The sequence below is a fragment of the Musca autumnalis genome, unplaced genomic scaffold (assembly GCF_047663935.1).
Source record: "Musca autumnalis isolate F117 unplaced genomic scaffold, ASM4766393v1 scaffold_2, whole genome shotgun sequence".
NCBI lineage: Eukaryota > Metazoa > Arthropoda > Insecta > Diptera > Muscidae > Musca > Musca autumnalis.
Window position 1 is genome coordinate 5,153,151 of NW_027411755.1, and position 72,089 is coordinate 5,225,239.

General features: G+C 33.8%; 1 protein-coding gene across 3 annotated transcripts; it reads right to left on the reverse strand.

The window, feature by feature from the left end:
* Nucleotides 1-19,740: 19,740 nt before the first annotated feature.
* LOC141393570 (choline/ethanolamine kinase) lies at nt 19,741-58,999 on the reverse strand. Of its 3 annotated transcripts, XM_073966682.1 has the most exons (8): nt 58,275-58,872; nt 24,492-24,515; nt 24,306-24,412; nt 23,970-24,228; nt 21,234-21,730; nt 21,106-21,171; nt 20,641-21,043; nt 19,741-20,560 (listed from the first exon to the last, which is right to left on the reverse strand). In XM_073966682.1, exons 1-8 carry the CDS (start codon nt 58,293-58,295, stop codon nt 20,483-20,485), a joined length of 1,455 nt encoding a protein of 484 aa, XP_073822783.1. In that variant the 5' UTR covers nt 58,296-58,872; the 3' UTR covers nt 19,741-20,482. The 3 variants fall into 3 exon arrangements, with proteins under 3 accessions (XP_073822783.1, XP_073822784.1, XP_073822782.1); XM_073966683.1 differs by lacking the exon at nt 24,492-24,515 and having other exon boundaries at nt 58,275-58,999; XM_073966681.1 differs by lacking the exon at nt 58,275-58,872 and having other exon boundaries at nt 24,492-25,371.
* Nucleotides 59,000-72,089: the final 13,090 nt, after the last annotated feature.

Here is a 72,089-nt window from a genome sequence, read left to right on the forward strand (position 1 = left end):
AAGCTTCTGTTGCCATAGGGGGTTCCACTACTGAAGCCAGGCAAGGATACCATCAGAGGAGAATCGTCCAGGGCGATTTCCTTCCTGTCACCAGTAGCAAAGACTCTAGAGAAACTACTACTGCCCATGATGAGGAGCAGTTTCCTAGTTGCCCAAAATCAGCATAGATTCCGGAAAATGCACTGGACCGCAACAGCATTACATGCCATATCCACACATATCAGTCGGGGATTGAACCATACTATATGTGTGAATGCCAATTGTTTGTGGCATGGAATATGAAAATATCCCCCTCCCCACTAAATCTACTGTCACACTGTTCAACACCTGGCTGGTAAAAATGAGAATCAACCTGAACACATTGGTCGATATTGTCATGATGCGGACCACTTACTACCCACGAATATTGGGTGTAACGTTCGATTGCCCGTTTAAGTCGCCCTCGCACGCCACAGCTATTTGCGACAAGATCGGAAGTAGCGCCAAGTCCCTCCAGTCGTTGGACGGTAGCTCTTGGGGTGCTGACAAGGAAACCTTTCTGATCTCTTATAAAGTAATAGGCCTGTCAGAGATAAGTAATACGTCGCCAGTATGGTATGCAAATGTTTGTACTACGCAGTGGAAGAAGATGCAAGACTGCAGCAGGGTACCTCCTCATGACACCAGTGAACCATCTTCATGAACCCAGCAAAAATTCGGATCCACTAGTCATTACGTAACCCATTACAAAGTAATGTAAACGAGCTTCTTTTCCCATTACAAGTAATCTGAAAAGTAATGGGATACTTCATAAAAAAATTATATGGCAAACCTACTTACTTTGCTCCTCACTAAGTAATGAGGACGGTGGCACAGTGAGTGTGTGTCCGACTATAAATCCTAGGGTTGTGTGTTCAACGCTCACTGTCGGCACGCGAGTTTTTTTAATTAAAAAATAACAGTTCGTGGTGCACATGTGCACTGCACATTTACGTTCTTAAGCAACCCTTAATGTTCGTGTGCGTGGCATAGCATGTAGTGTCTTTGGCTAGAAATCAGAGGGTTCGTGTGTTCAACTCGCACAGCGAGCGAAATAAAATAAAGTAAAATAAAAGTAAGAAGTGTGATGAAATTAAAAAAAGTCTCTACATCAACTGTTCTAAAAATAGATTTTTTTCAACTTCTAGTGGTCACAGAATAACTAGTTATTCTAGTGGTCATAAAATAACTACAAACTGAGTGCGACATGCCCTTGTAAAAATAATGGGGAAGAAAGGGGGTTTGTGAGTAGTTACGGCTGCCAAAAATCCCTTACAAAACCAATGATTTTGGGAGGACTTTTTTTGCTGGGAAGAGAGACAAAACGATATTGTCGATGCAGTACCTGTTTGGATGTTTCCGCAGTGAGCACCTTGCCACGATCTTGTGGACAGGCTTCCCCCCACCTTATTAAGGGTGCCATCAGATCTATAATCCCATATTTCCATGTCGCCCATAAAGTTTTTGTTTTAATCTTCATAAGATTCCTGACGCTAACAAGTTCTCCAATATTGTAATAAAATACATACTCGTACATACATACATATGTATATGACAACTGCTTATAGCTATCTTTATGACCCCATCATATTTTTCCAACAGACAATGACAGCGTTCGCGCTCTTATTGCGGATTGTTTGTGCGTGTGCCAATTTCGCCAGTTATAATTCTTTTGATTTTTTGAATTAATGTATGTGTCACATAATTTTTGACATAGTCATCTCCAAGTCAAACTGGACTCATGTAAATGTCTCCATTTTGGCTATAGAGTTTAGATTTGCCGGAGCATTGCGATGTCAGTGAATATCATTGCGTATAATTTTTGTTCCACACACATAGACATTGGGGCGTCTTTTCACAGCACATACTTTGAGTTTTTTTGCAAAGGATTTCTTCAGGGATGGAGGGAGAAAGGGATTGGGTTAGGGGAAGTGGTAGGGGATTTCTGTGATTATGCGATTATTTATTATTGTGTATTAAACTAAATTCTTCAAAGAGCAAAAAATTGATACAAAGCCAAAAGCTAAAAATTCTATTAGGGACATTGCTGAAAGCCATTAAAAGTTTATTGAACTTTTGTCAGTTGCCACTGCTGCTGCTTCTTGCTACTGACTGGTGGTCAGTTGGTGGTATGACATTAATAGAAATCTACATGTTTATTGTACACTCAAGGAAAAAAGTGAGGCACTGGACAAAAAAGCTATTTTGGAGGGGTTTTAAACAATAGAAGTAAGGTCCAAATTCAAGTGGGACTTCCATAGAAATTATGATCGCCACGATCCAGAAAACATCCAACGGTGCGAAGGTTACAACCGTTTGCGAAAGGATCCTATAAGAATCGGAGGATCAAGACTTGTCTTTCTGTCCTAGTACCAACCTATCTCGCTTGAGCTTGACTCTAGTTACCCATACATGGAATAGGGAGGCAGTAAAGTGTGGGACTGTCGAGGTTGAGTTGCTTAATGTGTACATACCGCGGATAATGCCCTGAGTTATATGCCTGGAATTAGTTCGCTTTTGGAGAGCAATAATCCTCTGGTGGTAGGGGACTACAATGATCATCATGGGCTTCGTCATTCCGTCCTAGGCAATGACCAAAGTGGTACAGCTGTGGGCGAGCAAATTAATAGCTCTACATTTTGTACGGTGAACCCATAACTTCCCTTAGCTCAGATCATCTTCCTTTCTTCGTCTCTACAGACCGACTTCATAACCTCTGACCGCCGTATTTTTTTGAACCATCGAGAGATCTGTTTTGCAAGGGTTCACCAACCACCGCTCCAGAAACCTGCCCATCGCCTCAGATCCTCGGGAAGCTGAGAACTATAGCCGCTCGCTCAATTTGTTGGTATAATATCCGAAATTAGAAAAAAAATCGCATCAGGGGCGAAGGGACTAGCAAATGGACATGATAAGCTTCGTCGTACGAACCCCGAAGACCCAAGAGTTAGAGAACTTACACTTGATGTCAACAGGCTAGTAGGCGAGCGTAAGCGGAAAAAGTGGTTAGACCACGTACTTACTTGCTTAGCTGGCCCATTACAGAACATTTGTTCCATAGACCGAACTAAGAAACGATCTTCAATTCTCTCTGTTTAGTGCTTCGCTTTTTGGAATAGCGCGCCTTGTCATCTCGTCATCCACTTGTTTGCGCCATCTATTCTTTGGCCTGCCAATTCTGCGTGCACCGCCATGTGGCTCGAATTTATACGCTTCGGAACCATACATCGCACGGGTAGTATCGGTGTTTTGTAAAGCGTTATTTTTGTTTGACGAGATGTGGCTTTGTTTTTAAACTGCTTAATTAAGCCAAAGTAGCATCTGTTAGCCAATACAATTTTTCTTTTTATTTCACAACTGATGTCGTTTGTTGTGTTTACGGAGGTGCCGAGGTAGACGAAGTCTTTTACTACCTCAAAATTATTGGAACCAACGTCAACAGTTGCCCGATCTCTATGGACGCATTGCGCGTCGACACCATCAACTTAGTCTTCCCGCCGTTTGCCGCCGGACCCACTTTAGCAGATTCTCCTTCGACCTTCATAAAGGTATCTGTTACTTCTTTTAGTGATCGGCCCATGATGTCTATATCATCAGCATAAGCAAGTAACATGTGGCTATTGGTGTAGATTGTGCCACTTCTATTGACGTTTGCCTCTCGAATAACCTTTTCCAGCAGGATGTTGAAGAGATCACACGAGAAGCTGTCTTCTTGCCTGAAACCTCTTTTGGTAAAAAAAATTCCTCGGAGAGGTTCTTTCCTATTTTAACTGAGTATCTCGTGTCAGTTAAAGTCATTTTACAAAGCCGAATGAGCTTTGCGGGGATACCTCCTTGCCAGGTGGAGCTAACTAGCTGATGCGTACACCTTATCAGCGTGTCGCCTCCGGTTTTAAACAGCTCGGCTGGTAAGCCATCAGCTCCTGCTGCCTTATTATTCTTCAGCCGGTTTATTGCTGCCTTTACCTCATCTTGGCTGATTGATATACATTCAATACCATCTTCTGGGATTGGATCTGTGGTATCTTCGTCGACTTCGCTACTATTGGATACCAACAGTTTGGAAATATGCTCTTTCCATATCCTTAGCACACTATCTGTATCAGTTACCAGATTACCTTGCTGGTCTCTACAGGAGGAAGCGCCAGTTCCAAAGCCATCAGTTTGATGTTTCACTCTTTGGTAGAATTTTCGGACTTCATTCTGTCTCCTGTACATCTCGATTTGTTCATACTCCCGCTTTTCCATCTCTCTCTTTTTTTTCTGCGGAAAAGACGTTTCTCCTCTCTTCTTTTCACCCTCGTGCGCTACGCGTTGCTACTGATTTTAAAGTAGCCCCATATGTCGAATTTTTCTCTTCGGTAGCAGCGCGGCACTCCTGGTCATACCATGGATTCCTTGGTTGAGGTCTCTGGTATCCAAGTACTGATTTTGCGGCTGTTTGCATGGAGTGGACAATGTTTTGTCATTGTCCTGATATGTTATCGGGACGAGTGCTTTGATTAAGCAGTTGGGCCAGTTCAGTTGAATATGCTGTGGCTATCTATTGTGATTGCAGCTTACCGATGTCCAACTTCCGTGTTGTGTCTGTTCGCACTTTGTCTGCTACGTTTAATCTGGTACGTTCCTTTGCTGCAACAAGGTAGTGGTCCGAGTCTATGTTTGCACCTCGGAACGATCGTACATCCAACACGCTTGACGGGTGTTAAAGGTCAATATTAAAGGCGTCCCAGCGCCCAAGAATTTTTCCAATTTTTTTTAGGAAAACTAAAATTTTCTTCGAATTTTTCCAGAATTTCTTTCCGAATTCGGACCGATTTTCTTCACAAACTCTAAATTTTCCACCAAATTTTCCAGAATTTTTTTCCGAATTCGGACCGAAAAGAAAATCTACATTTTTCTCCGAATATTCCAAGAAATTACTTCAGAATTCGTCGAGAAAATTCTTTCCGAATTCGGTGACCACATCGAATCAGAATCGGAAATTTTGTTCAGAGATTCTGCCCGAATTCGCAAAAAAACATCCTCTGCCAAAGGCGAAACATGCAAGTAACATAGTGGAGGTTGTGTGGGTTCGAATCGTCGGCTTTCCTTTTTCACTTGCATCAATGGTCAGTAAGCTCGATTCCATCGAGAAATTAATAAAAAATTAATATTAAAAAAATGATCTTCGCCCTTAAAAGGCAAAATTTTCAAATAAAAAAATTGCCTGTTACAGTAGAAAGATAAATGAAACAACAAATATGTTCACATTTCTATTCGTTGACCAATATTAATATCGCGTGCTGAGATTTATTAAACATCTTTTTTATTACCAATATCTATTTTTTATGAAACTAATTTCCTTCCACATCCATAGAAAATCAGACAAATTATTATAACAACATTTATTTAATATTTCTAATCCTGATGTTTATGAGCATAATTTGTATCCAGTTCTTGGCTACTTAAAGAAAAACCCCCTCCAACCCATCAGATGCCTAACAATTCCCCCTTAATTTTTTGTGGAATATTTTACGCTGACACCATTTCATGTTCCTGCATAATTTCATCTCTTCACTTTCTTTTGAACTGTAATAAACTTCTTAACGAACTGCAAAGTTCTTGTTTTTGTTGTAGTTTCTTTGAGTTACGTTAAATATTTGTAACTTTTCTCAATCTTCTCCTTTTTCTTCATCATTGGCGAATGTTAGGGTAACTCTGCCGCTATAATATTAGCAGTCTTTTCGCTCTCTCCTGTTTCTTGATTCAGGATGTTATGCTTATTGTCGTATAGTTGTTGTTATAGTTGTAACAAAACTTTACTTTTAGTTGAGCTTTACTCAAGGCGAATTTAACAAGGTGATCCAATAATTGACGTTAGGTTGTAGTCTCCATTTGCTGTCAATTTTTTTTTGCGCGAAATATCCACAAAAGTTAGAAGAAAACGTTAAAATATTATTCGCGAAGCTTAAACAAAGATGTTGTACACAAATATTTTTTATAGAAGCGAAATATCTGTTATTTATTTTTGATTAAAAATATGTTTTGACAGCAAATGAAGACATCAGTTGGTATTATTGTATCACCTTCTTTCTTACACCATGGCTTTACTTGAATATGACAACAAATGTTATGATTGGAAATGTTGTAAGGGGAGGGGAGCACGATGCTCCTTTTAATTTAATTGTGCGTTAAGCATTCAAACAGAAATGTAATGAAAGTTTCAATCAGCTAATTATTAGAATATTCAATTAAGACGATACAAACTCCTTTGCAAAGGAAAGGAAGTCAACTTCAAGGACCGCAAATGTTGTTAATACCCATACAAGGTCATCAGCTTCCCCTTGAAACTCAAGGTTGCCGAAAATTCTGACATCTTTTAAGAAAATTAAGTAAAAACTTTTCTTCCCAACTGTAGCCAGTAAGATCCACTTGATAAATGATGCCTTACCCCACCCCATCTTTCACTCTCTGGCTGTCATCTAAATTGAAATGCGTTAAATTTACAATGTGTATACAAAACTATTATGCGATGGATGTATTTATGTAAAACTGGCAATCATTTGTTATTTCATCTATGCCAAGAAACAATTTTTCGCAATTTTTAATAAAACTTCAACAATCATCAAGCAACCAACCAACCAATGAAAGACAGCCAGGCCGGCAGTCGGAGTGCTATTGGGGACGACAGACAAAACCATTCAGCCATTCTAGCCAGAATGGTGGCTTCGAATTGCAATAAAACAAACTTTGTATATAAAGCGAACGCATAAAACACTCCAAAGATAGAAGAATAAAAATTATGACATTTATGGCAATTGTTTAGACCATAAGCCGCGAAAGAAGTGATATAAAGTTTCTGCATCATCGCTGAAGAAGTGACATTAAATACACACAATAGCAGCAATAGTTGGGGCGTGTTGGACACTTTGACAAAGTGCGGAGTTGAATTGTTGTAAAATAAATGATGCGAAAAACCTCTTCTGGAAATAAATATCAAAAAACAATCTTTGAAGATTTGTGTACTTTAGCTAAGCTCGATTGCAACAAAACTATGGCAACAAATTTGGGATGTTGTTAAAGATAAGTAGGCCTGCATATTGTGTTTTGAGCCAACAAAATAAATCAATGGAGAGTAAATAAATCTTTAGCCGTTCAAGGATATAACAAATTTATGTTGATAATAATGAACGGACTTCTTTAAGAAAAATTGACATATAAAGGTCCATGACAAAATATTGACGATATAAAAAAGTTCAGCAGATCTAGGAGAGAGCCTCAGAGTAAATGTCCGAAAACCAATGATAACTGGGTTGACGGTGCGATACTTAAGATCTCCTTGAACATTCCCTGCCATACAAGAATTTTAAATACCATGATCTACGAATGGGCAGCTGAAACACCCAGACTCACTCTTTGCAAAGAACGTACAGTTTACGCACTGATGGATGTAGTTGAAAAGGTCAAAGTTGATATTATCGTATTACAGGAAGTGCGATGAAACGAGAAAGGCGACATAAAAATAATAGTAACACACTGTACTATAGCTGTCACTAGATTTGTGCCAAATTAACTACGCAGTTCCAATGGCCCACATCATTTGTATGAACAAAATGCGAATACGTAATATCACACGTTAGAATTCAAAAAGAAATTAGGGCCGCTAGTTCTGTGAATTCGAGTACTTTGCGGTGAAAGAAAGACAATAATAACAAGTAAAAAAGTATCAGTCGGCTTTGCCAACAGAGATATACATACCATCAGCCTGTGCAAATTCAAACACTTTTTTCACAAAAAAATATGTATTTAGGGGGTTTCAAAATTTTGGTCGTATGAACCGACAAAAATGTTGATTAAGATTAAAGTTCAAAAATTTTGCGGAAAAGGTACTTAAAGGAATGGACCGACATAGACCATGGTGGTGCCATAGGGGGTTTTTACACCATTCGGGCTGTTCTCTAAAGAAGTATGGACTTGCCCCTGAAACAACTTTTACCATCGTAATTGAGGCAGCGAATGTAAGTTGATTCAACAAAAATCAAAGTGATTCAATAGCAGGTCTCAAAGTGAACATATCCAAAATTTTGTGTGGAGTGGACATATATAGTCCATATTCGAACCTGATCTATATCTGGTAGATATTATGAGAATGTGTAAAGTATGGGCCAAATCGGTTACTCCCTCGAAGAGTTGTCGTGCGCACAATTTTTCTGAATATTTTTGAACATTTGTGGGGTAGGTAACTGAAGGAGTGTACCGATATTGCTTATCTACGAACTTAAACTAAGTTTGGAAACAATATTACGAAGGCCAAATTTTGGCCGGAATCGGCATATCCGTTCGAGAATTATCTTGCGCTTCCACCCATAAACATGGTGTCATAGGGTTTGTTTTTCAACTTTCAGGCTATATTTTCAGGAAGTATGGACTTGCCCCTGAGGAAACTTGTACCTTCGTATAGGGGACAGTGAATACAAGATGTTACAACAAAAACCAAGGCGATTCGAGAGCAGGTCCTAAACTGAACTTTTCCGAAATTTTGTGTGGGAGGTACTCCAAGCAGTTTACCGATTGAGTCCATATTGGAACCTCATCTAAGTCTGGTAGAAATTTGATAATGTGCAAAGTATGGACCAGATCGGTTACTCCCCTCAAGAGTTATCGTACGCACAAATATTCCGAACATTTACGAACTTTTGTGGGGGAGGTACCGGAAGGAGTGGAACGATATAATCCATCTTTGAACTTGAACTAAGTTTGGACAAAATATTAAGAAAGAAAAATTTTGGACCGAATCGGCAGATCCGTTCGAGAGTTATCTTGCGCTCCAACCACTACACACGGTGTCATAGGGTTTTTTGTAACTTTCAGGCTATTTTCTCAGGAAGTATGGACTTGCCCCTAATGAAACTTACAGCGTCGTATAGAGGACAGCGAATACAACTTGCGTAAAAAAAATCAAAGCGATTCGAGACCAGGTCCTAAACTGAACTTTTCCGAAATTTTGTGTGGGAGGTACCCGAAGGAGTGGACCGATTGAGTCCATATTGGAACCTCATCTAAGTTTGGTAGAAATTACACGATGTGTAAAGTATGGACCAAATCGGTTATTCCCTACAAGAGTTATCGTGCGCACAAGTTTCGCGACAATTTTTGAACATTTGTGGGGGAGGTACCTGAAGGAGTGGACCTATATGGCCCATCTTCGAACTTAAATCGAATCTGGACAATATATTGCGATACCCAAAATTTGAACCGAATCGATTGATCCGTTCGAGAGTTATCGTGCGCACCAGCCAGACAGACAGACGGACAGACAGACAGACAGACGGACGGACATTGCTAGATCTACTCAAAATTGTCTGAAACGGATATCGTACAAACATACTTGGGGTCTAAAACCATTATTTCGATGAGGCACATTTTTGGTCGTATCAAAGTGTAAATACCCTCTTTAGCCTAAAGGCTGAGGGTATAAAAACCTAAATAATTCAACATCAGACTTATATCAGCCCTTTTTTACTAGCCTTAGAAAGAAGGGGGCGATATTATTATCAAAGTTGTAAATCGGAAAACTGCAATCAGAACAAACAACCGCAGAATACGGTTATATGCATTGGATTGGCTCAAAGGAATCTTCGAACAGGGCCTTTGTTTTTGTATTCGTGTATTTCGGCAATAAATCCGGGAACGTCTGCTCCAGCCTCTTTTGGTCCGTGTTGTAATAGAGAAGAACCCCGAGCCATGTATCTGTTTCGTTTGCAACGTTAAAAAACGGTTAGATGTAATGTTGGGAATGGGTGCACTTCCGAGGCTGCTCTGGTCTTCCCCGCCTCCAGAACATCTCCGTCATCGGATTCATCAACGTCGTCGGAATACGAAAGTACCCTCAGCATGTTGCTGTTCATAGACACGGAAATTCGTCATTCCTACAATTCAATTGCAACGGTTCCCCACAAAGTCGGCAAATTTGTAGATTTTATGGGTTGGAGAAATATCATAGTCGCCGCGATCCAGGAAAAATTCCACTGTCACCTGTAGCTTCCAACACTGCGATGGTTACAACGTTTTGCGAAGGCATCGCACTTGAAGCGGAAGAATAGGACTTGCCTTACTTATACACCAGTCTGTCTGTCCAGTACAGGCCTATGTCGGTTGAGCTTGATTCTAGTGGTAGCAGTAAACTGTGGGATTGCCGAGGTAGTGATACTTGTGTACACAGCGCAAATGAATAGTTGTGCCTGCTATTAGTTCGCTTTTGGTGGGTAATAACCCTCAGGTGATAGGGAACTTCAATGCCATCATTAGCTTTCGCATTCCGTCGTAGGCAATGACCTGAGAAGTACTGATCGAGCAAATTGATGGCTCCACATTTTACACTGTGAACAAAGACGCTCATACGAGAATAAGAGGTGATTGTCACTGCTCATCATTAATGAGCTGCACCCAGTCTAATAATTGGCGTGTCCTGGCAACTCGTCATTTCCCTTGAATCGGGCCTATCATTGTCTCCGTTAACAGATCATCTGACTTCATAACCTCTGATCGCCGTACTCTGCTGGACCATTGAAATGCCCATTGGCAAGGCTTCAGAGAATTTAGCAACCAATGCTTCAGAGAGCTAACTCGGGTAGCGAGCAAACGCTCGCTATATAGCAGCTAGTCAAATATCTGAAATTAGGTAAAATTTCCCAGTATCGCACGAAGCCTAAAAGGCCGCGGCACATACGGTCCGTTGAGCGTCGCGTTACAACAACCACATGAAAACTTCAAGAACAAACTTGGCATCACTTACACATTTTTCATGTGGTTGTTGTTTTCAACGCGCAACGTGTCACAAAACGGACCGTATGTGCCGGGGCCAAAAGTCCCATGAGTTAGGGAATTTAATCTTGAAGTCAACAGGCTAGTAGGCGAATATAGACGAAAAAGTGGCTAGACCCCCTGAAGCAGTACAGCATTGGTACAAGATTAAGTAATTTGTGGGGAACGGTTAAATCACTTTTGAGTCCGGGAAAGAAGGATGATAGAACTGCTGTTACTTTCAGCTTTGTGACAGTGAAAGATCCGAAAACATGCGAGTGTTATTTTATCCAGCAATTTTAGAGCACCCCGAGAGTGATAGGGCGAAGAGGAGCATGCTATGCCGCACAATGGTTCAGGAATCGATTTTCCTGGCCAAAAATAAAAATTTTGTTTGGTCAAAGATATTTAATTTCTATATGGGATTCGATAGTAAACATATTGAAACTAAGGAAACCCAAAAATTAGGTCAAAATAATGGAAAATGTGAGCGTGGTGTGCCACTAAAGACGAACATTTTCCCCATTTTTGGGAAATACGTAATTTTTGCAAATTTCTGGAGAAAGACGTAGCTATTTCTCGGAAAGTATAAAAGATATTGTGTTCATTGTTTTTTGTATGGTAGGTAGGATTGTGGCCTTTAAAAGTCGTTTTAACAAATTACCGTAGCGTTTACACAACATGAGCTATTTTATTTTTCCTCAGGTACTAAATTTTATGAAATTCCAAATTTAGTGGACTATAACTTTTGTGGAACAACATGGAACAAAGTTCCGTTTCCACAGAAAGATCCCTGAGAGTCTCCTCTTTTAGCCCATATATACTTTTGTATCCGTCCCGTTCCGTCCGTTTAACACTTTTTTCAATTTATTGAAATTACATGGGTAAAATGTGTGTGTTTTTATACTGTTTCCATCTGAATTACAGCTTTTTGACACAAATTCACATTTTTTTAATATATTAGTTTTTATACGAGTTATATAAGTTTTATGAAAATCGAAAGAGTAATTTTTTTAATTTTTAAAAAAAATTTAATTTTTTTGTAAATTTTTTTTTACAATTTTTTGAAAAAAATTTTTTTCGACATTTTTTTTCGATTTTTTTTTTTAGTTTTTTTGGTAATTTTATTATTTATTTGTTGGTGTTTGACCATCTTTAATACATAGGAAGATATAAAAACCACAAAAACACTCATATCTTGATGAAAAATAGTAAACAAATTCACAAGTTTAACTTTGACCTTGATTTTCTCTGCAACTACTAGACCGAATGTGACCGCTTTTCTTTCGTCTGAAAGCTGGTTGTGTTATCTGTCTAACAAAAAAAGGTGAAAATATCTCTATCCGTTCAAAAGTTACAGAATTTTGACCAGGAAAAAACGATTCTGAACCACTGTGCGCCGTATAAAAACAATCTCAGTCAAGGATGTACCACTACAATTTACTAAGAACGATGTTCCAGATGTCATAGTAAACGTGAAATCACCCAAATCGCTGTGTCCACACGGAATCTCAATGGTAATGCTTAAGAAACTGAATGAACAAGTGTCCTCACCCTATTATTAGTCACTAGGCCGGGGCGATTTGAAAACCTTAATGGGCCCTTCGCGTTTCTTATTCCTGGGATTGAACTGAGCAAAAAAGTCTACTAGACCATTTTGGCATATAACAGCCAAACCATTAAGATTTTCGATCGAACACAAGCCAAGACAGTAGTTAAGAACTCTCTAATACATCGCAAAAGCATTGGAACACTCCTTCAGGCGGTTTTGGCCTTGACAAGGTGCAAACTTTTCGAAAAATGTCGATAAATGGCACTGTGCTACAAAAGTTGACCAGAAAAATATTTAAGCGTTCTGCTGCAAAATTATATCGTGTTGGGATCCATGGACAACCACAATGCCTTTAGTTCGTTTGTATCACTTCGTTTTACTTTTTTTTATAACGGTAAAAGGAGTGAAAATCTGTTTTTCTTACATTTTTAAATTTAAACAGACATATCTTCTTTTTCTTACAACGGATTTCTAGTGATCCTTCTTCCTTTTAAAGGGGTGAATAATATCTTTCGAACAAGTTATTATTTTTTTTTAAATCGGTTAACAAATGGCTATGTTATAGTGGTTTAAGTCTGAAAACCCCCACAAAAAAACTACAACTGAATTTCTCATAATTTTCAAAAATATAAAGTTTTTTTGTTTTGTTCAATATTTATTTTGAAAATTGTGAGAAATTCAGTTTTTTTGTGGGGGTTTTCAGACTTAATCCACTATAACTTAGCCATTTGGTAACCGATTTAAAAAAACTAATAACTTGTTCGAAAGATATTATTCACCCCTTTAAAAGGAAGAAGGATCACTAGAAATCCGTTGTGAGAAAAAGAAGATGTGTCTGTTTAAATTTGAAAATGTAAGAATCCCAAATGTTCGCTACTTTTAGTGTTATAAAAAAATGATACGGAGTTACCCAATCGAAATAAAGGCATTTTCGTTGTCCATGGATACTAACACGATAGAATTTTGCATCCGAACGCTTAAATATTTTTCTGGTCAAATGTTGCAGCACAATGTCATTTATCGATACTTTCCGAAAAGTTTGCACATTCTTAAGGCCAAAACTGCCTGAAGGAGCGTTCCAATGCTTTTGAGATGTATTAGAGAGTTTTCAATTACTGTCTTGGCTACAATTTTTGTCTTTGTGTTGGATCGAAAATCTCAATGGTTTGGCTGTTATATGCTAAAATTTCTAAAAAACGTAAATAAAAAACTTAAAGTCAAAATCGGGAGGCTCGATTTTCACGGTAGATATATGGTCCAGTGGACTTTTTTGCTCAGTTCAATCCCAGGAATCAGAAACGCGAAGGGTTCAATAAGGTTTTTTTCCTTCCACACAAATCGCCCCACCCTATTAGTCACCCATATTGTCCCAGAAGCCTGAAGAAATGGTCATGTTGAAACGAAAAATTGCTGATGCGCCCCCTACATATTTTTGGTGTCATAGCATTCATTGTTTTAGTACAAATATGACTTCGGTTTGAGTCTCAACTTATTTTGGGACATCCTAGACAGTTACCTCAATTGAAAGCATGCCAAACACAAATAAAAATACTGTGAATTCAATTTATCGTCCAACTTGATGTTAAGTTCGACCGGCCGAATCTCTTCTACCTCTTGCAAAATATTACGATTTATTCGGTTTGAGTTACTTGACCATACGAACTATCGAACCAAACAATGAAATTGCCGCACGTTGGGTTTGCCGGAAAAACTAAACTATTTGAGTTTGGTTTTGCATAACGTTGGTCAGAAGTTTTAGTTTAATAGCCAAATATTAACAAATGTTTTCTTTGTGCGCCTCCAGTCTCCATACAATTTAACACTCCTTTAGGTTACCTCCTCTCATCCCAATCATCATCAACCCATTCTTCAGACGAGTCCCACTCGTCTGTAGAATCATTAGAATGGTCGTTGACGGTCTACCCACGCACTGCTTCACTGCATTTTTGCTGGTGTGGACGCAAAAAGTAAATGCCATAAGTCCCGAGCCACACCAGAGTAATTTCACTGAAATTTTGACATGAAAGTCAAAGAAAATGTAAAATAAAACGGTCTGTTTGTTTCATACGAATATTGCAACAAAGCAAAATTGCAGAACACATGAACCATGTACACTAGTTTCTTGAAATTATGAATTTTTCCCAAAAACTGCAAAGTTTCATGTCAAAATTTCATTGAAATTACTCTGGTGTGGCCCGGGACTTATGGCATTTACTTTTTGCGTCCACACCAGCAAAAATGCAGTGAAGCAGTGCGTGGGTAGATATGGAATATTTTTATTTCGTGTCATATGACATTGATAGCTAGGGTAAACTACCTCTAAGCACCTATAACAAGTAAAAAGGTATCAGTCGGCTTTGCCGACAGAGTTATACCCTCAGCCTGTGCAAATTGAAACACTTTTTTCACAAAAAACTTATGTATTTAGGGGGTTTCAAAATTTTGGTCGTATGAACCGACAAAAATGTTGATTAGGATTAAAGTTCAAAAATTTTGCGGAAAAGGTACTTAAAGGAATGGACCGACATAGACCATGGGTGTGTCATAGGGGGTTTTTACACCCTTCGGGCTGTTTTCTCAAGAAGTATAGACTTGCCCCTGAAACAACTTTTACCATCGTAATTGAGGCAGCGAATGTACATAAGTTGCTTTAACAAAAATCAAAGTGATTCAATAGCAGGTCTTAAAGTGAACTTTTCCGAAATTTTGTGTGGGAGGTACCCGAAGGAGTGGACCGATTGAGTCCATATTGGAACCTCATCTAAGTTTGGTAGAAATTACACGATGTGCAAAGTATGGACCAAATCGGTTATTCCCTACAAGAGTTATCGTGCGCACAAGTTTTGCGACAATTTTTGAACATTTGTGGGGGAGGTACCTGAAGGAGTGGACCTATATGGCCCATCTTCGAACTTAAATCGAATCTGGACAAAATATTACGATACCCAAAATTTGAACCGAATCGATTGATCCGTTCGAGAGTTATCGTGTGCACCAGCCAGCCAGACAGACAGACGGACGGACATTGCTAGATCTACTCAAAATTGTCTGAAACGGATATCATACAAACATACTTGGGGTCTAAAACCATTATTTCGATAAGGCACATTTTTGGTCGTATCAAAGTGTAAATACCCTCTTTAGCCTAAAGGCTGAGGGTATAAAAAGAGTATAAAGAAATTAAGACAGTATTTATAGAGCTGTCCATTTATTGACAATTTCAACAATTTCAATAAAGATATAATTGAGCAGTTCGCAGGTCGTCTATAAAGACCGTCTTCCTCTTTATTGACAAATTGAAAGAAGTACATGTATAAATAATGTCTTCTCTTTGTCTATAAGGAGTGCCTTCTGGCCTCCTTTATATATGAGAGAATTTATGTAACAATTACAACATAGGCAATATAAAACATATTTGCGGTATTAATTAGTTGTTGTTGTTGTAGCAGCATGAAACCTACGTAGGAGCATAGGTTTAATACTGGGGGTATTAATTAGTAGACAGGGGAATTTTATGCAACCCCTATGTAAGCGAATGTAAGTTGCTTCAACAAAAATCAAAGTGATTCAATAGCAGGTCTTAAAGTGAACTTATCCAAAATTTTGTGTTGGAGGTACGGGATGGAGTGGACAAATATAGTCCATATTCGAACATTATCTATATCTGGTAGATATTATGAGAATGTGTAAAGTATGAACTTTTGTGGGGTAGGTACCTGAAGGAGTGGACCGATATGGCTTATCTACGAACTTAAACTAAGTTTGGAAACAATATTACGAAGGCCAAATTTTGGCCGGAATCGGCATTTCCGTTCGAGAATTATCTTGCGCTTCCACCCATAAACATGGTGTCATAGGGTTTGTTTTTCAACTTGCAGGCTTATTTTTCAGGAAGTATGGACTTGCCCCTGAGGAAACTTGTACCTTCGTATAGGGGACAGTGAATACAATATGTTACAACAAAAACCAAGGCGATTCGAGACCAGGTCCTCAACTGAACTTTTCCGAAATTTTGTGTGGGAGGTACCCGACGGATTGGACCGATTGAGTCCATATTGGAACCTCATCTAAGTTTTGAACATTTGTGGGGGAGGTACCTGAAGGAGTGGACCTATATGGCCCATCTTCGAACTTAAATCGAATCTGGACAAAATATTACGATACCCAACATTTGAACCGAATCGATTGATCCGTTCGAGAGTTATCGTGCGCACCAGCCAGCCAGTCAGACAGACAGACGGACGGACATTGCTAGATCTACTCAAAATTGTCTGAAACGGATATCGTACAAACATACTTGGGGTCTAAAACCATTATTTCGGTGAGGCACATTTTTGGTCGTATCAAAGTGTAAATACCCTCTTTAGCCTAAAGGCTGAGGGTATAAAAACTTGGACCATGTTTTGTAACCAGCTAACCAGATATCACTGCTAAATTTCTGTGCAAGATCAAGCATGATTTGAAGTGTTTATGTGCTTCATAAACTCAAAAAACATTTTTTTGAATTATGCCAAACTCTTAGTAAGTCCCGGTCCACACTAGAGTGAATTTCATTATGAAATTTCATAAAATTAGGTGTTCTTAAATCGAATTCCCCACTACAGCAATTTTACGATTTTACTTTACTATGGAGGTCGACCTAGAGACGCATAATTTCATGCAATTTTTTTAATAAAATCACTCTAGTGTGGATCGGGACTAAATAAGCTGCAACTCATTCAGCCCTATTCTGAACGCATGGGAGTTGGGAATTTTTTCCCATTCCCACATTTTCGTATTCTGAATAAAATTTTGTGGGAGTTTTTTTCCCATTTCCCATCTCCCCTCATTCTGAATGAAGTTCGAATTGGGAATTTGTTCCCATGGGAAAAAGTATACATTCTCTATCTTGAATTGTGGGAGAATTTTGTGTCTTTTTGTGGGAAAAATCTCCCCAGCAAACAGTGTGGGAGTTTGAAAAAAATTTTCAAGAAATTTCATATTTTTATGAAATTTCATATTTTAAGACATCTACACGACAAAATTATTGCAAATATTTATAATCGCCATGTGTTTGCTTAATAAAAGCATACAAAATGTACTGTAAAATATGTCATTAGTAGACTTCGGATTTTGCATATTCTTATATGATACTAAAACCTGCAAGAATCTAACATGTTTTACACCGATAAAAAATTTTCCTTTATGTTATCGAACAAAACAAAACAAATGTAGTAAAAATTAGTAGATTTTTGCAGTTCTGGAACAGACCATATGTATTGAAATACGAGAAAAAGAGTCATGGTTGATTCTGTTAACGCAGCAAAGCAAGTAAAAACAAATCAATTTCAAAAGAATTTTTGGCAATAATTATTAAAATATATTGGAAAATAACCATAATACATACAATCTTTACAACTTGTATTCATTTTCGTAATATAATCTTCCGGTTTTTTAAATCAGACGACTAACGTTCTATTGAAAACGTATTAGTCTCCTCAACGACACGACAACTATCACACAAACATACATACATATATGCTAAATTATTGCAATGCTATTCCATTTTCCGAAATGCCTTTTCTTGAATAGGATCGTTATTTTTGAACGTAGAAGCTTGAAATTTTGCAAGGGCATGTGTTTTAGTTTTAGATTCAATCAAAAACGTATTTTATTTATTTATTTTTTTGAGATACGTTTTCTGAAATATGTAATAATTGAGAAAAATATCCGAATTTTTCTTTTTGAATTTTTTTTAAAATATGCAAAATACGAGTTCTAGCGATCATTAGGAATAAATAAAACTAGCGATATACGCGTTAAACCCCTAACTAAAATTATTCCGAATCAACATACAATTTTTAAATTAGTTGCAAACTTAAAAAGTTCCTATTACTTTATACACAAAACTTATGTTTGCCTACTAATTAAAAAAATGCTTACACCAATTCGCAAATTCTGAAGAAAATGTGCTTATTAGAACAACACCACACATCGTTGACTACATTCACTTAAAAAATCCATAAATCAATGCACGGTTGTTGAATTAAGTGAGTTGTGCTTTGCTAATCTAATTCAAAAACCGCGAATTCAATGCAAATAGGCATTTTGTATTAAAAAACAAAATTACATCCCCCCAAAAGTATGCTATAATAATTTGGTGTAACTGATTTCGAATTTCGAAATTCCAGCTCCCATCATTTGATGTTCCCACGTCGTTGAGAATATGGAAAACGTGGGAATGGGAAATTTCGCTCCCATGGGAAACAGTTCCCATGGGAATGTTCAGAATAGGGCTGATTGAGTTTTAGAGATATCAACATGAAAATTTGACACAAGATAAAATAGAAGTCGTAGAAAAAATAGAAATTGCTAACTTAGGAAACGCATTTTTTTAATTTATGCCACTCTTTGAGTAAATGAGCGATATGCAAAATTATTCAAAATGCATAAATTTTGCATATGCAAAAAATAATATTTGTTGCATATCCAAATATTTATACATTTTACATATAAACAAATATTTCAATAATAGGTACAAAAATGTTTGTTTGTAAAATTTTTCTGTATAAAACCATCTTCAGACAAGTCAATAAAATAGAGAAATGTATAACCACCACGGCCATAAACTTCAAAATACCGAAAATCGTGAGGTATCGTTCTATGAAGCCTATATAGAGGCCTGGACCTATACGGCAAATTTCAGGTGGAATGTTTTATATCCCCAAGGAAGACTTAATACCAAATTTCAGCCATTTCAAAGGTATATTGAGGACACAACCTTCAAAATAACGGCAATCGAGAGGTACTGTTTTATGGGAGCTATATGAAGACGCGGACCTATGCGGACAAATTCCAGTTTTAAAGTTTCATACTCCCAGTGGAGAGCCATTTCGGTGGGATATTCAGGTCTCAAATCCTTGCATATGGTTTTACATACATATGATATGATAATTTTATGGAATTATGTAAAAATATATCAAAATATACAAAAATTTCTGAGCCTAATTCGTTTTATTTTGCGATGAAACTAGTTTTTGTCCAATCAGATTTTTCCTGCGACCATCCTAACCATATACGCATTTGCGTAGGATTCCGCTGTCTATTAATTAGAAATAAATGGATATACCCCACTGTTAAACATTTTCTTGCACTTCAAATATTTGAAGAAACAAAGTATGGACAGTATACATAATTGAAACATAAAAAATGTTTGAAACTTTAACAGCATTATTGATCATAAAGCTCGATTCCAACGAGAAATTAATTAAAAAATTAACTCTAAAAATGATCTTCGCCTAAAAAGGCAAAATCTTCAAATAAATAAATAATATCAATTCAACAGGGGATCTGATGAGAAGACCTCTGTCGAATTGACTATTGTATATCAAAGAAAAACAACCAAATGATATAAACTTTATTTTATTTTACCATTTTATTACAAACGATATATGGAATTTATGTTCTTATAAAGATTGAAAGTGGCTTATTTATCGATTCCACACGTCGTTTTACATGGAAATTTGGTGGGCTAACTTATAATAATCCCTCCACTATCCATTTTTATGGTGAGTTTTGTTTTTTAATATTATAATATAACTTAACCTATAAAAAATGTGGTGTATAAAATACGCATCATCATATATTGTTCGAAAGGAAAACATTAAAAATTAAGGTAATATAAAACGATTCAATAAGGAAAATACATAATTAAATGCCAAAAGACATAATTTTTGACATTTTACAATAACATTAAGTGCATAGAAAAACAAGGAATCTGACAGAACAATGCTTAAGGAAAAATAAAAATTGAATATGCTAACTATTTGTCTATAATATATAAATATAAGGATAAGTCGACGCAATTATTTAAGTAAAAAAATCCATCACAGCACTATTTAAAAATAGTCTTAAAACGTTTTACGAAACGAACACTTCATTAACTTCACCCAACAAACTCAACTGCAATTTGCCGCAGCTAAATGTTTTGTCATCGTCTTCTGTGTTTACTTTATATCTTATTGTTATATAATTCCTAGCTTTAAAAAAATTAAGTTGTATATGACCTGTCTTGAAATTCGCTCAGTTCAATTTTTAAAATTGACCAAATTTTTTAAGTAACTACATCTTAATGGTCGAATACAATTCCTAAACAGTCATCATGTGTTCATTAATGTAGGCCTGTTTGAGATTGAGATACTCCTTAGCTCTACAAATCGCATAGTCCTACAAAAAAAATAATAATCAGAAAATATACATTATTTAAAATCTTTAATTTGTAAAATTTATGTATGTGTGTTACTCACCCAATACCCAAATTCAATATTGGATGTAACATTCATCAAAGACCATAGACTCCAAAATAGATGAGACATCATAGTAAATACTGTCACTTCCTCATCCACATCGTCGATTTCCTTTTGTGAAGGTTCCCAGTCATCTTCTTTATCATTGAATTTCTTGAGATATGTTCTTATAAATTGATGCCTCTGCTCTGTTGTGGGATAGTTTTCTTTAAGGAAATAATAGAAGGGAGCATCGGAACGATTGTAATTGAAGGTCCATTCCAAGAAATGATTTGCCAAATCGAAGCCACGATAATTGTAGGCGCAATACTCAAAATCAATTATTTTTAAGTCGGGTACAGTACAGCCATTGGCATTTTCAATTGCCGAATCACCCGAAGAATCCAAATCAGGTTTCTTTTGTCTAATAAGGGAAAGAAATATACGTCATATACTGTATACAGATCTTTGAAGGATCATACATACCCAATAACTGTGGTGGCATCCTCACTACTCATTGAAATATTTTCCAAAGCCACATCTTCGGTAGCCCTAAAAAACAAGAGTTTTTATTAAATCAATTCATTTAAGAAAAAACACACTAAAAATCTTACTCTGCTTCATCATTTGTCGTGGTTTTCATCAGGATATTACCCTCTTGCATATCATTGTGGCAAAACAACACTGGATAATTGTGCTGATTTATAACACCCCTTAGCCAAAGTACCTCCGCGTCATAATCAACGCCACGCATAAAATTCACAATATCCTGATCTGACCATTTGGAATTCGGTTTTAAAATATCCGGTAAATATCTTTGCCAACGTTCCATACAATTCCACAGCCAATCAGGTTCCTTGGACATGGGAATATTTAAGGTATGAATTTCAGCCATTTTTTCAGCAATTTTCATTGATATTTCTGGTATAGCTAATTCGGAAGTTAATAAAGCTCTGGCAGGAATGTATTGTTCGAGACGGCCACCGGGAAAAATGCCATATAAACGGGGACCAAAATGACGTTCACTCAGCAATGCAAACACCACAGATTCTGTGATCATTTGCTCCAAGGCATCTTCACCATGAGATTGGCCATAGATGCGTAAAAGGACCTGTAGGAAAAAATAGAAGAAATGAGTAGAGGTTAATAAGACGAAATATAAAAGAACATTATATGGATGATACTTAAGACGAGCTCAAGGTAGTTTTTTTAGAAGAGCTAAAAGGAGTATTTATAGACGAATTGAAGGGAGTCTTTATATGCGAGCTGAAGGAAGTCTTTATAGAGGAGCTGAAATGAGTCTTTATAGACGACGAGCAGAAGGGATTCCTTATAGACGAGCTGAAGGGAGTCTTTATAGACGAATTAAAGGGAGTCTTAAGGACGAGCTATATGAGTCTTTATATGCGAGCTGCAGGGAGTCTTTATAGACGAGATGAAGGGAGTCTTTATAGACGAGATGAAGGGAGTCTTTATAGACCAATTGAATAGAGTCTCTTTGGACGAGCTAAATGAGTCTTTATTTGCGAACTGAAGGGAGTCTTTATAGACGAGCTGAAGGGAGTCTTTATAGACGAGTTGTAGGGAGTCTCTATAGACGAATTGAAGAGAGTCTTTATGGACGCGCTAAATGAGTCTTTATATGCGAGCTGAAGTGAGTCTTTATAGACGAGCTGAAGGGAGTCTTTATAGAAGAGCTGAAGGGAGTCTTTATAGACGAGTTGAAGGGAGTCTCTATAGACGAATTGAAGAGAGTCTTTATGGACGCGCTAAATGAGTCTTTATATGCGAGCTGAAGGGAGTCTTTATAGACGAGCTGAAGGGAGTCTTTATAGACGAGCTGAAGGGAGTCTTTATAGACGAGCTGAAGGGAGTCTTTATAGACGAGCTGAAGGGAGTCTTTATAGACGAGCTGAAGGGTGTCTTTATAGACGAGCTGAAGGGAGTCTTTATAGACGAGCTGAAGGGACTCCTTATAGACGAGCTGAAAGGTGTCTTTATAGACGAGCTGAAGGGAGCCTTTATAGTCGAGCTGAAGGGAGCCTTTATAGACGAGCTGAAGGGAGTCTTTATAGACGAGCTGAAGGGAGTCTTTATAAACGAGCTGAAGGGAGACTTTATAAACGAGCTTAATGGAGTCTTTATAGACAAACTGATGGTAGCCTTTATAGATGAACTGAAGGGAGTGTTTACGGACGAGCTGAAAGGAGTCTTTAAAGACGATCTGATATAGACGAGCTGATGGGAGTCTTTAAAGACGAGCTGAGGAGATATTATATGCGAGCTGAAGGGAGTCTTTATAGATGACGAGCAGAAGGGATTCCTTATAAACGAGCTGAAGGGAGTCTTTATAGACGAATTGAAGGGAGTCTCTATAGACGAATTAAAGCGAGTCTTTATGGACTAGCTAAATGAGTCTTTATATGCGAGATGAAGGGAGTCTTCATAGTCGAGATGAAGGGAGTCTGCAAAGACGATCTGAAGGGAGTCTTTATAGACGAGCTGAAGGGAGTCTTTATAGACGAGCTGAAGGGAGTCTTTATAGACGAGCTGAAGGGAGTCTTTATAGACGAGCTGAAGGGAGTCTTTATAGACGAGCTGAAGGGAGTCTTTATAGACGAGCTGAAGGGAGTCTTTATAGACGAGCTGAAGGGTGTCTTTATAGACGAGCTGAAGGGAGTCTTTTTAGACGAGCTGATGGGAGTCTTTAAAGACGAGCTGAGGAGATATTATTAAGGGAGTCTTTATAGTCGAGCTGAAGGGAATCATTATAGCATTATAGACGAACGGAAGGAAGTCTTTATAGACGAACGTAAGGAAGTCTTTATATACGAGCTGAAGGCAGTTTTATAGGCGAACGGAAGGGAGTCTTTTTAGGCGAGCTTAAAGGAATCTTTATAGACTAGCTTAAGGGCATCTTTATAGACCTGCTGAAAGCAGTCTTTATAGACGAGCTGAAGGGGTCTTTGTTAATTTTATAAACTACTAATATAGTAATCTGTATAGAGGAACTGTAGCGAGCATTTATGGACGATCAGGATAAGAATGGACATGTTTTAGGTGACTAGAAGAGAGAAGCAGGCTGTTTCAATAACGTTTGAGCTACGCAGACATATGTGTGGCCCTTGTCGCTTTAAAAAAACAAGGATGGTCAGTTTCTCTAAAACGGTTCGAAACCAAAATAGTTCGCACTATTAAACTTCGATTTCAAAAATGTTTCATTTGTTGTTTACTAACTAAATAAACCTTTTTTGGTGGTAATTTGAATGAATTTGATTTCGAATTGTCTTAAAGAAACAGAAATTACTTCTAGAAACGTATTTGTCCTTCTTAGCATTTCGCGAACTTACCTCTTTTGGTTCCTTTTGCCTATAAGAGGCCAATGTGGACGATGAACTATCATAGCGTTTGCGTTTATTACCATTACAATCGCCGGCCGAAAGGAGGTCATTGAAATCTTGCTCATTTCTATTTTCGTCATTATCTGAGTGTGCCAATGCCGAAGATGATGATGTTGATGCCACTGAATCATTGACTTCATTAGTGGTGGTGGTAGAATTGCATTCTTGTGGCAAACTTACGTAATATAAAAAGTTGGAAAGTCCACCGCTATAATGGTAAAACAAAATAGAGAATTTCAACATATTACCACTGATGTGATGTCATTATGGTGAAAAATAACCTACCTTATACGTTTGACAATTAATTGCTCGGTAGGTACCTCTTTCCAACGTCCATTCAAATAATCACGACATATGCGGGCAGCTGCTTGACGTATCTCCTCAAAAGAGGCCTAGAAAAGAGGAACAAAAAATGCATTAATTTCATTTTTCTTAAGGCAACTTTCGACAAACTTAGGCATCGCGGCATACTTGCGGTCCAAACAATTGGTACACCTTTTCATGAGATATTGGTTTTTTGCCAATTTTTCGAGAGACGTTTTGTTGTTTCATATTCCAAGTTGTTGTTTGATATTTATCAGGAGAAGCACGATTTGTATTGGAATATCACAGATTTGTTTTAAAATTTAGTTATTGATTTTTTGCTTTTCTTGTGAATTGTTGAATCGTATGCAATTGGTAGTGTTAATTGAAAGCACTATTAGTTGTCTTTGTTAATTTGTTTTTGGAATTAAGGAACAAACTGTTTCTTAGTAAGTGTGTGGTCTATTGAGGACAAATGATTTCGACAAGGCACTTTTGTGAACTGAGTCTTTTTAAAACGTTGGCTAAAATGTTACGTGTCTAAAAGTAGAATTTTGTAACAAACTAGAATTTCGTGTCAGCCACTGAGCGCCGTATATACACACCGGGTCGGGTGTGGTTGCTGTGCCTTCACCACTTTAAACGTAAACTACTTGGGTTTCCCTTTCTTAAAACCGGTGTTTGCTCAAAAGTTTTTTTCTTCTTCTTTTTTGGCAAAAGTTTCCAAGGCAACAAAGTTGTTCCGCTTCGACACGCGATTAATTTAACAATACCACCATGCAAATGCAATTTGTAAGACCCACATACAAATAGTTTGAAAAAAGGAGGTCAAAATCAGCCAATGCACTTGCACTATGTAATTAATTTATTGAACGCATGTTCTCAGTCTCAAAAAGTCAAATAATGGAGAGAGTAATTTGGGCTTATTTAGAGAGTTTTTTTTTTAATTTAAAGGAACAATTTAATTTCTTTGCCGGTATTTGCCGATAACTAGCCTGTACTACCACTCTTTATTTTCACCAATTTCACATTTCTTATTCCTACCAATGAGGCGCATGTCATCTAGAATTTTGAGAAAACCAAAACATCTTTTTACACCCTGAATAACATTTCACCTAACGGTCGTATATTTACAAGAAAATAACGTATGGCACTGTGCTACAAACAAATATTTAGACTTATCTAAAGGGAAACCTTACATTCGTTCAGAGTTGAATTCGAATTGTAATAAACCACATGTGGTATAAAATTGCATTCAAGACGATCAGGAGAACTTTTTCTGGTATTTTCAATTATATATTTTTCACATGTAAGCAACCAGAATATAAGAAAGTTTACACCTAATGTAACTGAAATGCTAATAGCAGAACTTTAATGTTAACATTAACCACATATGTATATGTAAGTGCATTATGGAATCCGTAAAATATTGAACTTGAAAATATCCAGATTTCATTATAAAAAGTATATATTTTTGGGTGTTTTTATAGACGGCCCAAATGGAATTTTAATACATGATATAAGGTGGGACATATAGTAAGTATGCCTGAAGCTGTATTTCTAGATCTTAACTCTCCCTTGTGGTCTTCCGTATTTAAAAACATTCCTAAATCTTACCTAATACATTTTAGGTTTCCATATAAAAATAGAGATGGCAAATGGTTAAATACCCAGATATTTACCGAATATGTGGGTATAAACTACAGAAACTAATATCATCCAATTAGATGCGAAAACGTAGTGGATTGGCAAATTTTAACTGACTATGAATTAAATTACTTTTTTTTTGGATACGGGGTAAGTTAAAATATATGGTCTGTTCCAGAACTGCAATAATCTACTAATTTTTACTATATTTTCCGATAACATAAAGGAAAAATTGTTATCGTAGTAAAAATTAGTAGATTCTTGCAGGTTCTGGAACAGACATATATTGTTACAACATCATTTTCGATATTTGAGAGCTTTTGGAGCGGTGTGTTGTAGTTCTCCTAGCAGAAAAACATAAATAAATGTTGGATCGAGATCCAAATTTTATCATATATCAGATGGATTCACAACGATTTCAGTGGATAATCTTGAGATTTAATTCCTCCTCAACAAAGCAATAATTTTTGCATTAATTGTTAACTTTTTCGCACAAGCAACTCCAACGACCGACTTGACATATAAAAAGCTTAGCCTGCGTGGTTAAACCGCTTTTCTGGTATTCTTGTTGATTTTCTTTCTGGCAGAAAAACAAAATTTTGATTTCAAACTAAAATTTTATTTACCAAATTCAACGCCCGAAAAAGAAATTTGCACGGTATTTACCCATGTTTTAGGTAAATACCGGATAGAATCCCATCTATGACACAAAATGAGAAGACATATTATGACATTGAAATTGAAGGCTAATGCTAAGTTTACATTTACGAAATCCACTCGATTTCATCTGTCAAATCCATACGTTAAACGTCAAATGAAATCCAATGGATTTCAGATGAGATTTCATTTGACGTTTGAGCTATGGAATTGGCAGATGAAATCGAGTGGATTTCGTAAATGTAAACTTAGCATTAGCCTTCAATTTCAATGTCAGTTAGAAACATATTGTATTCCAGTGTAATCATCACCATAAAATACACATCGTAAAAGAGGGTTGAATAACATATAACATACTTTCACGGCCACAATATAAAGGGGTGGCTTAGAGCACACACAAATCTCTGTGGTAGGGGTATAGGACCTATTCCCATGATTATCACTAACTCATACCAATGCACGACATTAAATTGTTTGGAGAATCTCGTATTTGTTATTATTAGCATGGTAAATTGTGCGCATTTCTTGTTACGAAAACGCTGCACGTGCTAGCAAAGCACTGACTGACAAAAATCACGCACAGTTAAGGTCACGAACCCAGGAAAGATCGTGCAAAAACCGTTAAAAAATATACCGTTTTTAATTTAGGGGTTGAAGGTATTGTTTTTTTTTTCTTTTTTGGAAGTGCGTAACATCTGCTACAAAAACATTACACACGAAATCAATCATGATTTTTTTTTAAGGAAGCAGAAAAGATTTGTTGTCGATTAAAAATTTTTAGGATTAAAAATAGATTTGTTGGCAGAAAATTGTTTTATTCAACCCAATTGAGACACTTGGTTAAGAAAAATCAAATCACAGAAAAAGTATTCACAAATAGGTACAGTTTCAAGTTTGATCAAATTTGGAGTGTTTCCTTTAGAGAAAAGCCAAGCATAATGAGATAATAGGTTTGAAAATTTTTCATTCACAAGAAAAATCATAACGGACATAATAAAAATATACCAAAAAAGTGTTCAATATTTGGGCTCGTCTGAATAGGTTTGAATCAAATAAAGTAAAATGGAATATTCCGGTAAATCCTACAAAAAGTCATAAAAAACACGAATAAGCATACAAGAATATACTACTACATAGATGCCATGTCAGTATAAAAGTCGGAGATATCATGCTCATTTCTTTTAAATTTAGATTAACATTTTCTACACTATTTATCATTGAAGATGTATTTTTCAAGCCAAAAAAATGCCAAATATTTTCAATAAACTTTGTAGTTTATCGATTCTAATATTAAGGATAACACTTGGTTTTCGAAGCTTAGGAGGGGTCTTAAGAAATTAAAAAGTCATTTAAAGCAGTGTTATAAAACATGTTTATTGGAATATTTCTTAACTTTATATGAAAGTTCTTGGTAACTTTTCCAGGTGGAGATTCGAACTCACGTACCTAATAAGGTGGGTCAAACTTTCTGTAGGATTTACCGGAATATACCACTTTACTCAATTAAAGCAAAAAAGTGGGCAAAATTTACATAGGTAGTATCTTTTTTCAACTTTATTTGATTCAAACCTATTCAGATGAGCCCAAATATTGACCACTTTTTGATATGGTTATGATTTTTCTTGTGAATGTTGGATTGGGATATGACTCTCAAAAAACTACATACATATATAGAATGGAAATGTAATCCAAACACAGCTGAAGAGTCCTTAACATAAAAAAGAAACTGACAATAACTTCATATTTAAACAATTTGCATGTTATACTGAGAAGATTCGAAAGGTTTGAGACATCACAGATGAATGTATTGCGTGAGTTCTAGTAGCTCCTATCACTTAACATAATTCATGAGGTTGAAAATCATGCCTGAACATTCTAGTTCATAATACAATAGGTATAATTAAAAAAATTCAGTTATTTTCTATTTTTCTATATAAAGTAAATTTAAAGTGTAAGTACAAATTTATTTAGCAACCATGGAAAGAATTGCCCATTTTAAGCAAGATTTTGTATTTACCGAGCACAAAAAACGAAAAATAAAATTTGTGGACAAATTCCAAACTCGCAAACACCACTCATACACACTCACTAAGAAGTAATGTTTGTGTCACTCTTTCATAAGAACAAAAGCTGTTTGTAAAAATAAATTTTAAAAGTTGATATATAATATTTAGGATCGTATTCCGTAGCAGGTATGCGAATCGCCTAACTTCATTTTTTTGGTCTTTAAAGAAATAAAGATAACTACAACAAAAAGTGGGCCCAACATGTTCGATAAATGTTCCCACAAACATTCAACAAGGGTCAAGGAAGATTTCTCTGCACCCTGATTCATACCCAGCAAAATGTTCGATGCCAAAGATGACATTCAATCATGGGTGCAAGTGATCTAGCATGTCATCTTTTTAGCATCTTCATCGATGAATTTTATAAGAGCGTGGACCCCAAAAGATGACGTTCTTTTCTGGATCCTAATCATGTCATTTTAACCAATGCGTTGACATGTCATTTCCACCAATGCTTTGGCATGTCATTTCCACCAATGATTTGACATGTCATTTTCACCAATGCTTTGACACGTCATTTTCACCCATGCTTTGACATGTCATTTTAACCGATGCTTTGGCATGTCATTTTCACCAACCCCTTGGCATGAAATTTTCATGTCTTGTTTGGAAAATGGAAATGCTGTATTAAAATATGGTTTTCATGAAAAACAAAACTCTTTATTACCCAGCAAAATGTTCGATGCCAAAGATGACATTCAATCATGGGTGCAAGTGATCTAGCATGTCATCTTTTTAGCATCTTCATCGATGAATTTTATATGAGCGTGGACCCCAAAAGATGACGTTCTTTTCTGGATCCTAAGCATGTCATTTTAACCAATGCGTTGACATGTCATTTCCACCAATGCTTTGGCATGTCATTTCCACCAATGATTTGACATGTCATTTTCACCAATGCTTTGACACGTCATTTTCACCCATGCTTTGACATGTCATTTTAACCGATGCTTTGGCATGTCATTTTCACCAACCCCTTGGCATGAAATTTTCATGTCTTGTTTGGAAAATGGAAATGCTGTATTAAAATATGGTTTTCATGAAAAACAAAACTCTTTATTACCCAGCAAAATGTTCGATGCCAAAGATGACATTCAATCATGGGTGCAAGTGATCTAGCATGTCATCTTTTTAGCATCTTCATCGATGAATTTTATATGAGCGTGGACCCCAAAAGTTGACGTTCTTTTCTGGATCCTAAGCATGCCATTTTAACCAATGCGTTGACATGTCATTTCCACCAATGCTTTGGCATGTCATTTCCACCAATGATTTGACATGTCATTTTCACCAATGCTTTGACACGTCATTTTCACCCATGCTTTGACATGTCATTTTAACCAATGCTTTGGCATGTCATTTTCACCAACCCCTTGGCATGAAATTTTCATGTCTTGTTTGGAAAATGGAAATGCTGTATTGAAATATGGTTTTCATGAAAAACAAAACTCTTTATTAATTCAAACGAATTCATGAAATAGCTACAATTAATTTATCAGTTTAGTTTTTCAAAAGTTTACATCCAAAATTGCAATGTAATCACCACCGCTGCAACGCAAAAGATTACTTCCTCCGTTCTCCGCAACTGATATTCTTTCATCTTACAAAAGGTTTTTTCAATTATCTTCCCATCACCAGTTCAGATTTCAACATGGACTCCAAATGCACTCCTTTAAGTATTTTTATAACAACATTTTGGTAATTTATACTCTTTTGTTTAGTGACGGAAATATGTAGGGATCTACAACCCGGCTTGCTTTAGGGATCTCTAAGAACAAAATGTAACGAACGGGGAGGAGAGACTTTTTATGGAAAATACCATTTATGCTTAATTAATTTATTTTTAATTGTTTCTTTCCAAAAGTAGTTTCTTCTTTATTTTCAGATTCTTGTTCCTTTTCGTTTCGGACTTTTTTTTCAAATTCCAAGAAGCGAGATTTGATTGATTTCATTCTATGTCAGATTTAGAACAGACAAGGGAACTTTTAAAATAGCAATGTGTGCAGTCCGATTCTATTTTTAGCTCGATGGTTGGGACTTCATATAATACCAATTGTTTAGAAATTTTAGTTGTTTGATATGCAGGAAATGTAAGATCACATCACGACGACAGTTCTAACAACTTTGGTCTGTTCCAGAAACTGCAAGAATCTACTTATTTTTACTACGATAACAATTTTTCCTTTATGTTATCGGAAAAAATAGTAAAAATTAGTAGATTTTTGCAGTACTGGAACATACCAAAATGAAAATAAACAGGTGTGTAAATAAAAACACAAACATCATCTCTATTGGATCGATGGAATGGGTACAAATACTGATGAAAAGATCGGATCTTTCACGACTTCCTTTGCATTGGTTCAAATCCTAATGAAAAGATCGGATCTTTCACGACTTCCTTTGAACCAATGCAAAAGATGACATGAAATCACGTCATCGGAAAGAACCCCTTCCGTCAAATTTTGCTGGGTATTAGTACAAGACAGCGTGTATTATGACACCACTTGTAGATACGTTTCACATAACGGAAGATGTGGCCTACATTACGTTGCACAGTGCGCCTTAACTAACTTTAAATGAAAGGTGCTTACACCTGGGAAGTTTTTGTGGATTTTGAAACTCCAATGTTCATAAATGAGACAAATCAAAAAAAATCGCCGGAGGGATTTTCAAATAAATCGCGGTCAAAGGTCACATTTTTAGGGGTTTTTTAGGTCGTCACGATTTTGCTTGGAAACCGCAAGTCCTATAGTAATCGGACTAAAGACCTTAATGGTATTTTCGTAGGTTATATCATTTTGAAGATATGGAAGTTCAAATTGGGACAACGCAATGTCAAGTACGGCGTCCCTTACTAACTTTGAATGAAACCGCTTACACCTGCGAAGTTTTTGCGGATTCTGAAACAGCAATGTTCATAGATGAGAAAAATCAAAAAACAAGAAAAAATCACTGGAGGGATTTTTAAATAAATCCCGGTCAAAGTTCACAATTTAAGGTTTATCTTAGGTTTCCAGGATTTTGCTTGGAAGCGGCAAGTACTATCGAAATGGGACCATACTTGACATTGATTTATAAGGAGGCGATACAGACAGTGCATGTCTCAATTTGAACTTCTATAACTCCAAAAATGGTAAAACCTAATGTAGCGTATTTCAATATTTATTTCATACCCATGGCAACACTGATTCTATGTTATGCTTTTTCTATTCCAAAGATTTACCCCCTGTTTTTGTAAAAGTTTTTATTCTTCTCACACGAACTGTCAAATTTTGTAGATCGATTTACTCGCCTCAGCGCAAATGTAGAGCTCTGATTTTTAAAAGAGGATTTCTTAACTATATGTGGAACGCGTCTAAGAAAAATTAGGTCCGTATGTAATCTGGGGGCTGAGCTATGGATGCCTAAATTATTACGAATATAGACGAACGAACAAAAAATTGTTACAAAAACAGGGGGTTAAATACATAAAGATTGGAAAACTCAATTGTTAACATTTGTCAATAAATGGAGTTAAGCTCTGTTGTTACGACATCATGACAACATTCTTGGTCTGTTCCAGAACTGCAAGAATCTACTAATTTTTACTATTTTTTCCGATAACATAAAGGAAAAAATGTTATCGTAGTAAAAAATAGTAGCTTCTTGCAGGTTCTGGAACAGAGCATCTGTTAAGTAGTTAACCATAGGTCTGTCTGGTTACCCTAAAATTTGTAACAACTTGTAACAATTGTTGCTGGAAGTCGTATGTTAACACAAAAAACCAGCAAAAGAGAGCGATTCGAGAGAGACATTTTGACAGTTCTTTCACTGAGAGTTTGCAAATTCTTGCTGGACAAATTTCTTCTAGCAAGCACTAGCAATGCTTCTTCTTCCTGAAAACAGTCAATCATCTGTTTTTAGTTTTTTGTTGATTTATGTTTGTGAAAATTAAAAACAATTTCATTGTAGAAATAACATAGTCTAATTGTATTGGTTTATGGAGAACAAATTTGTAAAGTGGAAACTTTTCTGTTAAATTTTCTTTTTTATTTTTAATAAAATACAACGTGTTTGCTTCCCTCATTGGCGGACAAATTGTTGTTTTGGCAAGCCAGCTGATAGCTTGCTGGTTTTTGCTGGGAAGGTGTCTGTTTACTTTTTACAATTTTCTAGCAAAAGAGAATAAAAACCCCTTACTCTCTGAGAAAGTTCTTGCTGGACACTTCTTGCTGGGAAAGTAACCAGACAGACTTCATTTCAGGCGTTTTTAACGTTTTTCAATGGACTGGAAACTGCTATGGAATACAATCCCGAGACCAACTTTTTGCTTTCCTACAATTTGTATAAGCCGAATTGCGCTTTAATGTGGTTTTTATCATTAGCCGTGTCTTTTTACGTGATAATTAGTAATAATTATTACTAATGTTGCAGATTTTGACAGTTGTATAAAGGAAAAGTTGCTGACAAAAATGTTTCAGCAACATTTAGTAGGTAAAAAGACACACCTATTAACATACCACTGTTGTTGGTAAAATGTTTGTATACTTTGTTTCATAAACATTTGTGCACTATGCATCTTTTCAAGCCTTTGCAGTTCTATGTCTTTGTATATTCTATCAATTGGTGTGTCTTTTTACTTACTAAATGTTGCTGCAACATTTTTTTCAGCAACTTTTCCTTTATACAACTGTCAAAATCTGCAACATTAGTAATAATTATTACAAATTATCACGTAAAAAGTCACAGCTAATGTATCTTTTGTAGTAATAAATATTCGCTACATTTTTAGTAACAGCCATTTTGCTTTCTAGTTATGATTAACTGGTTCACTTCGATTTCAACCTTCAACCAGATCAAAACTTTCGACTTCATTTTTTATATTCGATTCATTTTTGTTGTTATAGCCCATTTAGACTAGCCATAAATCCTCGACTGGATTTAATAAATCCAGTACAAATCTCATTGCGTTTAGATATACATTTTTGAGGATTTAAATGGCAGTTAGCAGATTTTTGTTCATAGCACAATTACCAAGGTAGATGCGTCAGCCCATCTGATCGAATTTGAAAAGTCAAAAGAATTTTTTGTAAATTGAATTCATCTCAAAAAACATACTTCAAATTAAAAATTTGTTGTTTAATACTGAAAATGTTAGCACTAAAGGGCAAATAAAGAATTATTTTATCGCAGTTTGCCCATCTAAAATAAATAAACGAATTATTTTATCGTTTAGACATCGTAAATATTAGTCTTGGTTGATTAAAATCAACTTTCCACATCAAAACAAATTTAATTTTTCCGCCCTGTTTACAAATTTTTACAATTTAAATTATTTTTTAAGTATAGCAATTCACCGATGCATCTACCTTATTTCTTGTGCCAGCTTGCAACTTTTTGTATTTTCTAGCAACATGTTGCAAAAAACAGAGTTGTATACGAGGGTTTATGCCAGATTTAAAACAAATCCACTCAGTATGAGGATATATTTTTGTATGGGAAATCTGGTAGATTTTGGCTGGATTTAGCAAATAAAACCTGATAATATGCTAAATCCGGCTAATGAAGTCATATCTAAATGGGCTATAAGCTCTTTTATATATATATATATATATATACATTCCAGCACATCTGAATAGGTTTGAAAATGTTTCTTTTTATATGTTAAATACCCTAGACGGACGGCAACGTTAAATTGCATTAAGATGTGCATTTAATTTTAACCTGACAGACGACAGTTTCTGCATTTACGAAACAGCTGATTTTTGCTGGTAAACAACTGTTTTGTTGTTGTTTGCAATGCAAATTGTGTCTCAGAGCATGAATATGCTCTCTCTCCTACATGAATATGGGCTCTCTTTTACAGCATTGCCATATTGAAATACCTAAATTCAGTTTAAATTCCCTTCGATTTTGTGCATTAAGAATGTGGATAATGCACGAATTAATTTGAATTGCCGTCTGTCTTGGGTAAAAGTCTCTTCAGTTTAAAAACAGTTTACCTCTCGTCAAAAAATTGGGAAATTGTTCTGCATCGGGTCAAGTGAGTAAACAGTGTGCCCAGCACAGTATGAAACAACTTTTATAATTTTTTTAACCAAATTACTGAAATAACAAACCCGTGCTATCAAACCTATGATTCGAACTCAGAGATTCAATATGCAAGACGGACATATTTTTTTATTTTATTCTTAAACAAACCCTTTGGGCCAAAATAATTGATTACATTACACATACTTTAAGAATTCACCACTCCAATTACAATTGTTCTATGCTAATATTAATTTCCAATCCATGAAAATATCATTTTCATATCTTTATATATCAAATTAAAATGCGTGTATTATTCACATTTGTCCCTGTTGAAAACCCTGAATTTCAAGCAATTTTATTGAATTATTAATGGCATATTTTATAACATCTCTACAATGTAAGAGTAAGGCCATTTAATGATTTTATACCTTTTTTGCTTTACAACACATTTTACAAGCATGTAAAATACGGGTTATCAACCGCATACATATAAACCTTTGTATCTTTATGATGATGGAATAAAATTAAAAAACTACGTACATTTGATGGCACCAAAAAATTTCCATTGAATTAATGGGCGTATGTCAAATATATTTCAAATATAATTGGACTTATTAAAAGTATTAATTATATTTACTATTTGTAGGTAAGTCAAGCTTAATCTCATATTTGTTGTTTTCAAATTTAAAAACAAGTTTAAAGTGGGATGTAGTTAAAATTAGTTATTTTAGTTCTTTGTATTGAAACAAAGAACCCTTCCCCAATTTTATGACGACTCGAGCTCAAGAATAAGTGTGACTGATGAATTCGTTTAAATACGAATTCAACCGAAGCACCTAAAAACTCTCGTAGGGTTCTTTGTTTCAATACAAAGAACTAAGAGATCTGATGAGTCCAAGTTGCGTTGGACGAAATTAGTCTTCTCTGCCATCCCCTAAAGTAATCAATTTTAACTACATCCCACTTTAAACTTGTCGTTTTTAAATTTGAAAACAACAAATATGAGATTAAGCTTGACTTACCTACAAATAGTAAGTAAAACACACATCTCAACAAAACTGCCAAAGTGAATCTAAAAATAAAAGTATTAATTATATTATATCTTAACATGGAAGCTTTATAAATAACTAGCAAAATGCCCGCTACTTCGTAAGCGGTAAAGGAATAATATACAAATAAACAATATTTAATATGGAGAAAACAGAAAATTTTGATTTCTTTCAAGTACGTGTACGAGACGTTTTGTTCGAATTTAAAAAAAACCTCTACACTTCAACAGCGGCCTACATTTTAAATTTCAGTCCATGTTTTATTAGAACGGTATGGGTATTTTAAAATTTTATCCACATTTTCCAACCGATTTTTGGAATTTGTGATATCAAATGTAGAAAACCATTATTCAGTAGTTCGATTCTCTAACACATTTTTAGAGTTACCGACAATTGTCGGTAAGATTAATATGCTTATAATTTCGGTTATTACCGATATTTTTCGGTAAGTTAGCGATGAATAAAACGCAGTCGTAAAGTTCTACCGATAGTACAAGTGTTGTCAACTTTTATTTGAACTTTTTATTCATAATTTTGCGTTCTAATTTACCGATTTTTGTCGGTAACTCAAAAAATGTGTTAGAGAATCGCACTACAGAAGATGTTACCCTATATAACAGTTAATTTTTGAGACATTTTATTTTAGGCCTTTTTTTCTCAGGATGTAAAAACCTTCTTATAAAACATTAGCCGCATAGATCTACCTTTTCAAATGAACTTACTATAACGTTTAGAATAGACAACAATGGTAAAAACAATTTTGTTGAATAGGTACGTTTGACTTCTTGATTTCAGTACATTATTTAGAAACCGAATTCGTGTTATTCAGTACAATTTTTAAAATCCAGGACCTTAGCTCAAATGTTACAGTTTTAGCTCTACTTGTTCATCCAATGTCAATGGTATTACATGTAGAAACCTTTCATACATTTAAAGGCGGATTTAAATAAACATTCTGATCCAATCTCAACAGTTATCATCATAACAAATTTCAATTATCGATTCACCCAATGCCAGTGTTTCAATATTTAGTATTATTTAATACTTCTAGTACACTTATTGTACGACCACCTCTAACAATTAACCTGACAAATCAATAATATATCAGAATTTCACTTCTATTCTTTAGCCCAATATTAAATTTATTGCAATTTTGTAATTTTCAAGCACTAATTTCAATAACTATCTCCAACAGTAATTGCGAGTTTCAGGATTCCACCTCTATCCGTCCTCCCAAATCTAAATTGTACCAAATTTAGTACCATTTATTACTTTTCGTACCCATAAATACGAATTTCCAAAACTTCCTCAATCCCACACTCCAACAGTAACCTTAACTCGAATTTCAGGATTCCAGCTCTATTCGTTCCCCAAATTCAAAACTACCAAACTACCTCAATCCTACAAAAACTACCTCAATCCTACACTCCATAAGTAAACTTAATCATAAATTTCAGGATTCCACCTCTATCTGTTCACCCAAATCCCAAATGTACCAAACTTAGTACCATTTAGTACTTTCCGTTTCCAACAGTATCCTTAATTCCAAATTTCAGGATTCCAGCTCTATTCGTTCCTCAAAATCCAAATTGAACCAAATTTAGTATTTATCGTACCCATAAGTACGAATTTCCAAAACTTCTTCAGTCCTACACTCCGACAGTAACCTTAACTCGAAATTTCAGGATTCTAGCTATACCCGTTCACCCAAATATAAATTGTACCAAATTTAGTACTATTTAGTACTTTCCGTATCCATAAGTACGAATTTCCGAAACTACCTCAATCCTACACTCCATAAGAAATCTTAATTCTAAATTTCAGGATTACAGCTCTTTCCGTCCACCTAAATTTAAATTGTACCAAATTAAGTACCATTTAGTACTTTCCGTACCCATAAGTACAAATTTCCAAGACTAAGTCCAACAGTAATCTTAATTCCAAATTTCAGGATCCCAGCTCTATTCGTTCCCCCAAATCCAAATTGTACCAAATTTAGTACTTTTCGTACCCATAAGTACGAATTTCCAAAACTTCCTCAATCCTACACTCCAACAGTAACCTTAAATCGAAATTTCAGGATTCCAACTTTATCCGTTCACCCAAATATAAATTGTACCAAATTTAGTACATTTAGTACTTTCCGTACTCATAAGTATGAATTTCCATAACTACCTCAACCATACACTCTATCAGTAATCTTAATTCGAAATTTCAGGATTCCAACTCTATCCGTTCAACTAAATTTAAATTGTACCAAATTTAGTACCATTTAGTACTTTCCGTACCCATAAGTACGAATTTCCAAGACTAACTCAATCCTACACTCCAAAAGTAATTAAATTCCAAATTTCAGGATTCCAGCTTTATCCGTTCAACCAAATCCCATTTGTACCAAATTTAGTACCGTTTACTACTTTTCGTACCCATAAGTAAGAATTTCAAAACTACCTCAATCCTTCACTCCATCAGTAATCTTAATTCCAAATTTCAGGTTTCCATGTCTATCTAAATCCAAATTGTACCAAATTTGGTACCATTTAGTACTTTTCGTACACATAAGTATGAATTTCCAAAAGTACACCCATATCTCAATCGCACGCTTCAACGGTAATCTAAATTCCAAATTTCAGGTTTTCAGCTCTATCCGTTCACCCAAATCCAAATTGTACCAAATTTAGTACCATTTAGTACTACTCGTACACATAAGTACGAACTTCCAAAATCATTTCCTTTTATTAACACCACTTTCCAACCTTGATTTCCATACCAAATATGAACATTGTAGCTATATCCGCTCAAAATATACAATTGGTACCAAATTTAGTAACTTTTCGTACACTTATAGGTCGAATTTCCAAAAACCCTTTGGTACATCTTTCTAACTCTCCATCAGTTACCCCCATTCCAAATTTCAGAATTCTAGCTCTTCCCGTTTGCCTAATACAAAGGGTACCATATTTAGTACCATTTCGTACTTTTCGTACCCTTCTAGGTCGAATTTCCAAAAACCCAGCCTTATCTCACCCCTACACACCGACAGCAAGCCACAGTCAAAATTTCAGCTTTCTAGCTTCAGCGGTTTCGTCTGGGCGATGATATGTCAGTCAGTCACTCACTCACTCACTCACTCATCACTAAGCTCTTTTATATATATAGATTATTTATTATTTATTATTTATTATTTATTATTTATTATTTATTATTTATTATTTATTATTTATTATTTATTATTTATTATTTATTATTTATTATTTATTATTTATTATTTATTATTTATTATTTATTATTTATTATTTATTATTTATTATTTATTATTTATTATTTATTATTTATTATTTATTATTTATTATTTATTATTTATTATTTATTATTTATTATTTATTATTTATTATTTATTATTTATTATTTATTATTTATTATTTATTATTTATTATTTATTATTTATTATTTATTATTTATTATTTATTATTTATTATTTATTATTTATTATTTATTATTTATTATTTATTATTTATTATTTATTATTTATTATTTATTATTTATTATTTATTATTTATTATTTATTATTTATTATTTATTATTTATTATTTATTATTTATTATTTATTATTTATTATTTATTATTTATTATTTATTATTTATTATTTATTATTTATTATTTATTATTTATTATTTATTATTTATTATTTATTATTTATTATTTATTATTTATTATTTATTATTTATTATTTATTATTTATTATTTATTATTTATTATTTATTATTTATTATTTATTATTTATTATTTATTATTTATTATTTATTATTTATTATTTATTATTTATTATTTATTATTTATTATTTATTATTTATTATTTATTATTTATTATTTATTATTTATTATTTATTATTTATTATTTATTATTTATTATTTATTATTTATTATTTATTATTTATTATTTATTATTTATTATTTATTATTTATTATTTATTATTTATTATTTATTATTTATTATTTATTATTTATTATTTATTATTTATTATTTATTATTTATTATTTATTATTTATTATTTATTATTTATTATTTATTATTTATTATTTATTATTTATTATTTATTATTTATTATTTATTATTTATTATTTATTATTTATTATTTATTATTTATTATTTATTATTTATTATTTATTATTTATTATTTATTATTTATTATTTATTATTTATTATTTATTATTTATTATTTATTATTTATTATTTATTATTTATTATTTATTATTTATTATTTATTATTTATTATTTATTATTTATTATTTATTATTTATTATTTATTATTTATTATTTATTATTTATTATTTATTATTTATTATTTATTATTTATTATTTATTATTTATTATTTATTATTTATTATTTATTATTTATTATTTATTATTTATTATTTATTATTTATTATTTATTATTTATTATTTATTATTTATTATTTATTATTTATTATTTATTATTTATTATTTATTATTTATTATTTATTATTTATTATTTATTATTTATTATTTATTATTTATTATTTATTATTTATTATTTATTATTTATTATTTATTATTTATTATTTATTATTTATTATTTATTATTTATTATTTATTATTTATTATTTATTATTTATTATTTATTATTTATTATTTATTATTTATTATTTATTATTTATTATTTATTATTTATTATTTATTATTTATTATTTATTATTTATTATTTATTATTTATTATTTATTATTTATTATTTATTATTTATTATTTATTATTTATTATTTATTATTTATTATTTATTATTTATTATTTATTATTTATTATTTATTATTTATTATTTATTATTTATTATTTATTATTTATTATTTATTATTTATTATTTATTATTTATTATTTATTATTTATTATTTATTATTTATTATTTATTATTTATTATTTATTATTTATTATTTATTATTTATTATTTATTATTTATTATTTATTATTTATTATTTATTATTTATTATTTATTATTTATTATTTATTATTTATTATTTATTATTTATTATTTATTATTTATTATTTATTATTTATTATTTATTATTTATTATTTATTATTTATTATTTATTATTTATTATTTATTATTTATTATTTATTATTTATTATTTATTATTTATTATTTATTATTTATTATTTATTATTTATTATTTATTATTTATTATTTATTATTTATTATTTATTATTTATTATTTATTATTTATTATTTATTATTTATTATTTATTATTTATTATTTATTATTTATTATTTATTATTTATTATTTATTATTTATTATTTATTATTTATTATTTATTATTTATTATTTATTATTTATTATTTATTATTTATTATTTATTATTTATTATTTATTATTTATTATTTATTATTTATTATTTATTATTTATTATTTATTATTTATTATTTATTATTTATTATTTATTATTTATTATTTATTATTTATTATTTATTATTTATTATTTATTATTTATTATTTATTATTTATTATTTATTATTTATTATTTATTATTTATTATTTATTATTTATTATTTATTATTTATTATTTATTATTTATTATTTATTATTTATTATTTATTATTTATTATTTATTATTTATTATTTATTATTTATTATTTATTATTTATTATTTATTATTTATTATTTATTATTTATTATTTATTATTTATTATTTATTATTTATTATTTATTATTTATTATTTATTATTTATTATTTATTATTTATTATTTATTATTTATTATTTATTATTTATTATTTATTATTTATTATTTATTATTTATTATTTATTATTTATTATTTATTATTTATTATTTATTATTTATTATTTATTATTTATTATTTATTATTTATTATTTATTATTTATTATTTATTATTTATTATTTATTATTTATTATTTATTATTTATTATTTATTATTTAGTATTTATTATTTATTATTTATTATTTAGTATTTATTATTTATTATTTATTATTTAGTATTTATTATTTATTATTTCTTATTTATTATTTATTATTTATTATTTATTATTTATTATTTATTATTTATTATTTATTATTTATTATTTATTATTTATTATTTATTATTTATTATTTATTATTTATTATTTATTATTTATTGTTTATTATTTATTATTTATTATTTATTATTTATTATTTATTATTTAGTATTTATTATTTATTATTTATTATTTATTATTTATTATTTATTATTTATTATTTATTATTTATTATTTATTATTTATTATTTACTATTTATTATAATTTCCGGATTACAGGGCTATCTCTCCATACAAATGCAACTTATACCAAATTTAGAATTTTCCGAAATTTCAATTTAATTCGAAATTTCTGGATTCCAGCTCTATCCGTTCACCCAAATATAAATTGTACCAAATTTAGTACATTTAGTACTTTCCGTTCCCATAAGTATGAATTTCAAAAACTACCTCAATCCTACACTCCATCAGTAACCTTAATTCGAAATTTCCGTTTTCCATGTCTATCTAAATCCAAATTGTACCAAATTTGGTACCATTTACTACTTTTCGTACACATAAGTATGAATTTCCAAAACTACCTCAATCCTACACTCCATCAGTAACCTTAATTCGAAATTTCAGGATTCCAACTCTATCCGTTCAACTAAATTTAAATTGTACCAAATTTAGTACCATTTAGTACTTTCCGTACCCATAAGTATAAATTTCTAATACTAACTCAATCCTACACTCCAACAGTAATTAAATTCCAAATTTCAGGATTCCAGCTCTATCCGTTCACCCAAATCCAATTTGTACCAAATTTAGTACCGTTTACAACTTTTCGTACCCATAAGTAAGAATTTCCAAAACTACCTCAATCCTTCACTCCATCAGTAATCATAATTCCAAATTTCAGGTTTCTATGTCTATCTAAATCCAAAGTGTACCAAATTTGGTACCATTTAGTACTTTTCGTACACATAAGTATGAATTTCCAAAAGTACACCCATATCTCAATCGCACGCTTCAACGGTAATCTAAATTCCAAATTTCAGGTTTTCAGCTCTATCCGGTCACCCAAATCCGAATTGTACCAAATTTAGTACCATTTAGTATTACTCGTACACATAAGTACGAACTTCCAAAATCATTTCCCTATATTAACGCCACTTCCCAACCTTGATTCCCATACCAAATATGAAGATTGTAGCTATATCTGATCAAAATATACAATTGGTACCAAATTAAGTAACTTTTCGTACACTTATAGGTCGAATTTCCAAAAACCCTTTGGTACATCTTTCTAACTCTCCATCAGTTACCCTCATTCCAAATTTCAGAATTCTAGCTCTTCCCGTTTGCCTAATACAAAGGGTACCATATTTAGTACCTTTTAGTACTTTTCGTACCCTTCTAGGTCGAATTTCCAAAAACCCAGCCTTATCTCACCCCTACACACCGACAGCAACCCGCAGTCAAAATTTCAGCTTTCTAGCTTCAGCGGTTTCGTCTGGGCGATGATATGTCAGTCACTCACTCACTCACTCACTCACTCACTCACTCACTGAGCTCTTTTATATATATAGATAATCCCATCCTTTAACAGAATATCACTATGTGTTATATTTAATTGAATTATCCTCCTTCAATACGAAAATGCTTTATTAGTCCCGAGTAGTAGATGAGAATTGTTAAGTTCCCATTCAAAATCGCTAAATATAATACATTGTTGGTTTTAAACTAATGAAGTAGTACACGTTTTGTAGTTTGTGGAACCGCTCTTGGTCCTATGGGTTAAGTTCCCATTTATGAAAATAAATTCAAACACATTATATCGCTGCAAACAGGACCACAAGAATTACCTTCGGTCAGCATTTCAAACCCATCTCCGAACAAAATATAAACTGCACGTAGGAGAAAATTTTGAACCTTTTTGAGTGAAGTACCCAAAGGTGTTGTCCGATAAAGATCTTGTTGGAAGTTGATGTACGTTTGGAGGAAACGATGTGTAAAATTTCGGCCTAATCGGCATTGTAGTTAACAAAAGTCATGTATGACTCATTAATAGTTTGCTGTATTAATTTGTGAAATCAAACTGATTGGTGCAGAAGTTTCTCATATCAACCATATTTACGCGAATTTTTATTTTTATTTTATTACTTTCTTACGACATAATAGGTATAACACGCGCGTTTTTTTTTCATAAAACTCACATTGGAAAAGACAATTTCAGCAGGGGGTACAATAATCATTTTCTTTTTGGTAGCCTCCGTAAATACTGTTTTCCAAGTATTTTTAAGCTTTTTGGTATCTAAATGCGTTTCACCATAATACATATTGTAAAATAAATATTTTAACCAAAAATTATTAAAACAAATAATGAATAATAACAATGTTTTTTTTTTCTTTTGGTATATAAAAAAAACCAACAGCACTCTGTAAATGAGCACTGCCAAAATCAAACTGTTGGCAAGTTTCCTAAAAAAATACAAAAACCGATAGCAAATAGCAAACAAATAAATCTGATAGTGAGTGTGAGATTATGTTGTAGAAATATGTTGTTGGTAGTGCGTAGATCTGGAAATTTCCAGTCTAAATACATTCATTGAAGAAAGCCAACAACTAAAGAGACCGGCGTGAAAATGGGCCCGTCTAAATAAGGGCTATGTAATGAATGCATATTATGTTTTGATAAGATTAGCATTCTTCATTGGGAGAGAATGACTGACCATGGCCAAAATAAACTCTTTAAGGTCGTTAAATAATTTTTGTTAAAAGAGAGAATCTCCCGCGACTGACTTGCTAACTACCTACACGGCTTTTAAATACATTTGTTGTCCCAGACATAGGAAATACCTCATATGCTTCTACGTCATTACGTGTTTATTGCCCTCATATTTTATCAACGTTTGTTTTGGGAATCTTTCTTTTTTGGTTTTTTGTTTATTTTACTTATTTTGGTGAATCGCCATGCGTCTGCTTATTATCAGCGGAGAAGTGAGATTTCGTTGAACTTGAAAAAGGCAAAACCAAAAACTTGCAAATGTCAATAAAATGGAAAGAAATTAAAAACAAAACAAAGAAATTGGACTATATTTTGTATAATCCGGTGGACCCACGTGCCTCAGCGTCTGTTTATTATCAGCAGAGAAATAAAATTTCTTTGAACTTGAAAAAAGAAATGATATTTGCAAATAAAATGAAATGGAATCAAAAACATAAACCACGTTTACGTGGGCTGCTATATAATTTTCTGGCCTAACAATGAAAATGCGAATATTTATCATCAAAAAATAATTTTATTGTTTTCTGAAGTATTCTCCAACATGATTTATACACTTTTGCATGCATTCAATCAATTGTCGGAGCACTTTTTCCACTTCGATTAAGACACCTCCAGAACGTGGTTTTTGAATGTTTCAACAGCATGTTCTGGCGATTGCTCCTTTGTTTCGGACTCATACGCATACATCCATGATTCGTCATCTGCGACCATCTTATAAACGTCTTTTGAAGCATCGCGATCATTTTTTTTTAATTTCTTGTACCCGGAGAACAAACCTTATTTGCGGCCAGGTGTGTTCATGCCTCTATCTGACGGAATTAGAGGTGGTGTAAGTAGTGCCTGTTTGTGCCTTATCGAAAAACTTGTGCCGGAATATTTTTTTTGTCGTGCGTGATTGTGTTTTCCGTACGACACGATATTAGCACGATGGGCCAAGATCGTGCTAATTTTTTTGTGTTCAAAAATTACCCTTTAAAAGTCCTGTGAAGAGAACTAAACTAAACACGAAAATCCCAATGCCTGTTACGTAATGTCAACATGAATTTAAAACCAGGTCAGGAAATGTGCGCTTACTGAAAGCAAGTGAGCAAAAACTTCAATGTAAAATGCATTGAAATGTATGCTCACTTGCTCTCAGCAAGCGCACATTGCCTATCCATGATTTAAAACCGACCATAGTTAATATATACACGCAGAAAAATATATGTTAGAATAGAATATATGCGGAATAATTTGTTTGTGTCCAAACAAACATGTATATGTTAGCAACCTTTTGTAACATATCTCAATTTAATATGTTTGGGTACCAACATATTTTTTATGTTAGAACATATTTTTTATGGGTGGAGAGGATTTTTGTCAAAGAGAGTAACAACAGGGCTCTCGCAGCTGCGGAATGCTGGTTTATAATAAGAGAGGAGACACAGCATTTTTGTGATGTGTATGCGTAAAACACGTGTGTTTCATACTTTCTTGTTTTTAACCAACGTAGCAAGCGAAGAGGAAAAGAAAAAAATGGTACTAATTATGTTGGTCTTTTTTCATCAGTATTCTAGAGCAGCATCCGGCAAAAAGAGTCACACGTGCCCTTGATGAGAATAACAACAGAACAACCACCACTCAGTCTTCGTTCAGAAGTCAATGAAGACGGTTCTGCTGTCGCTTTCAATGACTTTTAGTTTTAGCAATGCATTGACGCACACGCTGTTTGTGGATAGAGCGAGAGAGAGTCGTATGCGTGAGACCGCAAACAATGCATTTGTATCAGTACCAGCGTTGCCAGTATTTTTTAGACTCTTTTCCCCAACTTGACCAAAACTTTTCCCCAAAATTCCCCAGATTTTATTGAATTTCCTCAAAAAAATCCCCAAAAATTATTTAACAAATAATTACAAAAAAATCAAAAGTAGTTTTATTTTACTATTGAAATTCATATCATTAAACTTGTAAAGTATTCTATACACTTATATATGAATTAAATTAACGATATTGAAAACTTCACTTTCAACATTGTAACATTTCTTTAGGTGGGACAAAATTTCTACAAAAAATGGAGTTGTTAGCAAATTGATTATTTATTCTAGTAACTCGTACGGCATTTTATTTCTGAATATGGTTCAAAATAGAAGACTTAAGAATTACTTGTTGGAACGGAAAGCATATTTAATACCATCTCCAATTTACGAATGATAACTTTCTCCATTTGCGATTCGTAAACAATCGTGGAGATTTTTGTGTTTACAACTCGTTCTAGAAAGGTTCGTATAGAGCTAAAATTGTGTTGACCCAGTGAATTGCTGCAAATATTGGGGTAAAATTGCTTGTAAGTTTAAAAATTGCATATTTGTAGGCATCGGTTTCAGCATATGTATTAACAGCGTTTAAGATATTCGGCACTGGGGTTTTTAATTTTAATAATTGTTTACTCAAAAAAAGTAAGAGTCAAAATTAAAGGCTAGGTCGTTTTCGATCAATTCCACTATTTTTTTCAATATCTTCTTAATTTTTTATAAATGGTTTCAATATTCGAGTGCACAGGGAAAAATGCATATTAGCAGTGTGCATCTGTTTGAAAACTTAGATTAAGGCCCGTTCTTACATCTTTTCTTTTAAATCCCTTTTTGTTGTACCTTACTTTAAGAAAAATAAGGAATAAAGTTCGCATTACCAGGGATTTGTTATTACATCTTCCATTTCAAGCAAAACAGTCTGTATACATCAAATTTACTCAAATCGAATTGGTGGATTGAATTTGCTCTCAAATATTTCTTGTTTTTGGGTGCACTTTAAATTTTCAAAGGAACACAAAGTTCCTTTTAATATATCTGACTCTTATTATTAAAGCAAACTTGTAGGAATGAAAAACGGGTTATCTGTCCGATATCAGCCAACATTCAACTACAAAAAGGATATAATAATGGGCCTAAGCATATTCATCTCTTTTATAATTGGAGCCATGAAATAAAGTTTAATTTCATCATTGCCCATCAATCCAGAAATCATTTCTGCAGTTAAGTCCCCTTCAGCAGTAGAAATGATTGAAAATGTTATTTCAATTCAACCCACTGTTCTATACGCTGTCAGTCGTCGAACCGCATGATAACACTTCAAATCTGTCATAAATTATTACAGCTGCGACCAGCTAGTATATGATGTATGTTATTTGTGCGTCACGCGTGCGCTACTACTATTCACGTACTGAAATTAAAAAAAAGATAAGATAATCTGAAGTAATTAGTCAAAACAGTAATTCCCCAAAAATCCCCAAATATTTTTTAGATTTCCTCAACATTTTCCCAATTCCCCAAGTCCAATTTGTTTTCCCCATTTCAAATAAAAATTCCCCAATTTGGGGAAAAATCCCCAATGCTGACAACGCTGATCAGTACAGATACCTGTTCTAGAGAACATCGTTGAGTAAAGATGGTAAAGTGAGTGAATAAATCATTGACTTTTCTTAAAGAAATTGAGCTTTTTAGTAAATTAAATGTCCAATACATTTTATAATTGTATCAAAAAGGTGAATGGAAATATTTTATTGTTCAAGGAAGAAATCGCATTTAATATTGGTAATTACATCAATACATTTTTCATATGCATACATATGTATATTTGAGATATGGATGTACCTAGTTATTACATTATATAATCATTTGATTCCAGATGCCAATTTCCCGCTGGTGATTTTCAACTTTGAAGGAAATGTGTTTTATTTCACAACTAAAGAGAAGCGTTCAACGACGCTTCTATATATACAGTCAACCAAAAAAGTCTACATACACCCTATACATCTCGAGTTTTAAGGGTAAGGAAACATTTTTATGAAAATCCAAGTACATAGATCTATTTCATATCCCTAATGAACAATATTACATACAACAAAAATATATTCCATAATACAAATAACGGTAAATTCTATAAACATTAAAAAATTAATAGAGAAAAAGTGTACATACCCAATGAAATATTAAGATTACCGTAAAATTTATGGAATAAGCAATACAAATTTTACATTTTATTGCTTTATCGAATGTCTCTGGTTGTCTATGATATATTTTTGACAAAATAGGAACATATTTGTGCTTTAATTGACGTTATTTAAGGTCAGACTTCGCGTATAGCTCGTTAAGGCGGACCCTTGCAGATTTCTTTGAGTTTTTCAGTCTGATAGTTTATGAAACCCCAGGAAATACAGTGGGACTAATTATTTTGAGATCCTAGAGCACTTTGAAGTTGTTCTTTTGGATAATTTATGCTCCTGAGCTTCGCTAAATATGCGAATCCCTGAGTTTTTTTTATAAATTTTATAGTTTTCACAGCATTCCAAGGGTCAAATTACAAGCAAGAACCTTGGAATTACTTTGTAATACATTTTTGGACCTTAACTCAATCAGAAATGTACAACATTATTCTCCAAACCCGCTCCTAAAGTTTCCAAAGCATCAAAATAAAAGCACCACCAAAGAATGCATGCAATTTGTATGAAATTTACACTGTTAACTAGTATGCCCTCGTATTATGACCGTTAGGGTCACTTGAAGCGCAACAAATGTCGGATACTTTTACATTGCTGATTCAAGGCATGCTCGAGGATTGTACCAGACCTTATTACAAGGTAATTCGAAGGCTTCTGCATGTAATTTGCTCCTTGAAATGTTGTGAAATCTTTAAAATTTATAAAAAAAAACTCAGGAATTCACATATTTATCGAAGCTCTGGAGCATATATTATCCATAAGAACAACTTCAAAGCGCTTTAGGGTCTCAAAATAATTAGTCCCACTGTATTTCCTAGGGTTTCATAAACTACCAGTCTGAAAAACTCAAAGAAATCTGCAAGGGTCCGCCTTAACGAGCTATACGCGAAGTCTGGCATTAAATAACGGCAATTAATCCACAAATATGTTCCTATTTTGTCTAAAATATATCATAGACAACCTGAGACATTCGATAAAACAATAAAATGTAAAATTTGTATTGCGTATTCCATAAATTTTACGGTAATCTTAATATTTCATTGGGTGTATGTACACTTTTTCCCTATTAATTTTTTTGTTTTTATAGAATTTACCGTTATTCGTATTATGGAATATATTTTTGTTGTATGTAATATAGTTTATTAGGGATATGAGATAAAACTATGTACTTGGATTTTGATAAAAATGATCCCTTACCCATAAAACCCGAGATTTATAGGGTGTATGTAGACTTTTTTGGTTGACTGTATATTTTTTCTTTTTAAAAGTGCGACTTTTTATAAGTTATTTCATTCAGTTTTTCTTTTATTAAAGTGTGTTATGTATTTCTTTGGAATTTTTTTATGTGTCTTTGTTGCTTTTTTATTTATATGCCCTTCAATAAAAACACCACCATTTATAAATGTGTTTACATGTTAGAAATAGCCAGTGAGCGCTTGCTGAGAGCAAGTGAGCATACATTTCAATGTGTTTCACATTCACATTTACGCTCCCTTGCTCTCAGAAAGCGCCAACTGCTGCATTTGTTTGTTTTTTGTGGCTTTTGGGTTTGTATTTGTTTGCACCCAAACATATATTTGTTTGCAGGACCCAAACATATGTTATGTTTGCCACTGCTTGCAAACAAATATATGTTTGCTGCAAAATATGTTTGGGACATATGTATGTTAGAGAGGCAATTTTTTTCTGTATGTATTTAAATTTGGCATTCCATTATTCAACGGAGACCCTTTGAAAGACGTCGTTCGTCTGTCTATTGAGGAACAACATTTTGGACCAAATCGGTTGATACGTTCGATAGTTATTGTGCGGTACAGCCAGACAGATTCACGGAGAGAGCTAAATCGACTGCAAATTGTGAGAAATTCCTATCGAAAATTTTGAACCAAATCGGTTGATACGTTCGATAGTTATTATGCGGTACAGCCAGACAGACTCACGGAGAGGCTAAATCGACTCCAAATTGTCAGAAACGGATTTAGATCTTCCTCATTAAGTTATTATACCCTACATCATTATGTGGGGAGGGTTTTATAAGTTGGTTTTGGCCATAAAGTTTGTAACGTATTGAATATATACCAAAATTAATGCCTCGACGAGCTGAGTCGATCTGGCTATTATTGTCCGTCTGTCCATCTAAACCTTGTAATCACGCTACAGGTCGCAATTTTAATCCGATCGTCACCAAATTTTGGGTGTTGATGAGGGTCCCGAAGGGGAAGAAGCCTATTGATATTGGTGATGGTCGGATAATATTCAGGGGACGGAATGGGCATAAAACTTATTTGGAGAAAGGTTATAGGTTGTCCTAGATATCGCAATAGTCGCTAATAGAACCCAACTTTTCATTTTTGCGATGATAATAATAATGACGAATATCACAGCTTTGGTTGGGGACCTTCCAAAAGCAAAGTCTGACTATGAAAGTAGAAAATCATATCTTTACAATGATGCAAAGTAAGTTGGCGTCGGCGGCCAAATAACGGAGATATTGCAATAGTCAAATTTGCGACCTGTAGAGTGATTACAAAAATGATTGGATCGTCACAAAATTTTGGGGGTTAATGGTGGTACTACAGAGGAAGAAATCTATTGATTTTGGTAATGGTCGGATATTATTCAGGGGTCGGAATGGGAAAAAACTTATTTGGAGAAAAGGTCAACGTTTTATTTTAAAGCGAATATCTCTGCTTCTGTAAGAGGTATATCGAAAGCAAGGAAAGTGGAAAATGTCACCTTTACAACGATGTAAAGTTGGTTGTCGTGGCTGGTCAAACAACAGAGATATCGCAATAGTCGGTAATGTATCATTTTTTCCATTTTTTGTGCAATCACACCACAGGTCGGAATTTTGATCGGATCCTCACGAAATTTTGGGGGTTGGTGGGGGTCTCGCAGAGAAAGAAGCCTATTGATTTTGGTATGGTCGGATAATATTTACGGGTCGGAATGGGCAAAAACGTGTGTGGAAAAATTCAAAGTTATATTCTCTTTGCGAAGCAGGGGTATTTCAACGGCAAAGCCTGTCAATGGAGGAAGAAAATATAAGCTTTACATTGATGCAAAGTAGGTTGGCGTAGGTGGTCAAAAAACGGAGAAATCGCAATAGTCAGTGATGCATACCATTTATCCATTTTTTGTAATCCAGCTACAGGCTTCCAGCTACCAGAGAGGAAGAAGCACTTTGAGTTTGGTGATGGTCGAATAATATTCAGGGGTCGGAATGCGTAAAAACTTATGTGGAAAAAATTCAAAGTTTAATTCTTATGCGAATATCTCCGCTTCTACTAGGGGTATTCCAACGACAAAGCCTGTCAATGGAAGAAGAAAAGATCACATTTATAATGATGCAATATAGGTTGGAGTACATCCCACTTTTTCATTTTTTTTATTTGAGTTGAACTGACTATGTACTTGAATGCGTTTCACCAAAATTGACCTGTATTAATGAAGATATTCTGAGCTTTAAATTAAGCTCATGCACAGGGGTAGTGTTGTAGGGTATCACATAGTCGGCCCCGACTATAGCCTGGGCTCACTTGATAAAATATTTCTTAAACGGAGATTTTCGTATAATATGTATGTAAACGATCCAACAAGGAATAATCTCCAAAAACTGTTTTACAATGTTGTGTGTCTATTGACATTTTTAGATGCTAAAGTCACATAATATTCATTGCAATCTTCTTTTAGTAATAACAAAAATGATTCATTGTTACAAATTCTATCTATAAACGATTCTGCTGAGTACTGAATGAATGCAATAAACAAAGTAATGCTAATTTGTGTATGTATGTTGTTTAGCTTTTACGAATGCAATGACGTTTCTTATCAATATATTTGAAATATTTTTGTTTTATTTTATATATTCTAATTATGAACAAAGTTTTATTCGTCTACGTACGTAGTTCTTATCGCTATTCAGTTCTTATGCAATACATTGCACTAATAGACATATGTACATATAATATTAGGCAAACATACATGCATACATATGTATGTTCAAAAAATTCAATGATTACGAAAAACTTTGACTCACTCGATTTCAAGTGAGTTAACCGCATGTATGCAAAGCAGGTTATTTACATTAAAATTACCAACAACACAATTCCGAAACGGAATTTTTTTCATAGATTCGACAAAATTTTCCATCCAAAATAGTGTTATATTTTTGTGTTCATTTCAAAAAAAAACATGCCTCAACGACGTTTGAAATAGTACAATGGAGGATTATTATCAAAACTCAAAAAATATTTTCCCCTCAATTCAAATTATACAGATGTTGATTAATGACAACAACACTATTGGACTAATGTAAACTTAATTATTACAACAACATTGTCCCTTAGGCTAATTTTCTAGTTGTATGACAGCAATATAATTCATTAATAAAAACAAATAAAACACCATGAATAATGTGATGTTTACCTGTTGCTGTTGTGGGATTACCTTCAAAAATGTAAATATCTCTAGATGTGTGTGTGTGTGCGTGTTTTCATTAAAAATATAATTAGAAAAAAATCCCTCAGGTGTTATTAAAAGTCAATTAGTCACTTTAGACGAGACATCATGTTAAACAACAATAGGAATAAATGAGGGTCTACTGTCGTAAGCAGGTAAAATTTGTGGAATTATTGAAAAAGGAATAGGCACTTTACATGAGTCCATTGAGTTTCTTCATATTTTGTCTTGTATCGGCCAATTAATAACTCTAGGGCATGGTTTCTTCTGTTGATAAGCATTCTATTCTTTACACACAACGTTAAATGCGGTCGTTGATCGCCAGACACCAACGAAAGCTTTTGTTGAATAAAGAAATGCGACATTAACATTAACATTTGTTTTTATACACAGTGTACAGAAATCAGAAATTTGGTCTGTTCCTTTACTTCTGAAAATGGTAAAACCGACAAAAGTAGTAAAAGTTGTAAACGATTCCCATATGAATCGTATGGTTTCTGAAGTAAAGAAACACTTTTCGAGTAAAATGTGGTTAAACTTGAAGATGTTGGAACGTAAAGGAACAGAGCTATTGTGATTGTTTTATTTTAAAAGGGTTATAAATTGCTTTGTTCTAGAACCTGCAACTGACTCACAGGCAACTGTGTTGATGTTCTTTCAACTTACAGAACTCGATGAGTTCTTAGTTGGTACGTGCTGATAGTTGTTTGGAAATATTTTTGTTCGGATGAGTGTGATTCTCATTTATATGAGAATACTGAAACTAAAAGAGTTTGATTTTTCGTTAAAAAAAGGCATCATTTCAAAAAGCTGAAAAGCCAATTGATAATTCCCTTCGCCGGGATGAAATCATGATATTGGTAGCGATCAGTAAAATTCTGCAACACTGTCAGTTCGTTTTGAAAAATATTACTCTCTGTAATAGAAAGTATTGATGAAGTTAAGCCATTGGCGTAATACTCCAGACTTAAAGCAATCAAAAAAGAAAATAGTACAAATTAGTAGATTTTTTCAGTTCTGGAACAGTCATAATATAATCCCAGCAAAATGTTTGCCTCCAAAGATGCTGTTAAATCATATGTGCAAAAATAATAAAAAGAATTTATTGTTTGTGCAAAACAAGAATAAAAACAACTTTATTTCATTAACACAGATTATGAAATTTCTTCATTAAATTCAATCGCAACTGAGTTTGTTTCGTCCGCTCTCCATTTAATCCAAGCTGAAATGTTTTTCCTTCATCTGCTAAAGGGGTTCTTATATTGTCTTCCCATCACCAGTTGAGATTTCGACAATTACTCCAACAGCACTTCATTAGGAAATTTTCTTTTCGTGAGTTACCGCAAAAATGTTCCCAACTTTTGGTTGTATTTTTTTTTTTTTTTTTTATATAACAATTTTTGAAATTGGTGCACACTTTTTCAAACGGAGTGCCTTTTTCCCGACTCCCTTGAACGGCATCCGGATGCAATTTAAATGTGAGAAATGGATGTCAATCGTTGAATCGCATTCAAATGCTGTTAAATGCCTTTTTCACGACTCCGTGCCTTTTTCACGACTCCGATTGAACTGCATCCAGATGCTGTTAAAATGTGAGGAAAGAATATCATTCATTAGATTGCATCCGAATGCGGTTAAAATGTAAACAATGGAGTGCCTCTTTAACGACTCCGTTTGAAGTGCATCAAAACATGCCATGAAAGAACTAGTCTGTATTGCACTACTTCCTATTTATTTTGCGGGGAATAATGGTGGCTCAAATACTCGTAGTGATATTCATAGCTATGTTCCTTTACGTGCAAGAATCTTCAAGTTTTACCACTTTTTACTCCAAAAGAGTTCCATTATTTGATATAGTGTATAGCATTGCCGACCAAGAAGTGTGCAGACAAAAATGTGAATGTATTTACCCAGCAAACCAATCGTACCGACTTCGTAACGAAATCGGAACAAAATGTCGGACGTATCGTCCGAAATCGTAACGATATCTTAACGAAAGTTGTATGAAGTGGTTGACATAATTTCGGAACAAAATGTCGCAGCGACATCGGATCGATTTCGGTCCGATTTCGTAACGAAATCTGAAGAAAATCCTTAAGAAATTCGGAAAGGAAATTTCTATACGACATTCGTTCCGAAATCTGAACGAAATCGGTACAAAATCTGAACTATTTCCTCTCAGAAAAATCGTTTAGAAATCGGAACGAAATCTGAACGACTTTGCTTCCGAAATTGTTCAGACGTGTCGGACATCAGACATTTGGTTTGCTGGGTATAAACATTGGCAATTAATGACAGTGTGTTAGTAAGTTTCATTGCACGCAATCTACAAAACAACAAATCAAAACATTTGCTCTCTCTTTTCCGCTCTTTCTTTGCGTTCGGGTCGTGTGTGTGTGATTTGCGAAAAACTTCTTAACCTCAACAATACCAAAGAACAGGCATGGTGTATAGCTGATAAAAAAAACAGGCTGAGCCCGGCTGGGATTTGAACCCACGTCCTTGAAAAACATATCAAAAAATGTTGTCATGGCGTGTTAGCGTTCAAAGCCAACTCATAACTTCAAAGTCAGCGCAAAAAGCGTTTGTCATGAAGATAATACATTTCTGTGGCCAAATATCCGCGTTAATGTACAAAAACACATTTGCATTTGAAAAACGATAAGTTCTAGGACAGAGAAGCCATTACATAGTCGATACGTCCGAAGATTTGCTTTACCACCAATGAAACCAGGTAACGTAATTTGGTGACTATGTGGGTTCGAGTCCTTGGCTTTACTTTTTCACTTGCAAATAATTTCAGATCATCAAGCTTAACTCTAAACGAGAAAATTAACAAAAAGATATGACTTAAGTTCACAACTTTTACTACTTTTGCCACTTGTACCATTTTAAAAGTAAAAGAACAGACCTTTAAATGCTGAAAAGGATGAATTTATTCATTAGTCTATTTTAGGAAATTACACCAGTGATGAAAATTTATAAAGACATGGACGCCAAGAGGGCATCACTACCGACGGTATCCCAAAACTGGTTAAAATAAAAGATTCCACACACCACTGACAGACAAAAAGATTTAAAAACACAACAAAATCTAGGGGGCGACAACCAGATTGAACGATTTTCTTCAAAGCGGTAGAAGGAAATTGTAGAATAATATTGCAAACACCTTAGTGAGAAATACACAACAAGTCCGATCAACCATGTTGGTTTTTTAACTTGCGACTCGAAAACTTTGGTCCTGAAGATTTCAAAGAATACAACATAATCATTGATCTTATATCCGATGGTTATAAAGATATCATTTGTCAAGCAAATAGACTAAACAGACATAACCACAAAGATACTGGAGTTAGTTGAGGCAGGACGGTTCAAACTTTTATCGTGCGGGTTGTGCCGCTGGGCATACCTATTTGAAGGACGTACGAAGTAATAAGGTGATTTTTTTTCGTATCTCCCTCTCTCGCATAACTGTCATAATTAATCGGAGTACAATGCAACTTGCTTTTCTAAATCTAGGGCCATTATTATATTTTTTCTTTTACTGTTGGACGGATTTGAAAACGCAAAATAAACCAATTTGGAGGCAATAAAATTACAATTTTAACATTAAAAGTCATGGTAGAATAAGAAAAGGTAGCAGCAATACACAGCTGACTGAACTGGGTTGTAACGTTAGTGTCAAATTTCATATGACATTTTATACATTTATTTCTATTTCGATGTACATTGGGGACATATATTTTTTGAGAAAAAAAATATATCATTCGGAAAAACCCATTTCCCAGAAAGACTTCTTCATATCAATGATATGTAACCTCCTCCAAGTTCGAACGATAAGCCGCGCAGTAAATCCCTGCTTGTAGAGGCGATACAACGTTTGTTAACATGTGAGGTATTTTGTTGAAATTTAAAAAAATAAAGCCCTAATAAACCTGTGCTTCTTTGATTCCTAAAACAAAACATTGAAACAGCTTCTCCTTTTTCTATGAATTTCCAGCGACCTCAAACTTTTCTGCAAGAATTCTACTTTCTGCGAGAATTTATGCATTTAGTGGAATGATGTGGAAACATAAAAAGTGAAAATGTAGCGAATTTTCATTCATGTTTTCCAAAATATTCAACCAAATGTGAAAAATTATTAGTTTTTTAAATTCCAATAATTTATAGACATTTCCTTGTTTTGTTTACAAATACAACTGGCAGTAACGTTACAAAAACAAATTCCTTTGTGGTTGTTGTTCGAGTTGTATTTGTTGTAGTATTAACTTTACCTTATATTTGTTCTACCATGATTAAAAGTTATTCTCTCCTGGAAATGTATTGATCAATTTTAGTTTAAAGTTAGCCGGAACGCTATAAATCTGTACGTAAAATCCAAACTATATGTGTGTTCGTTTATTCAATAATTTGTACAAATTTGTACAAGTCCAGTAACTTCTTGGAAACAACTAAGGTCTTTTGCATTGTACTCTAGAGTAAACGAACACGCATTATAACGAAAGAAGACTAATAATAATGGGGGCTAGACTCTTTATTATATTTATTTAAAAAATAGACCTAAATATCAACAAGATTGCCGTTTTAAGAACTTTTTTAAACTGATAACTCAAACACAAGCCATTAGAATACATTGTAGCTGCATTGCACTTATCAGTTTCTAGTTAACTTCTTATTGCGAAACAATTGTGTGTATCATTGACTTGCTGGTGCATTGTACTCGTACTATATTTTCTAGTTAATTGCTGCTTTTGTTTAAACACAAGTCTGACGATAACATTAATAACACAAGTTTACAAAAGTGAATCAACAAGTTCACTACAAGGAAAAATCCCACCAAACATATCCTGTCATATCCTTGCAAGTGAAATAAGAATCTTCGTCAATGATCTATAAAAGGAATTGTCTACGAAAAATACATATATAATTCTTAAAAAGATTTTGAGTATGCCCAGTCTAGTTAGAAGGTTCTACTCGATATGTGTCCACCATTGACAATTACAAAAATCACCTTGCATACTGTAAACAATAATTTGCATATAAAAGTGCACATTTGTTGTGCAGTTTTCTCATTACGCAGCGATAAGACTTCTATAAACTTATCTATCCTTGGAATGTTTTTTGCTATACGTCCATGTTTTTGTTTATTCTATGACTTGGCAAATAGGGAATAAATATAGGCATGATAGGTTAATCCACGTGTTAAAAGGCAATTGAAAAACTTACACAGGCTGGCTGCGGGAATATGGAAAATAAACCTAAAATAGAAAATGAAACACTTACCGTCCTCAATGAGGAAGCCATGTGGTATTGATGATATTGTTGTATACTTTTTGTCTTTCCAATTTCCAATTTTCTTCTTCTACTTGTTCTTAGCTTGGGAATTTGAATTACTGTTGTTAGTTGATAGTGTTGTTGTTGTGACTTGTGGGTGATTATGAGATTGAAGGTGAGGTGATTAAAATTTACTGCTGTTGTTGGGATTATTTTTGTTGTTAGTTAATGCAATATTAACAATAATAATAATTTGTATTTAACGTTTTTTGTTGTTCGACCACAATCAGTTAATCACATGCCAGTAAAAGGCCGATTATTTTACGTATCACTTGTTGTAGGCACTTTCAACTGCAGTTGATTCCCTTAGCACACGTACCAAAAACACGAACCGACCGAAGCGTGCAATAAACAACAACGACAATGCAACAATGTTTTTTTTTTATATCACTTATGAATTACTAACGTTTTTTTTGTACTTATTTATTTGCAAAATAACGAAAATTGTTTATAAATCCTATTGATCTCAGTTCTTTCCGCTTTTTACATCCACTTGCATTCAATTTTCACCGAATACTAAACACAAAAGAACAATATTAACCAAATCAGACAGCAGAGAGTGTTTGCTGGGTTTTTATATTTGATGGGTTTATTTTCTCTGCCTCTCAAGAAAATCAAATCAAAAATAATCGTTATCAGCAGCGTGACCGCTGTAAATTTTCAAAATGTGTCACAAAAAGTATCATTTCTGAAAAAAAGTGGCACATGTCTTTCGAAAAAGTGGCACACTTTTTTCTTACTACACTATGCAACACTGAAAATGCAAACAACTTCAAGTATGCATTTTTTGAAGTACATATGGAGACTCCAAAAACTTCGTTGGGTTCTGCATTAGCAGATGATTAAACAAGTAAAAAAGTTTTGGTCGGCTTTGCCGACAGAGATATGTATACCCTCAGCCTGTGTGGATTGAAATACTTTTTTTTTCAAAAAAAAAAAAATGTATGGGCGTATGAACCGACAGAAATATGGATTGGATTAAAGCTCAAAAATTTGCGGGGGATATCGATAGATAGGGCTTTTGTACCATACTAGCCTACGAAAAGCATAATATCGGGCCACTAGGGAAACCTTCAGTAAAAATGCCCAAAGGATCCTCGAACAGGCCCTCAACTACAAAAATGTGTTGAACATTTGTATGAGTGGTACCCCAAGTATTGGACCGATAGGGCCCAAATTTAAACATAAACTAAGCTTGGACAAAAAATTTCGAGATCGAAAATTTGGACCAAATCGTGGACCGATGTAGTTCATCTTTGAACTTAAACTAAGTTTGGGCAAAAAATTACGAAAGCCAAAATTTGAACTGAATCGGTTCATCCGTTCGAGAGTTATCGTGCGCTCCAGCCAGCACGACAGACGTACGGACATGGCTAGATCGACTCCAAATTGTCTGAAACACATTTCGTCCAAACATACTTGGGGTCTACAACCATTATTTCCATGAGGCACATTTTGCCCCTCAAAGGGTTACGTTGAGGGAGCTGTATCCCAATCTGAACCGATTTCAATCAAATTTGGCATATATATTTTTAGGCCGAATTCAGTAACACGTACCAAATTTCATCAAAATCGGAAGTATATAGCGTGTTTGGTGCAGCCAATAAGTAAAATTGGCCGAAAATATATATGGGAGCTATATCCAATCTGAACCAATTTCGATGAAATTTGGCACATTTATTGTTAGGCCGAATTTAATAACACATACCAAATTTCATCAAAATCGGAAGTATATAGCGTGTTTGGTGCAGCAATAGCGTTCTTCCTATGACTAAAAAAATGATATTCCCCAGCAAAATAAATTGGAAGTAGTGCAATGTAGACTAGTTCTTTCACGGCATGATTTTATGCAGTTCAAACGGAGTCGTGAAAAAGGCACTCCATTCCTCACATTTTAACCACATTTGGATGCAATCCAAAGAATCACATCCATTTGTCACATTTTAACAACATCCGGAGTCAGTTCAACGGAGTCGTGAAAAAGGCACTCCAATTCCTCACAATTTAACAGCATCAGGATGCAGTGCAAACGGAGTCGTGAAAAAGGCACTCCGTTCACTACATTTTATTAGCAGTTGTTAGAGATCCCTACATGTACATAAATCAGTTTGTACATGGTTTAATTAGAAAGGTTATGTAAAGCTTCCTGTCAGTTTAAATTTTTTTCTTTCGAGTGTCCCTAAAACTTCAAAACAATATGCACAATCTGTGTGTTTATGTGTCCTGTTTGAATTATATGTCAAACAATTTTAAAAACAATCGAATTCATTGATTTTTAAAATTGTTTTTAGAACATTTGTGTGGAAGAAATTCTTCAGTTTTGCATTGGAATATATATTTAATGATATCCACGATCCGATTAGGTGGATAAACCTTGACACTTCAGTCATTTTTCGCGTTTTTTATAAAATGCTCAAAAATGCGTTGAAAACAAACCCACTTTTTGCTTTTGTGTTTAGTAATTTTGACGTTTTAGGAATTCAGGAAAACCCAGGGTTCTGTAATTTGTTTTCATCTAGATCTACCTCTTTACTTATACCATGAGTTTGTACATCTCTACAGGCAGCGGAATACATTTCCAAAAAGAGATAATCGTTGCTCTGTTCCTTTACGTACCTGAGGTTACCATTTTTAACCTGCAAAGCGTTCCTTTATTTTAAAAAGCACGCAATTTATATGGGAGCAGTTCACCACTTTTACCATTTTTGCCACTGTTACCATTTTTAAAAGTAAAGGAACAGACCACGTGTTAACATTTCCAAACATTTGTTAATACAAACTAAATAATATTTAATTTGTGAACATTTTTCCGGTCACTCACGAGAAGAAAATTTCCCAATGGAGTGCTGTTGGAGTACATGTCGAAATCTTAACTGGTGATGGGAAGACAATATCAAACCCATTTAGCAGATGAAGCAAAAGCACTTAAGCTTGGCTTAAATGAAGAGCGGAGGAAACACACATGTTTGCGATTGAATTCAATAGAGAATTTTCATAATTTCTGTTAATTTAATAAAGTTATTAATATTTTTGTTTTACACAAATAATAAATGAATTTTATTTTGTTATTCAAAACACGTGCTCTGGACTGCCTCCTATTCTACCCCAAAGTGTCAGTTAAAAAGCAATGCCAAAGGGTCAGTTAAAATGCGGTGCAATGGAGTGCCTCTTTCCGGGGTCACTCTCTTGTAAAAATCATGAGTGAAAATGCATAATTTGATGCACTTCCAAATCACTTGTACATATCATTTAACTGCCTCTTTGGAGGCAAACTTTTCGCTGGGTCCCCAATTTTCAGCTGAATCTGACAATAAATGCGACCTGTACGTTGCGAACACAAATACATGGACAGACGGACCAACATGCATGAATCGACTCAGGAAGTGATTATATGTATATATCGTTTCCTTCTGCATGTTACATACAAATGCACAAAGACAATACCCCTTACCCCAGTGTGGTGTAGGGTATAAATACATTAAATCATACTATATTAAGAGCATTATCCGTAGAAATTCCCACAAAATTATTTTACGGAAAGTTATGTCGTTCTAATGTAGATAGGATAACATTGCAAATATCTTCACTGGCTATCAAACTGTCTATCATTGTCAAATCTTTTCGTTCATTCCTACAAACCGAAAAAATGTTTTTACAGATGCAAATATCACTCAAAAAAAACCTACACTTCAACACGCTACTTCAAAATCGTGTAATTTTTCTACTCCTCTTTAGTTGTGTTCCTTTACTTACCTGAGGTTACCATTTTAACCATTTGTTACCATTTTTAACCTGCAAAGCGTTCCTTAACCCCGAAAAGTGGCAAAAATGGAAGCAATTTTTAAGAGAGTGAGAGGGGAGAGAGAGCGAAAATGGCTTTCTCTTCTACCACAGGCTACCAGCAAAATTTCTGCAGGTAGAAAATGGTAGAACTGATTTTTCGACTTTTGTTAGACGATTAACCGAAGAAAAAGTCGAACACTGACAACACTAAATTAAAAACTGTGAAATAAAAGACGAAAATAGATTTTTTATGTTTTTTTCTGACATTGCTGCCGGATCTACCATTTTTCCGTGCCTTTACTTTTCTGGTAAAAATGTTCATGAGAGAGCAATTTTTAACAATTTTGACACTTTTCTCTTTTACCACTCTTACCATTAAAAAAGTAAAGGAACAAAGCTTTTGTGATTTATGTAGAGAGTTTATATGTATTTAATTTGGAAAATTGGCACAAAATTTCCAAAAGTGGCACATTTGGTATCAAAATAAAAAAGTGGCACAGAAGTGTAAAAGCCGAAAAAAGTGTCAAAGTTGTTACTTTAGTGGCACAACGCACACCGTTTATCAGTTGTTTAGTCATGTTCACTCTCATATTTTTCCTTTTTTACTCTATCCACACCAGCCATGCACGCGTCTTTACGAAAAAGTTAACTACAACTCTCTTCCCCATACAAAAACCCAAAATAGCATTCTCTTCTTGTGCACCATTGATCCACACAAAATATTTATTTGTAAAATCCATACTAGCTCACTTACTAAACCACCAATGTAATTTTTTAGTGAGTCATGTGAATCCGTTTTTGGCCCTCTCGTTGAGTTATTTCAACAGGTAATTTTTGAGAGTAAAGACCACAGCGCATTTTACCAATCACAGGCCGGGATCATCGTAATATGTATGTTAAAACCAGCCAAGATCACCCGTATACGTTAACGTGACTGCAACAACAACATATATTCTCTTTATTCTCATCTGTCGTGGTTTAGCAAAGGAAAGACTTGCTCAGAGAAACTAATGCACAAAATATTTAGAGCACCACCGGTTAAAACGTAGTGAACATCAGTAGTGGGATTCTGTAACTCATTTTTGCTGTTATCGATAATTGTCGGTAAAATAAAAATGCTTATAATTTCGATAATTAACGAAATTTTTCGGTAAGTTAACGATGAATAAAAAGTTGTCGCTAGCCTCTACCGACACAAACAGTTATGCCAACTTTTCTTTATGTTTTTAGTCATAATTCTGCGATTTAATTTTACCGATTTTTGTCGGTAACAGCAAAAATTAATTTCAGAATCCCACTACAGGTTCTTGAAAATTGCGATAGGGTTTAATGACCAATATTTGAATAAAATAATAATAGGTACAGTGAATCACAGTCAAATGTATCCACTTCAGTTTCTTTCATTAAAACTGCAATTGCTAAGAATTGGTTAATGATAGCGATTTCATTCCTTTTTATATTTTACATTAGTGTCTTAACTTAAATATAATAAAATAAACGAAATTCAGGTAAATTTAGATAAAAAATAAAAATGGTTAAACAACATCGATTTCTACTCACAGTGAAAAGTATGCACTCTAAAAGTTTCATGAAACAAAGAGGATTTTTAGGGTTTCAGCCCTTGGTACGACATCCTTTGTTATCCTTTACAGCTTTTAGCCTTTTTGGCAAAGATTTAACTAAGTTTTCGGGGCTAGATTTCGGAATTTTTCCCCATTCTTCCTGCAAGGCATATTTCAGGGTTCCTATACTTTAGATGTTACGATTTTTTATATTTGTCTCCAAACTACTCCATAAATTATCTATAGGATTCAAATCCGGGGATCGGGGAGGTGTTTGAATCACTTTTGGACCGTACATAGCATCCATTTTGGAAAAATCTGTGATTTGTGCTCGGGCTCATATATTGATAAAATTGGAATGTTGTCCCAAATCCCATTTTTTCAGCGCCAAATATCAAATTATCCTTTCAGAATGTTTAAATAATGCATCTTATCCTTAATTCCTTCGATAAAAACACGATTTCCTAAACCGGAAGCACTTATACAACGCTTTACCACAACAGTATGTGCTTTACTGTTGAAATTGTGTGTTTGGGGTCCAAGGCGGTATTTGCCCTATGACATACCTTAATTGGTCCGTATGACCAAAACAGGTTAAAGTTGTCTCCATTGCTTTCATTGGCAGCCTGTTTTGGTCTTATGAACCAATTAAGGTATGACATAGGGCAAATACCGCCTAGGAAATGGATACTTTTGACTGTGATTCACTGTATGTCTTTTTGAATTATAATATTTTGCAAATTTTTTTTGCAAAAATAACAAGGATATCTGTTGTTCGTTTCTTCGTTTGAAGATTCTTCAAGTGATTGTGGTTCATTTGGAGATTGTGCAACTGATACTGGTTTATTTAAAGATTCTGCAACTGATACTGGTTTATTTAAAGATTCTGCAATTGATATTGGTTCATTTAAAGATTCTGTATGTCAGAGTGAGGCAGAGAACATTTTTGGGTCTCTCTTGTGCTCTCAATGAGCGTAAATTTGTTGTTGTTCACAACGTGTTAGCATCTACACAGGCTGTGAGCGATAACAAATTTACGCTCACTTAGAGCACATGGGCTCTCTTGTGAGTCACAATGCCTCCTCCTGCTGTATGTTGTTCTGGTTCATTTAAAGATTATACAAGTTGTTCTGCTTCATTTAAAGATTCTGCAATTGATATTGGTTCATTTAAAGATTCTGCAAGTTGTTCTGGTTCATTTAAAGATTCTGTAAGTGGTACTGGTTCATTTAAAGATTCTGCAATTGCTTTGTTTCGTAAAGCTTCAACATTTCCAGATACCTTACTTTCAAAGTTTCTAATGGAAATTTGTGAATCTTTTTTCTCATTTTTTGGTGGCGTACTCGTACTGAGTGCCTTTATCGGCAAATTCTTTAACATCGGTTTGAACGCCGACTGATAATTTTGTTGATTGGACCGGAACTGTGGCGGTCGTAACGATGTTTCCTCCATGACATTCTAAAAATATTAAATGTAAAAAAGGATTTTGCATATATTTTTTAATAAAGATATTGTTGGCGTGATATCAGTGTGAGAAATCCAAAAAGAAATAAAAACATTTTGTGTATGTAATTCTTTAAAATCTGTCTGAACGCCGACTGACAATTTATGAAATGTTCCTTTATGAAACTGTAAATTCGTTACGAAGAAAACTGAATGCAATGATCTGATGGGAATATAATAATCTTGTGCTTTAGCGAAATGAAATTTAAAAATATCAATGCTGAAAAAAGTAAATAACAAACCTATTTGCCTCTTTTATGGCGTTGTTTTTTTCTTGTCTTTTTTTATGACCTTCAATATTTAGGATTTACATAATTTTGCCTGTTTTCCGCGAATGGACAAGACAAACAAGTCCATTCGGGGACAAAATTTTTAATACAATTATCGTTATTTTTACATACAGTGAATCAGTCAAAAGTATCCACTTCACTTTCTTTCATTAAAACTGCGATTTGTAAGAGTTAATTAATGATAGCGATTTCATTCCTTTTTATACCCTCCACCATAGGATGGGGGTATATTAAGTTTGTCACTACGTTTGTAACTACTCGAAATAATCATTGTAGACCCCACAAAGTATATATATTCTTGATCAGCGTGCAATTCTACATCGATATAGCCATGTCCGTCCGTCTGTCCGTCTGTGGAAATCACTCTAGCGTCCGAACGGATTGACGTAGGTTGATGAAACTTTGGGAAAATATATAATATGTACGTAGGACTTTTGGTATTGAAAGCGGGCTATGTAGGTCCACGCTTTCGTATAGCCCCCATACAAAATGACGCGTGACGCGTCGTCGTTTTAAGGAATTTTTAAGATATTTGTACCATTTTACCACCGAAATGGTTGTAATTTGGTACTTTGTGTCTCAAGAGGCCAAAAAACATTCCTACCAAAGTTGGGTTATATAGGTCCACGTTTTGGTATAGCCCCCATATAAGGCACCATATAAAGTACGCGTCATTTTAGTATATTTTGAATGTATTAGACCCATTTGACCACAGAATTGGTTGTAATTTGGTACTTTGTGTCTTCAGAGGCCAGAAAACATTCCTACCAAAGTTGGGTTATATAGGTCCACGTTTTGGTATAGCCCCCACATAAGGCCCCTTACAAAGTACGCGTCATTTTAATATATTTTGAATGTATCCGACCCATTTGACCAGAAAATCGGTTGTAACTTTGTATTTGTGTTTCCAGAGGCTAAGAAACATTCCTACCATAAAATTTTTATATAAGTCCACGTGTTGATATAGCCCCCATAATACGATATCTCCCGATTTTAGATATTTTGTACGTTTTAGCCTCATTACCACTCCGAGATGGCTGAAATTTGGTATTTAGTCTTCTTTAGGCTTATAAAACTTTCCCCCAGAAATTTTTAGGTATTTATCCACGCCATCATATAGCCCCCATAGAACGGTATCTTCCGGATTTCGGTTTTTTGAAGGTTGCGGTCACATTAATCCACCGAAATGGCTGAAATTTGTGGTGGAGGGTATAAAAAGTTCGGCCCGGCCGAACTTAACGCATTTCTTACTTGTTATATTTTTACATTAGTGTCTTAACTTCAATATAATAAAATAAAATTAACGAAATTCAGGTAAATTTAGATAAAAAATAAAAATGGTTAAACAACATCGATTTCTACCTCACAGTGAAAAGTATGCACTCTAAAAGTTTCATGAAACAAAAAGGATTTTTTAGGGTTTCAGCCCTTGGTTATCCTTTACAGCTTTTTGCCTTTTTGGCAAAGATTTAACTAAGTTTTCGGGGCAATTTTTCCCCATTCTTCTTGCAAGGCATATTTCAGGGTTCCTATACTTTAGATGTTACGATTTTTTATATTTGTCTCCAAAATACTCCATAAATTATCTATAGGATTCAAATCCGGGGATCGGGGAGATGTTTGAATCACTTTTGGACAGTTACATAGCATCCATTTTGGAAAAATATGTGATTAATTGGTCCATATGACCAAAACAGGCTGCCAATGAAATGGATCAATTAAGGTATGTTATAGGGCAAATACCGCCTTGGACCCTAAACACAAAATTTCAACAGTAAAGTATAGAGGAGACTCTGTTGTGGTATGGCGTTGTATGAGTGCTTTCGTAAGCTCTCAGTAAGCGCACATTGCCTATCCATGATCTAAATCAGCAATGAAATTTACGCTAGAGTACTTTTTGTGCATCCCCCTACTTTGGAGTATGACAACAAAGATCGCTCGGGTGTGGGTTAAAGTTATCAGATCGCTATAAAATTTAATTTATAAGGGTTTGGGATTAAATCAGAATGCGGCACACAACAACAACAATTTGAGCAAACACTGTTGTCAGTGCATGGTTTTTCAATTAGTGAGAGGAGAGAGAAGCTCTCTTTGCTTGCTCGCGAGTAAAGAGGTGCCGCATTCTGGATTAAATAAAAAAAAATTTGGGTCGCCCAAATTTACATACAGTATAGTCTCGATAATCCGGTGCTCGTTAATCCGGACAGGTATGCGCTTTTTAGCAATTACAATTAAAAACTATTATTATACACCTAGTACGAGTGACTTAATCAAAAGAAATAATTTATTTTTGATAATTCGGACACCACCGAACAAATGTGGTGTCCGGCTTATCGAGATTATACTGTACATACTTATGTATATGAGTATAACAGTAATGCCGGGCATACACTATGGGCATGCACGACAGCATTTGTAATAGTATTAGTAAATTTTGAAGTTTTTGTCAATGTATTTGGGAGTAGTTTTGGCAGGATTGAAATCAAAATAGACGTACGGACATGGCTAGATCGACTCCAAATTGTCTGAAACACATTTCGTCCAAACATACTTGGGGTCTACAACCATTATTTCCATGAGGCACATTTTGCCCCTCAAAGGGTTACGTTGAGGGAGCTGTATCCCAATCTGAACCGATTTCAATCAAATTTGGCATATATATTTTTAGGCCGAATTCAGTAACACGTACCAAATTTCATCAAAATCGGAAGTATATAGCGTGTTTGGTGCAGCCAATAAGTAAAATTGGCCGAAAATATATATGGGAGCTATATCCAATCTGAACCAATTTCGATGAAATTTGGCACATTTATTGTTAGGCCGAATTTAATAACACATACCAAATTTCATCAAAATCGGAAGTATATAGCGTGTTTGGTGCAGCAATAGCGTTCTTCCTATGACTAAAAAAATGATATTCCCCAGCAAAATAAATTGGAAGTAGTGCAATGTAGACTAGTTCTTTCACGGCATGATTTTATGCAGTTCAAACGGAGTCGTGAAAAAGGCACTCCATTCCTCACATTTTAACCACATTTGGATGCAATCCAAAGAATCACATCCATTTGTCACATTTTAACAACATCCGGAGTCAGTTCAACGGAGTCGTGAAAAAGGCACTCCAATTACTCACAATTTAACAGCATCAGGATGCAGTGCAAACGGAGTCGTGAAAAAGGCACTCCGTTCACTACATTTTATTAGCAGTTGTTAGAGATCCCTACATGTACATAAATCAGTTTGTACATCTCTACAGGCAGCGGAATACATTTCCAAAAAGAGATAATCGTTGCTCTGTTCCTTTACGTACCTGAGGTTACCATTTTTAACCTGCAAAGCGTTCCTTTATTTTAAAAAGCACGCAATTTATATGGGAGCAGTTCACCACTTTTACCATTTTTGCCACTGTTACCATTTTTAAAAGTAAAGGAACAGACCACGTGTTAACATTTCCAAACATTTGTTAATACAAACTAAATAATATTTAATTTGTGAACATTTTTCCGGTCACTCACGAGAAGAAAATTTCCCAATGGAGTGCTGTTGGAGTACATGTCGAAATCTTAACTGGTGATGGGAAGACAATATCAAACCCATTTAGCAGATGAAGCAAAAGCACTTAAGCTTGGCTTAAATGAAGAGCGGAGGAAACACACATGTTTGCGATTGAATTCAATAGAGAATTTTCATAATTTCTGTTAATTTAATAAAGTTATTAATATTTTTGTTTTACACAAATAATAAATGAATTTTATTTTGTTATTCAAAACACGTGCTCTGGACTGCCTCCTATTCTACCCCAAAGTGTCAGTTAAAAAGCAATGCCAAAGGGTCAGTTAAAATGCAATGCCAAAGGGTCAGTTAAAATGCGGTGCAATGGAGTGCCTCTTTCCGGGGTCACTCTCTTGTAAAAATCATGAGTGAAAATGCATAATTTGATGCACTTCCAAATCACTTGTACATATCATTTAACTGCCTCTTTGGAGGCAAACTTTTCGCTGGGTCCCCAATTTTCAGCTGAATCTGACAATAAATGCGACCTGTACGTTGCGAACACAAATACATGGACAGACGGACCAACATGCATGAATCGACTCAGGAAGTGATTATATGTATATATCGTTTCCTTCTGCATGTTACATACAAATGCACAAAGACAATACCCCTTACCCCAGTGTGGTGTAGGGTATAAATACATTAAATCATACTATATTAAGAGCATTATCCGTAGAAATTCCCACAAAATTATTTTACGGAAAGTTATGTCGTTCTAATGTAGATAGGATAACATTGCAAATATCTTCACTGGCTATCAAACTGTCTATCATTGTCAAATCTTTTCGTTCATTCCTACAAACCGAAAAAATGTTTTTACAGATGCAAATATCACTCAAAAAAAACCTACACTTCAACACGCTACTTCAAAATCGTGTAATTTTTCTACTCCTCTTTAGTTGTGTTCCTTTACTTACCTGAGGTTACCATTTTAACCATTTGTTACCATTTTTAACCTGCAAAGCGTTCCTTAACCCCGAAAAGTGGCAAAAATGGAAGCAATTTTTAAGAGAGTGAGAGGGGAGAGAGAGCGAAAATGGCTTTCTCTTCTACCACAGGCTACCAGCAAAATTTCTGCAGGTAGAAAATGGTAGAACTGATTTTTCGACTTTTGTTAGACGATTAACCGAAGAAAAAGTCGAACACTGACAACACTAAATTAAAAACTGTGAAATAAAAGACGAAAATAGATTTTTTATGTTTTTTTCTGACATTGCTGCCGGATCTACCATTTTTCCGTGCCTTTACTTTTCTGGTAAAAATGTTCATGAGAGAGCAATTTTTAACAATTTTGACACTTTTCTCTTTTACCACTCTTACCATTAAAAAAGTAAAGGAACAAAGCTTTTGTGATTTATGTAGAGAGTTTATATGTATTTAATTTGGAAAATTGGCACAAAATTTCCAAAAGTGGCACATTTGGTATCAAAATAAAAAAGTGGCACAGAAGTGTAAAAGCCGAAAAAAGTGTCAAAGTTGTTACTTTAGTGGCACAACGCACACCGTTTATCAGTTGTTTAGTCATGTTCACTCTCATATTTTTCCTTTTTTACTCTATCCACACCAGCCATGCACGCGTCTTTACGAAAAAGTTAACTACAACTCTCTTCCCCATACAAAAACCCAAAATAGCATTCTCTTCTTGTGCACCATTGATCCACACAAAATATTTATTTGTAAAATCCATACTAGCTCACTTACTAAACCACCAATGTAATTTTTTAGTGAGTCATGTGAATCCGTTTTTGGCCCTCTCGTTGAGTTATTTCAACAGGTAATTTTTGAGAGTAAAGACCACAGCGCATTTTACCAATCACAGGCCGGGATCATCGTAATATGTATGTTAAAACCAGCCAAGATCACCCGTATACGTTAACGTGACTGCAACAACAACATATATTCTCTTTATTCTCATCTGTCGTGGTTTAGCAAAGGAAAGACTTGCTCAGAGAAACTAATGCACAAAATATTTAGAGCACCACCGGTTAAAACGTAGTGAACATCAGTAGTGGGATTCTGTAACTCATTTTTGCTGTTATCGATAATTGTCGGTAAAATAAAAATGCTTATAATTTCGATAATTAACGAAATTTTTCGGTAAGTTAACGATGAATAAAAAGTTGTCGCTAGCCTCTACCGACACAAACAGTTATGCCAACTTTTCTTTATGTTTTTAGTCATAATTCTGCGATTTAATTTTACCGATTTTTGTCGGTAACAGCAAAAATTAATTTCAGAATCCCACTACAGGTTCTTGAAAATTGCGATAGGGTTTAATGACCAATATTTGAATAAAATAATAATAGGTACAGTGAATCACAGTCAAATGTATCCACTTCAGTTTCTTTCATTAAAACTGCAATTGCTAAGAATTGGTTAATGATAGCGATTTCATTCCTTTTTATATTTTACATTAGTGTCTTAACTTAAATATAATAAAATAAACGAAATTCAGGTAAATTTAGATAAAAAATAAAAATGGTTAAACAACATCGATTTCTACTCACAGTGAAAAGTATGCACTCTAAAAGTTTCATGAAACAAAGAGGATTTTTAGGGTTTCAGCCCTTGGTACGACATCCTTTGTTATCCTTTACAGCTTTTAGCCTTTTTGGCAAAGATTTAACTAAGTTTTCGGGGCTAGATTTCGGAATTTTTCCCCATTCTTCCTGCAAGGCATATTTCAGGGTTCCTATACTTTAGATGTTACGATTTTTTATATTTGTCTCCAAACTACTCCATAAATTATCTATAGGATTCAAATCCGGGGATCGGGGAGGTGTTTGAATCACTTTTGGACCGTACATAGCATCCATTTTGGAAAAATCTGTGATTTGTGCTCGGGCTCATATATTGATAAAATTGGAATGTTGTCCCAAATCCCATTTTTTCAGCGCCAAATATCAAATTATCCTTTCAGAATGTTTAAATAATGCATCTTATCCTTAATTCCTTCGATAAAAACACGATTTCCTAAACCGGAAGCACTTATACAATGCTTTACCACAACAGTATGTGCTTTACTGTTGAAATTGTGTGTTTGGGGTCCAAGGCGGTATTTGCCCTATGAC

Coding starts and splice junctions, on each gene's coding strand:
- LOC141393570 (XM_073966681.1), bottom strand. CDS start 24,572: ATGAAACAACAAAACGTCTCTCGAAAAATTGGCAAAAAACCAATATCT. Junction 24,413..24,491: donor ACCAATTGTTTGGACCGCAA/GTATGCCGCGAT, acceptor CCTCTTTTCTAG/GCCTCTTTTGAGGAGATACG. Junction 21,731..23,969: donor GGCAAAAGGAACCAAAAGAG/GTAAGTTCGCGA, acceptor TTTTTCCTACAG/GTCCTTTTACGCATCTATGG.